The sequence below is a fragment of the Sphaeramia orbicularis genome, chromosome 20 (genome assembly GCF_902148855.1).
Source record: "Sphaeramia orbicularis chromosome 20, fSphaOr1.1, whole genome shotgun sequence".
Taxonomy (NCBI): domain Eukaryota; kingdom Metazoa; phylum Chordata; class Actinopteri; order Kurtiformes; family Apogonidae; genus Sphaeramia; species Sphaeramia orbicularis.
Genome location: NC_043976.1, coordinates 3,118,156 through 3,190,244, shown reverse-complemented (window position 1 = coordinate 3,190,244; position 72,089 = coordinate 3,118,156). Strand labels below are relative to the sequence as shown.

Sequence of the window (72,089 nt, the reverse complement as noted above, 5' to 3'; positions counted from 1 at the left end):
AGCTCATTATTTCAATCAATGCAGGACAAAGATCTGACGGATTAACCACACACTGACACTAACACTGTTAAAGGATGGACTCAAAGCAGCATGAGAACCCACGCCAGGTCACATGACCCCACTGCTCAGTGGGGTTGGACATGGAGCTCGACGCCAACGGGACCCAGACCGGGACCGGGACCAAACCGAGACTGGACCGGATTCCACCACTAGACTCAGCAGACACAATGAGACCACAAAGCTAGGAGTTAAACCACAGAGAGTCTACTAGGGGGCGCTAAAGCAGTAACAGTCAATAATGAAGAAGAAGAAGAAGAGGAGGAGGAGGAGGAGGAGGAATAGTAATTAACTCAGCAAGGACTTACACTGTCCAACTGTACAACAGACACACACCGGAGTCCACAGTGTGTGTTTAATGTGCAGTTCATTAAAACCCTGACAAGACAGAACAAAGAGCTGACTGCACCTGAACGCACCGTGGGGAAGGTAAAGTCCTGAATCAGCGACAGTCCTGGACCTGGACTCGTCGGGTCATCGGGGACCGACTCCAACGCCGAGCGCTGCTGACTTCACACCAATGCTCTAATTACACAGATTCAGCCTTTAACTCCTTGCCTCCTCGCACCATGGGTCCATACAGGTGGGAAGGGGGCGGGGCCATCCCACATCATGTGACCGTGGGGTCTGTACTTCCATCAGGATGTAATCTGCAGTTTAATGTGCACTGCAGATAAAGGTGTTGTTTTATGTTATGATGATCTTCAATTTGTCACCATTTGCATAATAATAATAATAATAATAATAATAATTATTATTATTATTATTATTATTATTATTATTATTATTATTATTATTATTATTATCATCATCATCATAACCATAATTATAATAATCATAATCATAATAATATAGGTAAAACTTGAAACCATTGACATCATATAACAATGTTAAATGCAGGTTCTGGATATCTCAAAACCATAAATTCTGCTCATTTTTCAAGTATTTTGCTAATTTTCTCCCAACTTTACAAGTATTTGTTCAATTTTATGTCAAAGTTCAAGGTTTTTGATTCATTTTTTCCTCATTTTATTGTATACAGGATTATTTTCATATATTGATAGAATTAATGGATCATTTTACATCAGTGGATGGTTTTGGCTGACGGAGGATGTTTATGTCTTTAAGGGTTAAAATCATCACCTGGCTGCCCTTTAGCTGTTAGCTTAGCTCCAACTCCAAGAAACTGAGCTGATAAACCAACTGGCAGCCGTCGCCCCTGACGACCGAGCACGCTCACTGGCCTTGCTCCAGCGGCGCAGTTATCAGGGCGCAGCGGCCATCTTGGAGGGTTTAATTTCATTCTCTGTTGCGTCCGTATGGACAGAGGGACAAACAGGGGTACAAACCAAACACACCCCGAGGTTAACACCAAACAGCCCAACCAACGCAAAGACAATGTGGAAATGATGAATTCACTTCTTTGTTCTGATTGACTGTGGTAAAAATCTAAGAGGTGAAAGACAGAAAAGGCTAAACTCAAGCTTATTGAAACTGTTTTCTGTCCAAAATAGATAACATTTGACCATCACATGTTTCAACACATTTTAAAAAATTGTTTTAAAGATGAAAAAAACATAACGACATGAATAGACATTGTTTCTGGACCATTATTATTATTATTATTATTATTATTATTATTATTATTATTATTATTATTATTATTATTATTATTATTGTTGTTGTTGTTATTGTTGTGGTTGTTGTTGTGGTTGTCATAGTTTAATGTAGAAAATGAACACAACCTTTGTATAGAAATATCCACATTTCTGAAGGAGTAATATGTGCATTTTACGTAACAAACCAAATGCAACAGAAATTATACACTACAACAATCCAAAACAACCACAATATAATACAAACTAACACTAAATAAAAACTAAAATCAAACCAAAACCACATAAAAGCCAAAACCAAAAACACATTAAAACTAAACTGAACCTGATTCTGTGTTTTACTTCATATTATTACTCTCACCAAACTACTCATTGTAGTTTAATCCATAATCCTGTTACAATTATTATTATTATTATTATTATTATTATTATTATTATTATTATTATTGCAAGTCTTATGATGAAGCAGAATTAAACATTTAACATGACAAACCAAATATCTGACAGTTTTTAGTTCTAAAGTTCTAAAAGCACTTTGTGACTGTCTGTGAAAAGTGTTCTATAAATAAAATTTACTTTACTTTATTTACTTTACTTTAAAGGTATGTGTGGTTGCCACAGTGATTCCCGCCCTTTTCGTGTGGTTGTTATGGTGATTACTGCCCTTTCTGCCTTTCTGTCATAAGTAGATTTACCACATTTGTTTGTTCTACATTCCATTCATTTTACGTTATCTTCCTTTTGTTTTAAATTTACTTTACATTATTTTCCTTTTGTTATAATTATTTTACTCTATATTTCTTTTGTTACATTACGTTCTTTTTGTGTTACATTTATTTTATATTATTTTCATTTTTCAATATGTTCTGTTTATTTAATGTTATTTTCATTTTCGATTGTTTTATGGATTTCTTTTTTTATTTTTGTTTTACGTTCCACTCCTTTTATTTTATATTTATTTTATGTTAAATTCATTTTACATCACATTTGCTTTACGTTATTTTCTTTAATTTTACCCTGAGTTCTTTTTGAAATTCTTTCTTCTGTTTTTACATAACATCCTTTTTATGATGAATTTGTTTTATGTTATAAATTACATTGCGTTCTTTTTCTTAAATTAGTTTTACCTTGGTTTCATTTCATTTTACGTTGTGTTTATTTTGTTTGTTTCATTTGATTTTACATTACATTAATACTTTTATGTTAAATTAGTTTTATATTACATTAATTTTATATTGTGTTCTTTTTGTTACATTTATTTTCTTTTCATTTTTCATAATGTTTATTTTACATTGTGTTTATTTCACATTTGTTTTATGTTGTTTTTACATTAGATTCCTACGTATGTTATGAACATTTTTGATTATGTTAGTTTTATATTTGTTTCATCCTTGGTATATTATGTTTCTTATTTAGTTCATTTTACAGATATTCCCAGTTTTCAGCCAGGACTAAACTTTAGCCTTTAACCTATAAATTAATGATTCATTATGATAATTAATTATAAAAATCTCTGTTATCAACTGATCTGAAACCTGAAAATCCGGTTTCGTTATTGGTTCAAAACAGATGACATGTGGTTCATTTCTGACTAAATACGAGGTTTTATCTTCATTTTGTTTTCACTGTCACGCATGCAGCTGGAGAAAGTCTACATGTTTTCTATTATTGGTACTAACAGCTGCAGTAGTAGTATGCAGTAGTAGTATGTGTTAGTACTTGTATTTGGAGTAGTAGTATTAACAGTTATGGACATTTGTTCTACCTATTGGTAATTATACCAACACCAGCTCTTTTAGTTTTTAACAGTTCTAGTTCAGTTTCCTGTGCATCCATGTGTCTCCCCCTATCCCCCCCTCCCCCAGTCTCTCTCTCTCTCTTCCTTTAACCCTCTCTTTAACCCTTTAACTGGTCATGTCATTGGTCCATCCTCTAGAGTCGGGGTCTACTCCAGGTTTCTACCTGTAAAAGGCAGTTTTTCCTTCCACTGTCACCAAGTGTTTACTCCTGGAGGATTCTGTTGGTGTCTGAGAACTGGCTTAAGAGTCTGGTTTAGACCAGCTCTAAATGGAAAGTGTCATCAGATAACTTTTGTTATGATGTGACACTATATAAATAAAACTGGACTGATAGATTGGTTGATTGACTGATTGATGTATTAATAGAACAGACTAGAATAGACTAGACAAGACTAGAATAGACCAGAATAGAATAGAATAGAATAGACCAGAATAGAATAGAATAGAATAGAATAGCCTTTATTGTCATTGTGCTACTCCAGTCAGTGCAACACTATGTAATAAAATATCAATACGTCAGAAAATATGAAGAGAAAATATAATATTAGAAAAGTAAAATAAGAAAATAGAATATAAAATTTAACAAAATAAAATAAGAATACAACTAAAAGTAGAATTAGTATTAGCAGTATATCTATGAATATTAGTAATATTAAGAGTGTTTATATATATGAAAGTCTATTAAAAAATTGTGCATTTGTATTTGAATAAATATTGAATAAATACTGCATTGTTATTGTGAGAACAGAGGAAATAAGAGGAAACCGGGTTGAACCTGGCCCTGGTTTAGGTCCAGTTTGTCTGATGTTATATTATTATCAAGTGTGGAAACATCTGAGGATGAATAAAAGCTGAGATTTTACATCCTCTCATCTACTGTTGAAATCATCTAAATTCTGTAAAAGTTCTCATGACATGAACAAATGTTCATATTAAGTGGAACCGTTCCACATCTGGACTATGAGGACACTTCCACACGATGAGATGTCCTCATGTCATGAAGACACTGAAAGTGTCCATTAAACATCTGTATTCAAGCATCTGCAGCAAAGCCCTGAAAAACCTCCTGCTGGTCATTTTCATTCATTCATTTATCAGCTTTTTATGAAACATCAGAGGCTTTTTTCACCCACAAATAAACAGGAAACAATTTAGACGTGTTACATTTATTCAATATTCAACTATTAAATAAGTGAAACTAGTATCTCCTGTGGGTTTTTAGTTTGTGTCCTGGACTTTTCAAGGCCCGATGAAATAACTGTCCAGACTTCACGCCCTTTTCAAACCTGAACAGACTTGAGTTCATTATTAGAAACTAATGCGCATCTGTTTAATGTCGGATTTCAACACAAGAAACCAGTGTGTTAGTCTAATACAGGTCCATTTCAGGGTCCAGGTCCAGGTCCAGGGTCCAGACCCGTCCGATCCGGACCGCATTCAGCAAAAACGGAGAAGAATAAAGACCCGGATTCAACAGACCAGGTCCGAGGTTAGACCAGGTTCGGGGTTACAACTAGGAGTTTACATTGTCTGGGTCTGGGTCCGGTCCGGGTCCAGTCCGGGAATAGTGGGGGTCTGGTCTGAGTCTGGTCCGGGGTCTGGTGTGAGTCTGGTCCGGGGTCTGGTCTGAGTCTGGTCCGGGTCTGGTCCGGGGTCTGGTCTGAGTCTGGTCCGGGTCTGGTCCGGGGTCTGGTCTGAGTCTGGTCCGGGGTCTGGTCTGAGTCTGGTCCGGGTCTGGTCCGGGGTCTGGTCTGAGTCTGGTCCGGGGTCTGGTCTGAGTCTGGTCCGGGTCTGGTCCGGGGTCTGGTCTGAGTCTGGTCCGGGGTCTAGTTCGAGATCTGGTCCGGGTCTGGGTGTGTTAGTTCGGTGGATCTAAACTTTTGTGGGGTCCAGACCAGGCGGACCGGACCGGGGTGGGGGGGGGGGGGGTAGGACTGCCGGAGGGCGGAGATTTTCCTCCTGGAAACTTGGCCGCAGACACAGACACAAACTCCCCCCACAGCCGCAGCCCGGGGCTCCGGCTCTGTCCCCGGTCCCGGGTCCCGGGTCCCGGGTCCCGTACCCATCCGGTCTTACCTTTGAAGCTGTCTGCGCGCGTCCCTGTCAGTCCCAGTGAAACCAGCAGAAAAGACGCGGACACCAGTAAAGTTCCGGTCCGCTCCATGACCGAACCGACACCCTCCTGGAGGAGGGAAAACTACTGAGCAACTCCCAACGCCACTTCTGCCAGTCCTCCGGGTCCGGGTCCGGGGGCTGAGAGGTGGGGGGCTTCCTGTCTGATCTGACGGAGACTGGGTGGCGGGTTCGGCTCCGGGCACGGGTCCGGGTTCAGGTTCGGGTCTCTCCGTCTCTGTTCGTCCGATCCTGTCCGACTCCGTGAGACCGCCCCTAGTCCGCGAGCAGGCGCTGACGTCACGGAGGGCGAGAGACGTTCACGAGGAGCAAGAAAGAGTGAGAGAGAGAGAGAGAGAGAGAGAGAGAGAGAGAGAGAGAGAGAGAGAGAGAGAGAGACCAGCTGAGTCCTGGATCTGGAGATCTGAACCTCATACCTGGGGTTCTGGTCTGGTTTAAGTGCTTTATGTTAGTCCTCGTTCATCAGTTTACAGCTCTGGTTCAGTTTATTTGATGGTTCTGGTTCTGTTTATGTTCTGGTTCAGTTTATTTGATGGTTCTGGTTCTGTTTATGTTCTGGTTCAGTTTATTTGATGGCACTGGTTCTGTTTATGTTCTGGTTCTGTTTATGTTCTGGTTCACTTTATTTGATGGTTCTGGTTCTGTTTATGTTCTGGTTCAGTTTATTTGATGGCTCTGGTTCTGTTTATGTTCTGGTTCAGTTTATTTGATGGTTCTGGTTCTGTTTATGTTCTGGTTCAGTTTATTTGATGGTTCTGGTTCTGTTTATGTTCTGGTTCAGTTTATTTGATGGCTCTGGTTCTGTTTATGTTCTGGTTCAGTTTATTTGATGGTTCTGGTTCTGTTTATGTTCTGGTTCAGTTTATTTGATGGTTCTGGTTCTGTTTATGTTCTGGTTCAGTTTATTTGATGGCTCTGGTTCTGTTTATGTTCTGGTTCAGTTTATTTGATGGTTCTGGTTCTGTTTATGTTCTGGTTCAGCTTATTTGATGGTTCTGGTTCTGTTTATGTTCTGGTTCAGTTTATTTGATGGCTCTGGTTCTGTTTATGTTCTGGTTCAGTTTATTTGATGGCTCTGGTTCTGTTTATGTTCTGGTTCACTTTATTTGATGGTTCTGGTTCTGTTTATGTTCTGGTTCAGCTTATTTGATGGTTCTGGTTCTGTTTATGTTCTGGTTCAGTTTATTTGATGGTTCTGGTTCTGTTTATGTTCTGGTTCAGTTTATTTGATGGCTCTGGTTCTGTTTATGTTCTGGTTCTGTTTATGTTCTGGTTCACTTTATTCTCCAGGGTTCTGCCGTTTGTGGTGCTTTTGGTGTCTGATTGGACCTTCAGACGACCCGGTTCTCCAGGGTTCTGCCGTTTGTGGTGCTTTTGGTGTCTGACTGGACCTTCAGACGACCCGGTTCTCCAGGGTTCTGCAGTTTCTGCTGCTTTTGGTGTCTGATTGGACCTTCAGACAGCCCATTTGGACTCAGCTGATAAAAGCTGCTCTGTGTGATTTAACAAAGCGTTCCATTCACTGTTCATTTGCATCTCTATGCTGCCCTCTGCAGGACAAACAGAGGAACAGTAACAGAACGTACACATCTGCACATCTTTTATCATGTTTTACTGGTTTTCCCTCACATAGTCACATAGAGCTGGAACATAAGAACATATGAAAAATAAGAACACATCTGAACATGAAACTGTCTAAACTACTTCAGTTCACAAACGTCGACTAAATGAATAAATGAAAATAAAGAAAATACTGAAGAAAAGACAAAGTTCTGAAAATGATTGAAAAGGATAAAGGAAAGAGGTGAGAAGCAAATGGAAATGACTGGTTCTGATACAGCTGGTGTAGAGGTTCTGTTGTAGGTCTGTGGTGGGTCTGTTGTAGGTCTGTGGTGGGTGTGTTTCAGGTCTGTGGTGGTTCTGTTGTAGGTCTGTGGTGGTTCTGTTTCAGGTCTGTGGTGGTTCTGTTGTAGATCTGTGGTGGTTCTGTTTCAGGTCTGTGGAGGTTCTGTTGTAGGTCTGTGGTGGTTCTGTTTCAGGTCTGTGGTGGGTCTGTTGTAGGTCTGTGGTGGGTCTGTTTCAGGTCTGTGGTGGTTCTGTTGTAGATCTGTGGTGGTTCTGTTTCAGGTCTGTGGAGGTTCTGTTGTAGGTCTGTGGTGGGTCTGTTGTAGGTCTGTGGTGGGTCTGTTTCAGGTCTGTGGTGGTTCTGTTTCAGGTCTGTGGTGGTTCTGTTTCAGGTCTGTGGTGGTTCTGTTGTAGGTCTGTGGTGGGTCTGTTGTAGGTCTGTGGTGGTTCTGTTTCAGGTCTGTGGTGGTTCTGTTGTAGATCTGTGGTGGTTCTGTTTCAGGTCTGTGGAGGTTCTGTTGTAGGTCTGTGGTGGTTCTGTTTCAGGTCTGTGGTGGGTCTGTTGTAGGTCTGTGGTGGGTCTGTTTCAGGTCTGTGGTGGGTCTGTTTCAGGTCTGTGGTGGTTCTGTTGTAGATCTGTGGTGGTTCTGTTTCAGGTCTGTGGTGGGTCTGTTGTAGGTCTGTGGTGGGTCTGTTTCAGGTCTGTGGTGGTTCTGTTGTAGATCTGTGGTGGTTCTGTTTCAGGTCTGTGGAGGTTCTGTTGTAGGTCTGTGGTGGGTCTGTTGTAGGTCTGTGGTGGGTCTGTTTCAGGTCTGTGGTGGTTCTGTTTCAGGTCTGTGGTGGTTCTGTTTCAGGTCTGTGGTGGTTCTGTTGTAGGTCTGTGGTGGGTCTGTTGTAGGTCTGTGGTGGTTCTGTTTCAGGTCTGTGGTGGTTCTGTTGTAGGTCTGTGGTGGTTCTGTTTCAGGTCTGTGGTGGTTCTGTTGTAGGTCTGTGGTGGTTCTGTTTCAGGTCTGTGGTGGGTCTGTTGTAGGTCTGTGGTGGGTCTGTTTCAGGTCTGTGGTGGGTCTGTTTCAGGTCTGTGGTGGTTCTGTTGTAGATCTGTGGTGGTTCTGTTTCAGGTCTGTGGAGGTTCTGTTGTAGGTCTGTGGTGGGTCTGTTGTAGGTCTGTGGTGGGTCTGTTTCAGGTCTGTGGTGGGTCTGTTGTAGGTCTGTGGTGGTTCTGTTTCAGGTCTGTGGTGGTTCTGTTGTAGATCTGTGGTGGTTCTGTTTCAGGTCTGTGGAGGTTCTGTTGTAGGTCTGTGGTGGGTCTGTTGTAGGTCTGTGGTGGGTCTGTTTCAGGTCTGTGGTGGTTCTGTTTCAGGTCTGTGGTGGTTCTGTTGAAGGTCTGTGGTGGTTCTGTTTCAGGTCTGTGGTGGTTCTGTTGTAGGTCTGTGGTGGTTCTATTTTGGATCTGGAGATTCTGTTGTCAGTCTGTGGAGGTTCTGATCCAGGTGGTTAGGGGGTTCTGTTGTCAGTCTGTGGAGGTTCTGTGGTAGGTCTGTGGTGGTTCTGTTGTAGGTCTGTGGTGGTCCTGTTCTAGGTCTGTAGTGGTTCTGTTGTAGGTCTGTGGTGGTTCTGTTTCAGGTCTGTGGTGGTTCTGTTGTAGATCTGTGGTGGTTCTGTTTCAGGTCTGTGGAGGTTCTGTTGTAGGTCTGTGGTGGGTCTGTTGTAGGTCTGTGGTGGGTCTGTTTCAGGTCTGTGGTGGTTCTGTTTCAGGTCTGTGGTGGTTCTGTTGTAGGTCTGTGGTGGTTCTATTTTGGATCTGGAGATTCTGTTGTCAGTCTGTGGAGGTTCTGATCCAGGTGGTTAGGGGGTTCTGTTGTCAGTCTGTGGAGGTTCTGTGGTAGGTCTGTGGTGGTTCTGTTGTAGGTCTGTGGTGGTCCTGTTCTAGGTCTGTAGTGGTTCTGTTATAGGTCTGTGGTGGTTCTGTTGTAGGTCTATGGTGGTTCTGTTGTAGGTCTGTAGTGGTTCTGTTGTAGGTCTGTGGTGGTTCTGTTGTAGGTCTGGGGTGGTTCTGTTTTGGATCTGGAGATTCTGTTGTCAGTCTGTGGAGGTTCTGATCCAGGTGGTTTGGGAGTTCTGTTATAGGTCTGTGGAGGTTCTGTTGTAAGTCTGTGGTGGTTCTGTTGTAGATCTGTGGTGGTCCTGTTGTAGGTCTCAGGTGGTTCTGTGTTAGGTCTGAGAAGGTTCCCCTTTAGGTCTGTGGTGGTTCTGATCCAGGTGGTTTGGTGGTTCTGTCTTTGGTGCTTCTGTTTTAGGTCTTCAATGGTTCTGTTTTAGGTCTGTGGTCGTCCTGTTTAGTTCTTCAATGGTTCTGTTTTAGGTCTTCAATGGTTCTGTTGTAGGTCTTTGGTGGTTCTGTTTCAGGTCTGTGGAGGTTCTGTTGTAGGTCTGTGGTGGGTCTGTTGTAGGTCTGTGGTGGGTCTGTTTCAGGTCTGTGGTGGTTCTGTTTCAGGTCTGTGGTGGTTCTGTTGTAGGTCTGTGGTGGTTCTATTTTGGATCTGGAGATTCTGTTGTCAGTCTGTGGAGGTTCTGATCCAGGTGGTTAGGGGGTTCTGTTGTCAGTCTGTGGAGGTTCTGTGGTAGGTCTGTGGTGGTTCTGTTGTAGGTCTGTGGTGGTCCTGTTCTAGGTCTGTAGTGGTTCTGTTATAGGTCTGTGGTGGTTCTGTTGTAGGTCTATGGTGGTTCTGTTGTAGGTCTGTAGTGGTTCTGTTGTAGGTCTGTGGTGGTTCTGTTGTAGGTCTGGGGTGGTTCTGTTTTGGATCTGGAGATTCTGTTGTCAGTCTGTGGAGGTTCTGATCCAGGTGGTTTGGGAGTTCTGTTATAGGTCTGTGGAGGTTCTGTTGTAAGTCTGTGGTGGTTCTGTTGTAGATCTGTGGTGGTCCTGTTGTAGGTCTCAGGTGGTTCTGTGTTAGGTCTGAGAAGGTTCCCCTTTAGGTCTGTGGTGGTTCTGATCCAGGTGGTTTGGTGGTTCTGTCTTTGGTGCTTCTGTTTTAGGTCTTCAATGGTTCTGTTTTAGGTCTGTGGTCGTCCTGTTTAGTTCTTCAATGGTTCTGTTTTAGGTCTTCAATGGTTCTGTTGTAGGTCTTTGGTGGTTCTGTTTTAGGTCTGTGGTCGTTCTGTTTAGTTCTTCAATGGTTCTGTTTTAGGTCTTCAATGGTTCAGTTGTAGGTCTTTGGTGGTTCTGTTTTAGGTCTGTGGTGGTTCTGTTGTAGGTCTTTGGTGGTTCTGTTTTAGTTCTTCAATGGTTCAGTTGTAGGTCTTTGGTGGTTCTGTTTTAGGTCTGTGGTGGTTCTGTTGCAGGTCTTTGGTGGTTCTGTTTTATATCTGGAGGTTCTGTTTTAGGTCTGGAGGTTCTGTTTACTGTCTTTGGAGGTTCTTTGGTGGTTCTGATCCAGGTGGTGTGGTTGTTCTATGTTCAGTCTGGGGGTTCTATTTTAGGTTCTTTGGAGGTTCTACCCCGCCCTCAGATAGTTGAACAGTGCACTGAGCCCCCCCTCCAGAACCTCCTTGATGGGCTTCAGTAGCGGGTTGTGCAGAATGTGAAGACCTTTGTCCAGAGGATGGCAGGCCAGCTTCTCTAAGCGCGACAGCTGGTGCATCTCCTGATGACAACATCACAGTCAGCATCACCACTGGAACGTCCACTGAATCCACTGCACACACCTGAACACCTCACCTGTGGAACATCTTTGATGTCGTTGAAGTTGAGATTGAGCAGCTCCAACCTGGAACGCATCAAACCAAAGGAAGTGTTAATCTCTGAATGACCAGGTCCATGTTGTGGTTCATGGTCCAGTGTTGTTCTGCAGTGATGTGTGGTGACCTGGTGAGGCAGCAGAGGGCTTTGGGCAGACAGTGGAGGCTGTTCCCTTCCACAATCAGGATCTTCAGCTCCACCAGAGCCTGGATGTTCTCTGCCAGGTTCTCCAGACGGTTATAGGCCAGATGGAGGAACACCTGCAGGCAAACATCTGACACAACTGAATGGAAACCACACTAAATCAAACACGTGAGGATTATCTCTACTAGCCAATGGCATGAGGCCGTTTCATGATGAGTCTGAAACACCTGGACATTATGATGTGTTCAGGAGCTCCTCAGAAACTCAGACATTATGATGCATTCAGGAGTATTTTATTTAGAAAACTACAACCTCATGTTTTTAAAGACATGTACATTAAAAAAACACATGAACAGCTGTAGGACTGTAATACTACTGGTCCTCAAGTGCATTTGTAATCAGTGTTTTACTGCAGTACTTTTTAATAAATACTCCAGTTAGAACAAATAAAGATTTTAACCACAGAGGCTAAAGGTCAGTTCAGACACTGTGAGTTTCTACATTCAGAACTGGTACTAAAGTACCACAGTAGGGGTACTACAGTCCTATTTGATAGTATGGTCTTGTACTCTGTATTATAGTCTTGTGTGCTGGTACTACAGGCCTGGTCCTGTGTACTGGTACTTTTGACCTGTGTGCTGATACTACAGTCCTGTGTACTGGTACTACAGTCCTGTCAGTGGTGGGCTGTCAGGGCCTGCGAGGCCTTCTCTGCTGGCCTAAAAAAACATCTGAATCACAGACTGATGTTAATTTTCTCTTGTCCATGAATACTTATTCAGTAATTCCAAATGGTCTGTGTGCTTCCTTTCATAGCTTTTCCCCTGATTGTGCTGCTTCCACACATGTGTTTTCATATTAAAGCTTTTAACCAATCACATTTCAGCCATCTTTGTTGCCAGGCAGGGTCAAAGTCAGCGTAATCTGCCTGGAGGCCTTCACAATCCGTTCTGCAGGCCCTCTAGCAAAGCGTAAGTGTCGATGATGCTGTTGCTTCAACAAATCAGATTTTGAGTTGGCGACACCAAAGCCCCCTAGCAGGCGTACGGTAACGTCAGCGTATTCACACCCTGTGATTGGATAGTCAGAGAGTGAACTAGCCAAAGCTAGCAAACGGCATCTGTAACGAGCTGCACCAACAGAAATATAGTTGTGTTGGTTTAACAGCTGTTTAGTCCAAACACAACGGCTGAAGGAGGAGAAGAAATGGATTTGGATGTAGATTTATTGTTAAAGCCATTTTCAAGATGGACTTTTCCAGAAAAGCTGGACATCATTAAGAAAGGTCGGACAATTCTGAAGCTAGCAAGCCAGTCACAACCAGGAAAAGGATTTGTCCGTCACTTTCAGTCCACTAACTACAACCGGTACCCCCGGTACCCACATGGATAATCTGTACAAAAGACTAGTTGAACTGTTTTTAAGGAAAGAAAGGAGGATGGATTTTGTGTACAAATCAGAATTTTTGGTGAGTAAAATGTTGCTATTTTCCTAAATACTATTGCGAGTTAATGCGGTTATTATTGATGCTTCTTTAAGCCTCAGTCACAAAGCTTCGTACAAACGATGGGTTCGTACGAATCTCCTGGTTCATATGAGTTCTGGAGTCCGTAGACATTCGTGGAGGCAGCAGTAGTTTCTTACGGCCATTTTACGAAGTCGCTGCCGTTCAAAACGCAAGAACATCTTGAGGCCGCCATGAGAAAATGATGAGATTTTGAGCAATCTCTGCAGATTTGTTTCAAGTTAATTTTTCTGTTAATAAAAGACTTTATTCTTTATATGTTCTGCACAGTGCGTTTGAGACCAGTCATTCACTCCATCTTGACAGTTTGTGTTTGTATATATAATGGTCCATAAATGGTCCATAAATCGTTCGCACAGTGTTCGTAGCCATTTGTAGTGGCATTTGTGACTGAGGCTTCATGTGTGTCGCAGTTGTAGCTGCAGTAGGAGACATGTGCACCCCAGGTTTGTTTATTCAGTAAAGGCATTTATTGTGGCTACATATAGGTATAAGATGGTTTTTATAACCATAAAATAGTTATTGAGGGGTGGATTGATTCAGACAGAGCACTACTGAAGGTCTAGGTGTGAAATGCATGATCCACCACTGAGTTCTGTGTTCTAGTACTTTTGTCCTATGTACTGGTACTACACTCCTGTGTACTAGTACTTTTGTCCTATGTACTGGTACTACAGTCCTGTGTACTAGTACTTTTGTCCTGTGTACTGGTACTACACTCCTGTGTACTAGTACTTTTGTCCTATGTACTGGTACTACAGTCCTGTGTACTAGTACTTTGGTCCAGTGTACTGTGTGTACTTGTACCAGAGCCTTCATGTTGTAGACACAGGCTGGGATGTGAGCGATCAGGTTGTGGCTGAGGTTGAGTTTCCTCAGTCGGGTCAGATTGGACAGAGACACAGGCAGAGACGTCAGCTGGTTATTGGCCAGACTCAGAACCTGGACCGCGAAGACAGGGAAATGCCGGAAGTAGTACAAGTACTTTAAATAGTACTACTGTTGGCAAACGCATTAGTACTCGGTGTACTACCTCGAGCTGCAGACACTCTCCCAGTTCTTCAGGAACCTCGGTCAGCTTGTTTCTGTAGGCAAACAGAACTCTGAGCCTCCTCAAGTGTCCGATCTCTGCAGGCAGACTGCTCAGCTGTCAACAAACAAATAAACAGAGAAACAAAAACAAACAGCAGGTCAGTCATATCCAGGACCACAAAGTAAAAACAGCCAGAAAAATCATCATCAGTCATCTGTTACATGATGAAAAAAGAAGAAACATTCACCCTTAACTGAAAAACAAACATCCTACAACTCCTCAAATAATAAAATCCCATGATGCATCTGTTTATTTTGTGGTCCAATTTGGTCTATTTTGACTCATCGTGTGTAACACTATTGGTGTCCTTCGGGGGGCATCATCCAGGGGGTGTTGTCTGTTGTCCACGCTTCATACTGTTCAGATGTAACGCTGTGCCTTTCGGGGGGGGGGGGGGGGGGGGGGTGTTGTCCGCCGTCTACTCCTCATATCGTTTCAATGTAATGTTGTGTCCTTCGATGGGCGTCATCCAGTGTCAGCTGCTCATCTTTCAGACAGAGGAAGCTCATTGTCGGCTTACATCAAAAACAAATTGTCAAGTTATTTAAACATAAATTCGGCCCTCCGTTCCTTTTTAAGAAAATGGTCAGTGACCTTATTGTACCGAGTAGGCATCTTTTCCAGGGACTTGTCCTCTCAATGTCCAGCAGAGCTGGGCTGCTTAGACGGCCTTGGCCCATTGTGTTGTGGGTGTAAGACTGGAGCCTTTTGAAACTAGAGAAGCTCCTTTCTACACCTGCACATGTAGCTCCAATTGTTGCCACTAGTGACAACAGTATTAATGACTGAACTATCAATGAAACGATATTAAACTTGAACAAGAAATGATTAAATTATGTAATTGAAACAAGAAATCATTGAAATTATGTTAAATTGACACAAGGAAGTACAATGAGTGTGTTTTATTTGCAGTGCAAGAAATGAACAAATAATTTCGTAGTGGTTTCTCTGATTTCCCAGCAGAATGTGCGACGGTATTAAACTGAACTGTGTCAGTGAAGGAGAAGATCTCAAAATAGCTGTCAATCAAACGAGATTCAGCCTTTCGACTGATCCTCCAATCAGCATGAGGAAGCTCAGCGTCCAGCCCGGCCGAGGTCTGCCCACAGCTCCATTCACCCCCAGAGACGCCGAGCATCCGGGGGCTTGACAACATGGTGTCATTTATCCAATTACCGTCCAGTTTTGAGGCAATGAAAAAAACTGCTCCACTCAGTCCCACTGAAGTGCATGGACGCTGAGCGTCTACGGACAAATGCACTGAGTAGAGATGGAATGAGAAAACAGAGACATGGGAATGGAGGAGAAGTGAACAACATCCAGTCTGTGATTTGGGATAAAGCTGATTCTGAACCAACTCATCTGTGAGATGAACGTGTTTGAACGCATTTGGAGTCAATTAAATGTTGACACAACCGAACAGATTTAACCATTTAATTTGAGTCATTTTAGAGGAAGTTGAGCTTCCCTTGCAGTCTATGAGAAATCGCCTCTGGCGTCACCCGTTGTCCACTCCTCATACTGTTCCAGTGTAACACTGTGTCCTTCAGGGGGGCGCCATCTTTTCCATATATGGTTGACCAGTTGGAAGGTGAAGCCAGAACGTGGACTGAAACTGGATCGTGGAGGATTAAGAGCAGATTAAAACATAATTTCTCCAGAGGACACAACAGCTGCTGGGTGAGAGGACACACTGTCCAGCTGCATCATGGGAAATGTAGTGTTTTAATATAAGATCTATTGACTTTAAACCGCAGAGGAACCTGTCTATCACCTGGTTATAATCTACGGTCTCTAAACCACAGAGGGACCTGTCTATCACCTGGTTATAATCTACGGTCTCTAAACCACAGAGGGACCTGTCTATCACCTGGTTATAATCTACGGACTCTAAACCACAGAGGGACCTGTCTATCACCTGGTTATAATCTACGGTCTCTAAACCGCAGAGGGACCTGTCTATCACCTGGTTATAATCTACGGTCTCTAAACCGCAGAGGGACCTGTCTATCACCTGGTTATAATCTACGGTCTCTAAACCGCAGAGGGACCTGTCTATCACCTGGCTATAATCTACAGTCTCTAAACCTCCGAGGGACCTGTCTATCATCTGGTTATAATCTGCAGTCTCTAAACCACAGAGGGACCTGTCTATCATCTGGTTATAATCTACAGTCTCTAAACCTCCGAGGGACCTGTCTATCATCTGGTTATAATCTGCAGTCTCTAAACCACAGAGGGACCTGTCTATCATCTGGTGGAGGAGAAAGAATGGAAGCTTTGTACTTAAGTAAAAGTACAAATATCCTGCTAAGTATATACTCAAGTAAAAGTAGAGGTACTACATCAATAATCTTACTTAAGTAAAAGTATTAAGTACTTACTTTTAAATGTACTTTAAAGTACTCATACAATGGGTTGCCTCAATCTCTGGGCTGTGGCATTTTGAATAAGAATGTAGATACTGACTTATGCCTCTGCCCACGTCACTGCTGTAATAATTATAACCAACTAAACAGTACATGTGTATTTTAAAGGTCGGTGTACTTCTTGTGCATCCTCTCAGCAATACTGCGCATACTCTAATTTATAATTCTGTGGATGACAAGGTATCTACTAGGTTTTACCCACTAATTTACCATTATGTTAAACCACTGAAGACATATATCTTTAAAACATTTATTTACTGGCAAAACTATTCAAAACATTGTGCTCTGTTAAGAGCAGGAAAAGCACAGCATTTTGGAGACGCACAAAACAAAACCCAACTACACTACAGACTCACACTGCACTCCACACTAATTATACACTCAAAATGCACAAATCTCTGAAATCTTGAAGTTCGCTAATCCTATTGCTGTCTCTTTTCCGTCGCCATGATTACGCATGGCACAGTATGAACTTCTCTGATTGGTCCATGTGATGCACGTTTCCACCAATAGAAAAGTGGTTATATGTTTTCTTTCATGCAGGCACTTCCTGCTTACAAGAAATTTGTGATGATTCTAGCTGCGGAAGGCCGTAGAAACTGTGTGGAAGTGGAGGTCACATGTTCTGAATGGAAGTGGAGGTGTGGAGCTTCACTCTTCAGCTTCAGCAGATTGATCCTCTTGAGAAATTCCCTTAGGAGTCTGTTTTTACCATCACTTCCTGCACCGAACACGCACCAAACGTAATGACACTGTTGCCAAAAAACGATGCTTTTACTGTGGCTCAGAAGTTTGGTTTTACATGTCCTTTCAACTTGATTGACTTCAGAATATTAGTTTAACATCTGCACTTTTCGCACAAATTGAAACGGAGATTCAGCTGCCAAACGTGCACTCTGCCATCATTGGGGCTAATCGAGCCACCTGATGCAATGGAAACAACTCCACAACGCCATCAGTAGGCTAACTGTTTTTTCATGCAAGATTTTGAGGAAATTGTGTTACTAAAATGTAATGCATAACGGCATAAATTGTAGAAATGTAGTAGAGTAGAAAGTACAGATAATTGCTACAAAATGTAACAGAGTAAAATCAAAAGCAAGCATTATTATTTTTGCTTAAGTAAAGTTCAGATACGTAAAACTGTACTTAAGTACAATAACAAAGTACAAATACTTTGTTACATTCCACCACTGATCATGTGGTTATAATCTACAGTCTCTGCATCGCAGAAGGTCCTGTCTATCACCTGGTTTCCCCAGAGGTTCAGAACCACCAGGTTGGACAACAAGCTCAGCTGTGGAGGAAGTTGCTTCAGACTGTTCAGAGACAGGTTGAGCTTCTCCAACTCTAGAAGCTCCCACAGTTCATCTGGAACCTCCTGCAGGAAAACAACAACAACAACACACCATGGCATGTTGTCCACGTAAACAAATCCCTCAAAGTCCATTAGTCCAACATTTGTATGACACAGTTTAAGCCCAGTTCACCAGAGGATGTCACTCTGGAAAAATCTGTTCAGTTAAGAGACAGCGTATGTTTTGGATCCAATTAGAATCAAGTGTCATTGTCAGTTTTATGAGTCGATGTCAGAGGGATACGACCCACTGAGCTCCATCACGCTAAAAAAGTTTGGGAACATATCGACACTAAACTACATCGTGCTGTGTCTGTGTTATTTCACTACCAGCCGTCAGCTCAAATGACAAACATCACATGTGTAACTGATGACATGAAACAGTACAAATACATTTTCATGTCACAGTGACATGTTTTCTTTTGTTTCTGGGTTTAACCCTTAGTGACCCTTCAGGACATTTCTGTACATATTTAGTTGTTTTTATTTGTTGATTTGTTGATTGTTATATCTGTGTTACAGTTTATGGCTGAATTTCTACAGAATGTTTATTTTACATGTTTTAAATCTAATGTCCGTTCTTCTCACAGATTTATTATTCATTCACTACACTGTAAAAATGACTGTAGAATTAACGCCAAAAAGTTGTAAAATTGCAACATAAAAAAATTTTAAGTGACAATACAATGCAAAGTTGTTTATTTGAAAAGATTTTTGTGTTAACGATTGAATCAAATACAGCTGTAGTTTTTACAGGAAGAGTATGTGAACAAAACCAGATTTGCATGTAGAAATGATGTATTTCTGTTGTTTTTAGAAAATAAAACTGTTCATTGAAAAAGAATGTGGTGCTGTTTAAATTGCAAGACCATAATGTTGAAATAACGGCCTATTTGTTTTTTTGGTTTTTTTTAATAAAAAAGCTTTAAAAAAGTAAACATTTAACAATTTAACATATTAAATTTGTAAATGAATGGGTTGGTAGAGCGGCTCGTCCAATAACCAAAGGGTTGGTGGTTCGAATCCTGCCTCAGACTGTCCACATGTCCATGGAAGACACTGAACCCTAAACTGCTCCCAGCTGGACCTGGTGGGTTTGGACATCATGAAGGTGTAGAAAATGCACTGAATAAGTGCAGTCCATGTACCATTTAAATTCAGTGTTAAATCTACATGTTTAAAATGTTAAATCTACATGTTACTACGTAAATATGTTGACAGTTAGATGTGTTTTTTACAGTATTGTTCTGGAAACCACAGCTGCCAGTTTTTTTCCGTAAAAAAACAGGATTTTTTTTTTAAGTTTACTTACAGCCTCTGATATAACAGCATCATATATCAATATTTTTTCTGCCTTTTTCTGCTTTAATCGCCTTAAACAACTTCAGCTCTGCTCAAAACTACCAAATAGTCAATAATTTCCACTTTAAACCCTTTAAATGCCTGTTTGAATACATTATTATAAAAACAGCACAAAATATTAGATATTTTCCATATAATACATTATGGATGGATGTGGCGTTGTTTTATATCGGTCTTGGACATGTTAAAGATGATCAGTAACTCTGATTTCATTGTATTAGTATTTTTTTTTATTTGAGATTAAAAACTATAGTTTCACTGTCAATTGACCTTTTTCACACTTGGCGGAAATACATAATTGTTACAGAAAAGGACTTCCTGCCAGGTGTCAACACAGTGAGACAAAATGGGTATGAGAGTGTACACAACCTGTCTGACTGATTTGCCAAATATTACATTTGCAGATGTTGCAAGGTTAACTGAAGAAAAGTCCATCATCAAAAAGAACAAAATCAATGAAGAGTACATTTTTTTCCCGCCAGGAATTTGTCCATAAATATCAAGGTAAATAGAGAGCAATCAGGCTGTTACTGAATTGCTAGAATGACAAGTCATTAGCATGTTTATTTAGACATAAGTTACATCTAATGTACAGTCAACCGTACTAAAGCATCATAGTCTGCTTTGAATGAAGCATTATGGCATCAGTTTGTTCTGTTTAGGGTTGTCCAAGTGGACGTCTTCTATGTAGCAACAGTAATGTTAGCCCAATGCTATCATCAGTTCAACTTTTTTTCAGGTAACGTTTGTGTTTCTGTACTTTTCTGAACAGAAATGAAGCTGTTCCATGATAATAGGCTAGAAACAGCTCCGGGTTTCAGGTGGTGAACAGTGATTTCCAGCATATAATCTTCAGACATGAAATGTCTGCTGTAAACATTAGTATGTTTGGTTTTTAGTTTTATTTTGAAATGCTTTATTTTGAAGCAAGTTAAAGTTCCGTTGGGCTGCTCTCATGTAACTCACTATAGCTTTGCCGCAGCAGCAGCACTGATGGATGTTCCAAACTTTAATTCCTTAAGTTGCAAGTTGTATATCTGTTTTAGGTTTGTGCAGAAAATGTTAAATTATTAATATATTGTGCACATTATCATTTTACGTTTGCTTATTGTGTGTGTTTACTGTACTTTGTCATATCTATATATTGTTTAGTGTTCATGGTGGATTTGGAGGACAAGCCTCGAATAAACCCGTTACAAGAAAGCCACTTGTGTGTGCCTGTGCTTGGAGGGAATTACATGTACCACCCTTTTTAATCACAAACTTTGGTCCCTCATCCTGCTCGATCGCCTGAATCCATTTCCGCCTAACCTCACTGTCTACAAGTAAATAATGAAAAGACAGATACAGCTACTTTTGGGCAGAACAGGAGCAACCTGGAACACAAAAACCCCTCATTCTTCGCTTGCGCCACGTTTGCCCTGATAGGTGAGGAAGTAGAATTCCACAACGATTGCGTATTTCCGGTCAAAAATACGAAAGTTGTGAAAAAGATCTATGAGGACAGTGAATTAGACGAAACAGCTTCTGCTGATAAACACCAGTTTTCATCATGTTCCACCTTTGTTCCATGTTTTTGTGACGTCTGCTTCTGTTCCACTGTTTCCAGAAGGTTTGACCACTCCCACCATCACCTTTTGTCCCACAGACCCTGAACGCAGCATGCTACCTTCAGGCCCCTTCGGGCCAAACTGAGGACGTTGAAGCCGAGCTGTTTGACGGTGAATCGTCGGATTCTGTCGGCCGACGTCAGACTGTCCTCCCTCGTCACACTGCTCCTCTTCTCCTCCTTCAGCTCCTCTTTACACAGAGCCCCGCCCATGGCTTCACTGGCTCCGCCTCCTCCTCAGGACCTCCAACACAAGGTTGTTCACCTGAGAGACGTTGATAAAGCAACAAATTGTTAATTTCCATTATTTCTATAAACATCTGATATGAAAAAATTCAGAATTAATTAACTTTATTGAGTTAAAAAATTCAAATCATCAGTTTTAAGATATAAAATAATGAAAACAAAAAAATATAAACACAAAAAACAGAAAATCCCCCCAAAAATTAACAATATCATCAATAAAACCAGCTAAACCAACAGTGGACAAAATGAGTCACGACTTGTACCTCAAAAACACCGTGACAGGTGAGCGGAGGCGGAGCTTTAGGGAACACCTGGCAAGTCACATGACGTGGTGGCGATTTACTGCAGTTTTAAGAGCGACTAACAGCGTCCGAGTCTCTGAGACCAAAGGAGACGCACAAGAGTCTAAATGAGGACGAGCCTCAGCTGCCGCTGTCCGTCACCTGGCACCATCTGCCAGTGGCCAATTAGGACACTTCGCCTCCGTAAACAAACACAGGGGGTGGGCGGGGCCTGTGACTGAAGACAAGGAAGAAGTCCACGAAAAACCAGGTCCAGAAAAAACATGGGAGTCACATAACAAGAAAAAATAACACAAAACAACACAACACACAAGACAGAAAAACAACTACAGGAGGAAACAGATACAACAGCACAAATCAATACAACAACACAACACACAAGATATAACACATAATGTAGACAACAGCACAACAACACAAAGCAACACAACACACAAGATACAACAACCAGAGGAGGAATCAGAATCACATAGAAGGACAGATCCTGAAAACCGACAACCAGACACACAACAACACACAACAATGCACAATAGGACACACCATATCCCTCCAGAATCCGGCTCACAGGGGCCATTCTAAGGACTGATTTAATTTAATAATAATTAAATTGAATAATAATTTAATACTAATTTTTATTAAGTTTATTTTGAACTCTTTTACATTTTTTTTTGTATTTCATCACCTCGACATAGGCTAAATAAAATACCAAATACCCAATATTTTTAACAAATGCCATGTTTGAAATGTAAACAAACCATATTTGTTGATGCAATAAAACACAAAAAATGTTTTTGGTTTTTTTTTGTTTATAAATATATTCTGCAGAAAAATTGGATTAGTTATTTTAAAATTTTTCATCCTGGCATACGACAATGATTTACACCAATATTGGTTAATGTGCATTATTATTTTTTGCGCTAGGTCAAATGTTCCAAAATGCTAGCACCATTCACTGGCTCTGCCTAAAATTCACACCTATAAATCAAGCTATTAAATACTGTATATTGATTTAATTTTCTAATCTTATTTTATTTTTGTAAATCAAGGTTAACCCTAATCAGAAATATCAAACACTCATTCATTTTACATGTTTTAACCCTTTAAATGTTCTATTTAAATGTTTATTACCTAAAATGCACACCTGTAAATCAAAAACTAACACCTAAAGCTTGTGCAAAATATCAAATTTTTAATTACAAGAGTAAAACAATTACCAATTAGTTAACAATAACAACAAGGAACAATAACTACCACAATCAAACAATATAAAGTTGACTGAAAGCAAGAGCTGCAGTAACATAACGCTCCCAGATCCACATACCGGCACGTGGACAAAACCTGCCTTGGTTTTGAACAAACTGTGCACCAGGGAGGGAGTGGAGGGGATGGGGATGCGCCCCCCAGGTGTTGGAGCGGTCTCTGGTGTCTAGGGGAGGGTCTGTCTCATGGACACTGGTGGGACAGTCGGTCTCCTCCCCAGCTCCACTGTGAAGAGCCGACGGCCAAAGGATTCCTTCTACTTCAGGTGGGATGCAGGGCTGGACTGGCCACATGGAGGACCAGTCGTTTTCCTGGTGGTCCGATCAATACTGGGGCCAAATGGATGGCCCTTTTTTTTTTTTTTTTTGTAGCTACAGTAACCCTGCTGGCCCAAGAAGATAGACATGTAATTGTCCCAGTGGTTTGTCTTTCATCTAAATGGTCAGTCCTTGACCTTGAGTAGCATCGGCCCACAGAACTGCAGACTCAGCACAGAGGTGACAGCTGGTCCACTGCCTTAAGACGGCCTTACACTGTGCGAGTTTAGAGACGATTTCTCACTCGTGCAACTATTTCTGGGATCGGGCCCGATGTGCCTCTAATCGTGTGTCGTGCTTCGTGCAGTGTACATGGGGTAAAGAGAAGCGATTAGCACCTCACGACCACCTCACGACCAGCAATCGTGTGTTCGCAAGGAAAACGGAGCTGTTTGAAATCCTGCTCGCTCCTCGTGAGTGTATCGTACTGTCAAAGCAGTGCCACGAACCGATGTGCCTCAAATTCTCACACTGTGCATGCGCGAACACAGACGCGTACAGTAGCGTACAAGCTAACAGTAGCTGGCTATTGTCCTAGTGCAGTTTAGCTGTTGCAGCTTACCTCTAGTTCCTGCTGTAGGATGACAGCCCATCCTGTCCACGTCTGGACAACCAATGCCTGCACCAAACACATCGTTGTCTTTTCTTCTTTTTTGATTCCCCGCAGATAATGGCACATATTACCAAAGCAGCTCGTTGGTTTTTGTTTAGCACTACCATTTCGTGGCTCACGCCAATACACAATCGTCTATGCACTTTTACGGATTCCTTGGTATTTTAACGTTGTATTTCCGGATACAACACTCAAACGTGTGGTGCGTCCTGTGGTGTATGGTCCTACAGTGTGGTGCATCCTCTGGTGTATGGTCCTACAGTGTGGTGTATCCTCTGGTGTATGGTCCTACAGTGTGGTGTATCCTCTGGTGTATGGTCCTACAGTGTGGTGTATCCTCTGGTGTATGGTCCTACAGTGTGGTGCATCCTCTGGTGTATGGTCCTACAGTGTGGTGTATCCTCTGGTGTATGGTCCTACAGTGTGGTGTATCCTCTGGTGTATGGTCCTACAGTGTGAGCAGTCAGGTCGCATACGAGCGTCGGTCCGTGCAGTGTGAGAACATGAATCGTGAGCCTGACTGTACGACTGATTCGCACAGTTGGAGATGGAGCTGCGTGCAACGATCGAAATAATCGCACAGTGTATGGCCGCCTTTACCTGTTTTCAGAATACCTGGCCCAGTGGTCCTATGAAAGAGGCTACAGCCCACAGTCCCACCCCCCCATCCAACCACCTTTATGAAAAAAGTAGTCGAGATAGAGTCAACAGAGAGATAGTGGTATCATCTTACCAACACAAAGAAATTAATAAAATGGAGAAGGTGACAAAAATGCAAAGGAGGTGCCACAAAATAAGGCCCTTTCCCACCGCAGGAACTTTTGCAGGAACTTTCTGTATTACCCTGAACTTTCAAAGTTCCTGGTGCGTTTCCACCAAAAATTACCCTGGTAACTGACCCTCCCCCAGCCCCGAATTTACCCCAAAGAAGTTCCTGGTCCAGAGGTAGTACTTTCCAGATTACCAGGAAGTTTAAGGGGCGGGGCTGTGTGCTGGAGAAGGCTGAGTGGTGGACAAGACTGACAGCATTTCCGCATTCTGTTCACCGCCAATATTTAACTCATTTAATTCCCACAAGCTTTGGATTTTGATCATTCGGAAAATGGACCAAAAGAGAAGCTACGACAAGTGGACGGACGATGAGGAAATTCAGACGGACTTTGAATCACCGACACGAAACGAGCGAGTAAAAACTGTTGGAGCCAAATATAAGACACACGCCTAAAGAAATATGAGAAAAGAAGAAGAAATTTATGCAGGATTAAAAGAAACTAAAGGACCACAACAGTCACAGTGGATCTGGCTGTCGAACAAACCAATGGTCTGAATAGGACAGAAATATTTCCTGTTTAGTTCATTCCATGTTGTAACAGTAGTCAGCAGCATCAGCTGTTTAGACAACAGTGAAGTCCTGTTAACCTAATGCTAATGCTAATGCTAACTGGTCAACAGTCTGACACTAAACCTAAATCACAGAACTGGATGGATTCGTGTTGTCGCTGTGAGCTGAACACTGGTTTATTCTGTGTGTTTGGGATTTCCACCTGAAATGGACCGGACGGACTCTCCTCTTTTTCTGAACCTGTGGCTCGTTTGTGTCCTGGTCCAACATCTACTGTTTACAACGGCCCAGGTCAGACATGTGACCCCTGACCCTAACGGCCCAGGTCAGACATGTGACCCCTGACCCTAACGGCCCAGGTCAGACATGTGACCCCTGACCCTAACGGCTCAGGTCAGACAGGTCACATGTCACATCACACCGGTAGGAATCTGTCATCATGTGTTCTTTATTCATTTTAGCATTTTTATTACTTTTCATGTAGGAAAGTGAAAAGGGGACCAGGACCATGGAGTTCCAGACCGGCTGTCCTGGACCTGCTGGACCAGACCCTGGTCCAAAAGCCTGAACCTTTCACATGTGTTTATTTCCCTTTTAATCTCAAGGCAACTTTGTTTTGTTTCAATTTTAAATTAAAAAAAACAAAACAAACAAAAAAATCTACCCTAAGACTGTCTGTTCATTTACAAGGCATCAAAATATGAGTATTAGTACTTTTATCAGTAATCTGCAGTTGAATTAAATGCAGGCATTTGAGTAAATCTGTCTGACTTTAGGGTTGAACCTGGACTAAATCTGTAAAACAATAGAAATGAAACAGAACCATCCATCACACTGAAAGTTAGATGTGATTTAGTTTAAGGAATGAGAAGTGGAAAATACATGTTCTACCATTTTTAAATACAAATTAAGGATCTGTAATGATGGTTAACTTCATATAAAATGTATTCCAGATGAATTACGTGATTCAGCAACCAGTAAAATGTTAAACCCAACCCGTCCACTTACAGTACTGTGTCATTTTATTGAACTAGAGGTTAGTTTGTGAATGGACGTGAACTGGACTACAGGTTCTGTTACTGCTCCTCATACATCATCAACCTGATTTGAACAAATTACCCTGAACTTTTGGGTGCGGTGGAAACACAGTTACCAGGAACTTTTTTACCCCAAAAAGTTCCTGGTAAATAAGTTCCTGGGCCTTTTGGTGGGAAAGAGCCTATTGAGAGAGAAGAAAAGAAAAGCTTTTGCAGCTGAGGCTGCAACAGGTAAAAAAAAACAAAAAAACAACAACTTTCCAAACAACTTTAAATCAGTAAGGATACAAGAATATTTTATTGGTGCATGCATAGAGATACTGGGTAAAGTAAGACATGCAGTGAAATGGCGTCTGTTTGATCATCTCTGAATCTAATGAGTCTGTGCTGACGTCCTGAGCTGTGACATACAAGAACAGACCAAACAGAAGTTACTTTAGTTACTCTTCAGTTTAACAGAGCTTGTTTGCTAATTAACTGCAGAATCACATTCAATAGAAATCGTTAACTGTACAAATACACACGGTGCAATTTGTTGGCGGGGGGGATGGGGGGGCAATCAACCCCCCCTCTGGTTTTTTCATACCTTCTTCTGCTCAGTGAATTTCATTCTGGGGGGGCAACCAACCAACTGAAATAACAGACAGGTTGTGACAGTTTTCTTCCACCTCTGTCCTACATTACTGACACTGGAGCATGTCCACACAGTGAACCTGAAAGCTGTAGCTAATGTGTGGACTGTATGAGGAGTAATGCAGACATTTTATTGTAACCGTAGTTAATCAGTGCTTGACTGATGTGAACTGTATAATGCAATAATGTTTGGTTTGATGGTTGACCCCCCCCCAACAAATCACACTCTGAGTATCAACATTGTTCATTAGTGACAGCAGTCATTTAAAACTGAACAATGATTTACTTACGTAATCACAGCGTCCACTTCTGTCACCACCAGTTTCTGTTGTGGGGGCTGAAAAGTTCATAGCCTGACTAAGAAGGAGTTCTTCCACAGCAATGAAACTGTGCATACATTAAATTCAACCTCTCCTGATACTAACGGCATGGTTTCCTTCCAGATAAACCCACAGTAGATAAATAATTTAGGACTTTGAAAAGTAGAACCAGAGACATTTAGTGAACCATCCATGGCACCGTGGTCTGATCAAATGTGTGCAGAAAAAGGGGTTAGCCCCCAAGGACATTCATGCTGACATGGTGTCTATAGGGGCTGATGCTCCAGCTTTATCAACTGTGCAAAACTGGGATGAGGAATTCAAGAGGGGGAGGGAGAATGAAGGAGGGGTGAAAAGCAAGCATTTTCATGAAATGTCTGTAGTACTACTGTTCAAAGTTATTTATCCAATGTGGGTTTATCTGGAAGGAAACCATGCAGTTAGTATCAGGAGAGGTTGAATTTAATGTATGCACAGTTTCACTGCTGTGGAAGAACTCCTTCTTAGTCAGGCTATGAACTTTTCAGCCCCCCCTCGTACATTAACGGGGTGAGTCGGTACAGCACCTGTGTGTGGGTTGTGGTGGGCTGGGCTGGTCTGGATCAAAAAGTCCAGGGCCGAATGTTTGTCCCAGTCCAGCCCTGGTGGGATGGATGGAGGTCCAAGGAACCTACCCGTTATAGGCACTGGTGCCAAATAAAATAAAATAAAATAAAATACCTTATCCTTCTCTCCACTGGGTCCTGGTGCTTGGTACACATGAAGAGCATGTTCCTCCTGGGCTTCAGTGGGAAACCCCTGCACACTGTGTGTGCTGGGGTGTCTCGCTGTCCACCTGTCTCACACACCTGTCGGAGGGCTGCCAGCTTGTCCTTGGCCAGGATAGCCAAGCTGCAAAGGAAGTAATGTTAGTCGACTCAGTTCCATCTGTTCCAACTTGACAATTTATATTGAAATTAGGAACCAATTATCACTGACTTTGCAGCCTCCAGTACGACAGCATACTAGGGCCACGTAAGAAAAAAAAAACACTTGTCACAATGAGAATAAAGTTGTTATTCAACAAGAATAAAGTCATTATTTAACATGAATAAAGTTATTTAACAAGAATAAAGTGGTAGTTTTAAAAAACTCATTATTTAATGAGAATAAAGTCGTTATATTTCGAGAATAAAGTCATAATATAATGAGCAGTTGTACCTACTCATCGAAGTAGAAGTGTGAACTTTTAGTTTCAGTTCTCCTTTCATTTAGGGTTCAGACACAAAGGCCAAATACTGAGTCTGTCCTCCATCAACACATTAGTTTCAGGACTTTGAAGTGAGTCTGCACACATTTGGGTTTGTTGTAAGAACTGAACTGATTTGTAGCAAATTGCCTCTTTTGTGGAACAGAAAGTGCTGCAGTGTTCATCTGTAAGACTATCAGTGGAAACACCAGAGAACTAAACACAGAGGGTTTGTGTTTCTGAACAAACTGTGAGGATTCTACTGCGAGTTTATGAGTCCAACAGAAGGAAAAGGATCTGCTTCACTTGTTGCCTTCGCTGTAAAATCGGAAACTCTGTCAAATTTTCAAAATATTACAACTTTAAATCTCATAAAAGTACGACTTTATTCTCGTTAAATAATGACTTTATTCTCATTAATCAATGACTTTATTCTCATTAAATAACGACTTTATTCTCGTTAAATAATGACTTTATTCTCATTAATCAATGACTTTATTCTCATTAAATAACGACTTTATTCTCATTAAATAATGACTTTATTCTCATTAAATAATGACTTTATTCTCGTAGTGACAAGTGTATTAATTTTCTTGTGTGACCCTAATACGCCGTCGTACCCCAGTGAATAACTATTAGAGACCATTCAGCCCAACTGTTAGTCATGTGCACGTCACCCGAGGAAGCTGACTCTGGACCTTTAAAGGACGGATCGCAAGCAAAAAGTAAGCATGAGGAAGAGTAAATGTAATAATAATACTTTGTTGGAGAAAAGATCATTGTCCTGACCTGGTTGACATGAGTGGATGGAAACGTGTTTGAAGCTCTCTGCATCTTGTGCAAGAAATCATTTCTCTCCTGCCATCTGTGTTCACGTCTGTGCCAGAAGGCAGACCCTCACACTCCACACATACACACACACACCTACACACACACACACACACACACACACACACACACACACACACACACACACACACACACACACACACACATATACACACACACACACAGTTCTGTGTACAGTATGTATGCAATATTGAATCTCTGCTGATGTAAATAAATATATTTTCCTAAATTCTAGGAGTCACAACTTTTTTGCCAGTATGGCCATGAAACAGGCTGTGAATGGCCAGTAAATTATGTTCTAAGTAGTCCTAAAAAGGTCTTAAATTTCATTTGTACAAAACCTGTAGGAACCTTAAAATTGAGCTATAATATTTTTAATCGCTGTTTTTAAATGATTGATTCCCTCAACAGTTCACCTGGACTGGTTTAGCTCTTCTGAAAACCTTTAGTCTGTCATCCCTCAGACTTGGTCAGTTCTAATACCTGGTGGGAAACTGGACTTAGAAACCTGCAGGAACATCCGACCTGCCACTAGAGGTCACCCTTGACCTTTTTGACAACTTAGTTCCACCTCTTATGCTGTGTGCCTGTGAAGTGTGGGGATTTGGAAAAACTGGAGAAAAAAACAAAAAACAAACCTGAAATATACATAAATGGGTTCTTCTGTGAAAATGGTCCTAAAAACATGGGACTAAAAATTCAACCCAGGTGTAGATGAATGTTCTGAAACAGGTTTGGAAGCACTTTGGGTCTATTTTAAAAAGAAAAACTTACTGAGATAAAAGACAATCTTACATTATATTTAATACATAAATCCACATGTAACACGGTCAAAAGGACACAAACATTACACACTACTATTTTATTGAATATCTCTTTATTCTCTCACAGGTGCATTTGGGGAATTAAACTAATTATTCAAGGCAGAGTGTTTGACAAAAATGACCGCTGTTGAAAAATCACCATTGATTTATATGTGTTTAAATGTTCAGGTTCTGCATGTAACACCAGTGGACACGATGGGTTCCACACCAAACCTGGAATGAGACTGAGACTGATGCCAAACCCACATGTGTGGATTAGAAAAACCACTAGGATCCACACATTGAACACAGTGTCTGTATTTAGAGTCTACAGAAGAGCTGTGAAAGAGTGTGGAACTCTGGATTGCCAGTTCAGATCAGACAGGATGTCACTGAAGAGAAACTCCGGTCAGAGAGTTGGTTCAGGAGTCATTTATTCCAAAGGGTAAATATGTTTACATGTGTGTGGTTCTATAAGAATACAAAAAGAAGATTAAACAATATATTAATAAAGAAAAATCAAAGTGCATGTGCTCCTAGCAACATCTCACACATTGAGAAATACAGAAAAGGCACAGTAGAGACGCACAGAAGCAATACGAAATTATTTGGCAGTCTCTGGCGTCCTCTAGTGGGCAAACAGCGCAACATGCGCGGTACGGACGCAACACGTGTATGAATTGTAAGACGTGGTGCTCCTGTACCAAATGACAAGCAGCTGGACGAACACGAGTCAAACGAGTCAAAGTGTCAAGGAAACGGGACACCTCGATGGATAGTCTGGAATTGCAGAGCGAATATAAGTCGCTGCTTATCCCAAGTAAACACACAGAAAATAAAGCAGCTCAGCTAATGACCATGCACTAATGCCCTTTGAACAGGCAGGTCAAAGCACTGAACACATTCTGTGTAATCTGAATACGCTCAACCAGGCCCGGACTGGCTAATCGGGGGGACCGGGACAATTCCCGGTGGGCCGGTATAATATTTGGGCCGCGAGGGCCGGAGTTCACTTTAAATATGTATTTAATATTTTATTTATTTATTTTTGGGGGGCCGGTGTTCAGTCATAGCACTGGGTTGATCAAGTAATCTGCAGCCACTGTTCCTGGGCCACACCCCCTCTACTAGCAAACTGTGTGTTTTCTTCCCCTTTTTTTGCGGACACACCGTGACCTGACGTAACATGTCCGTGCAAACGGTTAGTAGCTCTGTCCTGTATCTGTGGAGCACAGACCATCTGTGCTCTGTAGGCTGTGGGTGCTCAGCTGTGTTTACTGTTTAAATAGAAAGAACAAGGGTGGCACAGAGAAGGCAAGAATTAAAAAGAGGAAAGCTCTGGAAGCAAACGCAGCCAAATGTGACAAAATCTGAAACTTTTTCACAAAAACCACCTCCGGTTGGAAACAACTAATGAGGACGATGAACCGGGTAAAGCACCTTTAAAGTCAGTTAATTATGGAGTCAGTGAATTGTGTGGCATTGTGGCGTGGAACATAAGGTTCCGTCATTTAAATAATAGTCTGATACGAGGCCACAGAAGTGGTAAACTTTGTCTTGTAGCTCCTCAGAGTCAGAAAGCAGATCCAGCAGCAGACAGCAGCCATGAGCCCACAAGTCCAGAGTGGGCAGGTAGGACTGCTCAGAGAGGGAAGAGGATTAGAAGAAATAGGCTCCAATGAAGAGTATGGTGTAGGCCTGTTCAGTATGAAAGGTATCTGAGATGGTTCTGCACTACATGAATGAAACTGACACCAAGGCTTTGGAAACAGAAGGTTTGTGCTGAGAATTCAGAGCATTTAAACTGTGCTTTAGTGTCAGAAGCAGAGCCAGGAGCCAGTAGTGATGAGGGGATTGTTCCTGTCAGGATGGAAGGAGAAGGTGAGCTGTTGGAACAGACTGTGTGAACAAGCAGTAGTTCCAGTAAAACCACTGTCTAGACCCAAACCATAGTCCTGACCTGTTTTATTTTTATCATTAACAGTGAGACAGTAAATACACAAAGCCTACAACTGAAAGGCAACAGCATAAAGTCATATTAAATAAACCTGCATATTTAGCCAGTGTAAAGATCTGAACTGGTTCAGTAAGTCCAAATGTCTGTAGATGTTATTTTTTATTGTGATCCAGGTGCAGGAGAGTCTAGAGAAACTGGAGGAAGTGTGAAAGGGAGAGCAGAGTCTACTGATGACAGAGGAGCAGCTCAGCAGCACAACCTGAACCACTAATGACACACATGAACAGGAGTCTGCTGTTAGCTTTGATTGCTTTGCTCACCCTCAGTCACAGGATACACATATTTTTTTCTTATCATCCTCATCAAACCCCTAATATCACTAAACCAAAAGTTTTCAATAGCAAAGATGGAACAAACCGCAAGTAAGTTGTGATGGAAATCTTTTGTTGCAGAGGATACAAAAATAATAGTTATTAGAAAGTGCAGCAAGCTTTATTTGTTTTTAATTTTTAATATTTTTATACTTTCATTTCATTTCAAACATTTTAAAGGTTTGAAAAATGTTAACACTTATAAGAACAAAAATATAGATTCTGTTATTGTTGTGTTGTGAGGAATAATAATGTAGGAGATGTGGATGTGCACTCACTGTTGGAATAAATCCACATTGTGAAGCAACCTTTACTTGCACTGAATTGGAAATATTTTAGAAAATACACTGAATTAGAAGGCTTTGCAGAACAGTGTGTAGACCTAACATGTAAGGTTAGAACTGCATGATTTTAATAATAATCAGTCATGATCTAAAGTGGGCCGGTCTGAGGTATGAAACTCCAGGGTTGAAAATGAGTCTCAGTCCGGCCCTGCCTAATAGACTGAGATTATGACGGCCTTTACTCTGAAAATTTTAACTAATAGACTGAGATTATGACGGCCTTTACTCTGAAAATTTTAACTAATAGACTGAGATTATGACGGCCTTTACTCTGAAAATTTTAACTAATAGACTGAGATTGTCACGGCCTTTACTCTGAAAATATCATGTAATAGACTGAGATTATAACGGCCGCAAGAGACTGGCAGCTGCTGGTGGACCTCGAGCGGCAGCTGAAGTTCCCCAGACATATAGCTGCCACCACCCTATGCCCAGACATCGTCCTACTATCAGAGGCCACTAAGCAAGCCGTGCTGCTGGAGCTGACAGTCCTGTGGGAAGATCGGATAGAAGAAGCCTTTGAGAGGAAGTTCTCGAAGTACACAGGACTGATCAGCGACTGTCAACAGGCTGGTTGGAAGGCAAGGTGCTTCCCAGTGGAGGTGGGATGCAGGGGTTTTGTGGCTCAATCCTTGGCCAGAGCCTTCAGTAACCTGGGCATCGAGGGAGAGAGTAGGAGGAGAGCCATCCGCAACGCCACCGAAGTGGCAGAGAGAGCCTCAAGATGGCTGTGGCTCAAGAGAGGAAAACCATGGAGCCATGGCAGCTAGTTTCCATCTGGACACAAGCCGGGGTCTGATCAGCCCTGGCTGGGTCACCTGGATGAGGGTGTATGATGTTGAAAGACCCAAAATACCCAGTGATTCCAGGAACATCACTGAAGATGTGTCCAGAGGCATCAGTAGATGTATTCTCACAGATTATGAATGAATGAATGAATGAATGAATGAATGAATGTTTATTTCAGTTAAATACAAGATACAAAACACACACATATAAAAAGACAACAAAACAAAACACCTACATATTAAAAAAGAAACAAACAAGCATAAAATTAACACATTTTGTAACTGAAAAAGGAAGAAGCTGAAGCCGGAGGCTTATTTCTGCTTCTCCTATTTACATCCTTAGTCCATGTCCACACCTTAAGTTGCAGCAGATAAATACTTAAACTTAAATTATACTACATTCAGTGTAATAAGTTATTTTGTAATCATATTACTCTCATAGCCCTTCATAATTTGACCAATTAAATTCTTTTTGAAACTCAACAGTGAGCTACACAATTTCACTTCATCCTTCAGTTCGTTCCATAGTTTGACACCAATAACTGAAACACTGTGATATTTAACGTTTGTTCTTACTTTACACTTTTCAAACACAAACATCCCTCTTAAATTATAATATCCTTCTCTTAACTTAAAGATTTTCTGAATACAAAAAGGAAGGTTTTTACTTTTAACGTGAAACATAAATTCCATTGTTTTTAAATATACAATGTCAAGAAATTTTAGCAAACCAGATTCTACAAAAAGTGGATTACTTGATTGGAGATAACCAGCTTTGTTTATGACTCTAATAGCTTTTTTTTGGAGTTTAATTATTGGGTCTAAATTAGTCTTATACACATTGCCCCATATTTCCACACAGTCTGACATATATGGCATTACAAGTGAACAATACAACATATGCAAACATTTTTTGCTTAACAAGTCTCGAGTTTTATAAAGAATCGCAACAGCTTTGGACATTTTGCATTTGATATATTCTATTTGTGGTTTCCAACAGAGTTTATGGTCAATAATCACTCCCAAAAATTTTGTTTCATACACCCTTTCAATTTCAATTTCATTAATTTTCAGTTTTATATCATCACTTCCCCTAGCACCACCAAAAACCACAAATTTTGTTTTATCTTCATTAAGTGATAACTTATTTACGTCAAACCATTTTTTTAACTTGCTCAATTCCTTTTCCACAGTTTCTAATATTTGTTTCATATTTACTCCCGAATAAAGCAAATTAGTATCATCTGCAAATATTGTAAATTTTAACTTACTAGATGCCATAAAGATATCATTTAGATAAAGTATAAATAACTTGGGTCCCAGAACTGAACCTTGTGGGACCCCACATGTTACTTTTCTAAGTTGTGAATTTGTATTTCCAATTGATACATACTGAGACCTATTTTGTAAATAACTTTTTAACCAGTTTTGTGCCACACCTCTTATACCATACATTTCACATTTCCGGAGTAATATTGAGTGATCAATTGTGTCAAATGCTTTCCTTAAATCAATAAAAACACCAACAGTATGTTGTTTCTGATCCACCGCTGTTGCTATATTTTCTGCAAATTCCATTACTGCTAAAGATGTTGATCGGTTTTTCCTAAATCCGTACTGATGATCATTTAATATCCTATATTTGTCTATGTAGTCATCTAACCTCTTTACAAACAGTTTCTCAAGAATTTTAGAAAATTGTGGTAACAGTGACACCGGTCTATAATTTGACACCATGTGCTTATCACCATTTTTATAAATCGGAATCACTTTAGCTATTTTCATATTTTCTGGAAAAGTACCTGTTTGAAATGATTTGTTACATACATAAGTGAATGGTTGAAGGATACTGTTTATCACTTGTTTTATGAGTGACATATCAATGGAATTTCTATCAGTAGATTTTTTATTTTTAGATTTCCTGACCACTTCCAACACTTCACTTTCACAAACTCCACCAAGAAACATTGAATTATTGTTTTCAATAGCAAAATTAAAGGTTTTATCATCCTTTTCCCACTTGGTAATATCTTTTACCAAATTAGGACCGACATTAACAAAAAAATCATTAAATATATTCACGATGTCCTCTGTATTTTCCACCACAGTGTCACCAGTTTTAACAACATATGTAGCAAAATTCTTTTTATTACTTTTTTTAATCATATCATTTAACACTTTCCAAGTACCTTTAATATCATTTTTGTGTATTTCTAACAACTTATCATAATAGGCTTTTTTATGTGTTCTTATAATTGCTGTCAATCTATTTTTGTATCTTTTATATTTATTCTCTTTTTCTTTCGTTCTGTGCTTCAGGAATTCCCTATAAAGACTGTTTTTCTTCTTACAAGCCCTTTCCAATCCTTTAGTTAACCATGGTTTCTTATTCTTTTTAAGATCTTGTCTATATTCTTTCACAGGACAATGTCTATTGTACAATGTCAGAAATATGTCTAGGAAAGCATTATATGATTCATTAACATCATCTACATAAACTTCATGCCAGTCATAATTTATTAATTCCTCCTTTAAGGCCATAATTGCTTCTGGTGACTTTGTTCTTACCAAACAAGGTTTTTGCTTATAGTTGGTTAAAGATAATTTGTTGTTCATTTCCAGTTCTATAAAAACTGGCAAATGATCACTTATGTCAGTCAGAAATAGACCACTCGTTATTTCACCATCAATAATGTTTGTAAAAATATTATCAATCAATGTTGCGCTTTCCAATGTGATTCTACTTGGTTTTGTAATTACAGGGTGAAAACTCAAACTAAACATAGTGTTTACAAATTCTGCCGTTTTTGCATGTTCATTCCATTTCAATAGATCAATGTTAAAGTCACCACAAACCAAAATCACCTTATCACATTTTTTTTCATATAAATTAATAATCTCCTTATTGAATTTCTCAATACATGACCCTGGTGTCCTGTAAATACAACTAAGAAATATGTTTTTGTGTTTTTCCATCTTAATTTCAACCGTTACACATTCCATCAGATTCCATCAGATCATTATGACGGCCTTTACTCTGAAAATATCATGTAATAGACAGAGATTATGTCGGCCTTTAATCTGAAAATATCATTTATTGAACAAGAAATTTCACATAAAAGTAATGATTCAAATACAAAATACAGATCTCCAACATCAGTCACATGTGAGTCAACGGCAGATACGACTGTCCCTGAGGTCGAACATCCACTAGAGGGAAAACACATTCAGGAGGATTCAGCCTGAAAACAGCGGCAGTACCGTTCAGCTCTGCTTCTCTGATCAGAAAAGCCTTTGATTTGACTTCAAACTGAAAAAAGACTCATCAAACCTTTAACCTTCCTGTATCTGGGTGAGCATATTATGCACCCTTTGCATTTCATTTTATTTAAAGGTCAAATTTTTCATAATTTGTTTTCGGTCAGAATTGAAAAGTTGTTCATTTTTACACAATTTTTTAAAATTCTGACTCATCAGCACAGCAAAACCATCCATTTATAAACAGTGTTGAATTCCTACACTGACAACCTTCTACCAATGAGTATAAAATGCACACTGACACATTTAGCATTTAACATCTGATGAAGCACAAAAAAATAAGAATGCATATTAACCAACGTTGTTAATCACTGACAAATGATCGGATGAAAAAAACAAACAAAAAGTAATCCAGTTTTCAAGTAATAGATTAAAAAAAGTATTTTGTGTTTATTGCATCAAAAATATGGTTTATTTACATTATAAACATGGCATTTAAAGGGTTAAAGATATGACAGTCATTGAGTATTTGGTGTTTTTGTTGATGGAATATAAAAAAAAAGCATCATGATATGACTCATATAAACATACACGCTGCTTTGAATTGGCGTATTTTCTGTACGCATTATAAGCTTTCCCTGTGTACGGTCTGGGTACCTGTTGGTAATTGGATTGTCTTTTCAGAAACAAAAGAAAAACTAGTGGTGAAGTGATTTTTGTTTTAAAATAGAAACATTGAAATTAAATTTCAAGGCGTTTTTCTTTCTCAGTGTCAAAACAGATGAACCAAATTTTAAAAAACAGACTGATTTTCTCTTTTTATTAACAAAACACAAAGTTACTACCTGACAGAACTGGAAAAACAAACCAAAAACAACATTGTTTTTTTTTTTTTTTGAGACCGGATGTTGTCATTTTCAAGGAAAGTGCGTTAATGCCTCGGTCACAAAGATTCTTACGAATGATGGGTTTGTACGAAATCTGGAGTTCGTAGACATTCATGGAGGGAGCATAATTGTGTGTCATTGGTTCTTTTCATATTAAATTGTTAGAATCCACAATTGGAAAATGAAAAAATGAGTCGTTATTTTATTATTCATGTACAATTCAAAAATAAATAAAAAAAACTGTTGTTTTTCATTCTTTCAATTGTCAATTCAATTAAAAATTGTAAATAAACAAATGGACCGAATGTGGGGTTTCATGTTGACATTTTTGATATCTGATTTGGTTTGACCCTGAAGTTCCTGACTTGTTGGTGTGTTGTTCTGGACCAGGGCTGTCAAACTCATTTCAGTTCAGTTCCACTTTCACCTCAATATGATCTCCAGTGGGCTGGACCAGTAAAATAATACTAGTGAAAAAAGTAAAATTACATTATGATAATGTTTACATATATAACATTTCATTAAATATGTGAATAACATGAACAACTTGAAATGTCTTAAGAAAAACAAGTGCAATTTAACAATATTTTGCCTCAGTTTATCATTTACACATGTGCATTACAACTTACATTACAATTACAAATACACCAAACATATAGACTCAGGTATAATATTGGTAAAATTGCATTTACTTCTCTTAAGACATTTCAGGTTGTTCATATTTGGTCAGGTTATTCACACTTTTTGTAAAAGGATAGTTTGTTAATGTAGACCAGGGGTCGGCAACCTTTAACACTCAAAGAGCCATTTCGACCCGGTTTCCACGGAAAAGACAACACTGGGAGCCGCAAACACTTTTTGACATCTGAAATGAAGATGTTAGCCTATATATACCGTAAATTCCGGACTATAAGTCGCTATTTGTTTCCCACACTTTAAACACTGCGGCTTATACTCTGACGCGGCTTATACAATGATTTTACCGGTACCACGGCTTGGTGCCGCAGCGCACCTCGGTGGTGCCGTTGCACCGCCGTACCATGGCTCGGTGCCAGCTGCCGTGGCACCGCGGTGGTGCCTTGGCTCGAGGTGCCGATGGTGCCACGGCACCGGTGGCACCCAGTTGTGGCACCACGGTGCCATGGCACCTGACACCGAGCAGTGGCACTGCGGTGCAACGGCACCCAGCACCGAGCCGTAGTACTGCAGTGCCACGGCACCTAGCGTTGGCCCCGAGGTGCCGCGGCACCTTGGTCGTGCCATGGCACCTGGCATCATTAAATGTTCTATTTTCTTCAGATATTTTTCTTTTCTTAGATTTCTCCATACTTGGCCTACCTGGGGTTGAAAGTCTCGATAAATGTACGGCGTTTTGGCGGGCTGTCAGAGAGTGTGACGCATATTTTGAGCGACGAAAAATAATACTATATATATAATTTTATTTTAATATTTCGAGATCACAATAATCTTACAATTTACAACTACAATTAAACAAACGAACAAACACAAATAAAATACTTTGTTCAGATATTGTGCAGTTTTGGTGTCACAGGGCATTCAGTGCATGCCGGCTGCCGGCTGACACGTCAAGTGCTGTCAAACGTCTCTGAAGAAGGCGAATGCTGATCACCAAAATTGCACAAGGTCTGAAGAAAGAAGTTAAAAACTTTGACTTAATAAGAAGACATGATACACGTTTTTGAGACAAATAACATACACTTCAATCGGACACTTATAATTTATTTTCCCAAGCCACGCAGAGCCGCAACATAAGGATGAAAGAGCCGCATGCGGCTCCGGAGCCGCGGGTTGCCAACCCCTGATGTAGACATTTTCATTTAATTTTACTTTTTTTTAACTAAAACAAAGATAAAATCAGCAGTTGTCATTATTTATAAGTTAATGTGACACTATTTTACTGATCTGACCCAATTGAGATCTGTACGTAGAATCTGAATCAAAATGATTTTTACACCATTGATTGCTAACATCTTCAGTGTAATTTTTGCATTTCACTAATTCATCCTATGGGCCGGACTGGACCCTTTGGTGGGCTGGATTTGGCCCCCGGGCCGCATGTTTGACACCTGTGTTCTGAACAGTCGTGGGTTTGCTAGTATTCTGTCTAATGCATTCTGCGACAATGGAGAATTTGGTGTTATTCAGAGACGGCAAACATGTTACTGTGAAGAAGGACGACATGTCAACTGAAAACATGGACAGGATCTTCCAGGTTTTGTTGTTTTGTCTAATGCAGTGGGTCCATGGGAGACAATCTAAGGAGAAGACACTGCAACTAACACACCAACAAGTCTGGAACTAACAGGTCAAACCAAGTCAGATATCAAAAATGTAACATGAAACCCCACATTTGGTCCATTTGATTATTTACAATTTTTCATTTGTGCGTACAATGGAAAGAATGAAAAACTGTTTGTTTTTTTTTTTATTTTATTTCAAGATTTTTTTGCTTAATTCAAGCAAAAAAAATATGCCAAAGGAACAAGTGACAATTATCTTGGTCAGATTTCTTGAACTCAGATTTTCCAGATCTATTGTCTATAAATCAGTTCTTATATCTCACTGAAAAGTTCCTCTTGAGGTGATTCTGTCTGATTTTAAGTGGGATGAGATATTTGGACTAGAAATGAGAAAAATACACTTGGTCAGATTTAGATTTTTTCCAGTTCAGTTCTTGCATGTGTAACTGGATGGCAGTTGAAGTGCTGGATGTTGTGTTTGATCATCGTCACCCTTCGGTTCATCCCAGTATTTGTTTTGTGGGCCGGTTTCTGGGCTGTTTCCTACCATCTGTCCTGGCTATTCTTTACATGGGCTCAGTTTCAGGGTGTTTGACAGATATTTATCAATCTGACAAATGGCGTTTATCAGACACGCGCTGGCTTTTGGGCCTTTATTTCGTACCGTGTCAATCATGTCTCTAGCCATGGCATTTTTATTACCTAGTGATTTAGTATGTTCTAATTCACTGTCATTTATAACTTCGTCATGTAAAAGTCTGTCCAGCAGCTTGTTTACATTAGGTTTAGACACACGCTCAACAAACTCTGACCGAACCTTCAGCAAAGTCTTCTCTGTGTTTTCTTCACTTACAGGATGACCTGAGGGACAGGAAGGAGAAAGACATGAGTTACGTTCAAACGTACAAGAAAAAAACCACTGGAGAACCTCTGGGGCGACAAAGTCAGCTGGAGGTAAATAAAATGTCTGTTAATTTGACATTCATTTTTATCTTTTACTCACATTTTTCCCGTTTGATTTTGCGCCGCCTTTTGTCATCTAGTCTGTGCAAAAGAACACAAAGATAACGGTTATCAGAGCCGTTTAAGAGCAAATACTCAGCCGACTTCTTATTTTACTGTATTTTTCTGAATATTTTTAATTCAACTGTGAAAGGTCGCAGTTTTAAATGCAATCTTGTTTCATACACAATGGTTCATAGTCGTCACAGAAGTAATCACAAAGAATAATAATAGAACTAGAGCCCGACTGATATGAGATTTTTGGGGCCGATGCCGATACCGATACTGGGGGCTAAAAAAAGCCGATATCCAATATATCGGCTGATAACCAATATATTGGCCGATATATGAAATAAGAACACTGATCTACACAGGATATAATAATCTTATATTAGATAATTGTGGACAGGTGGATAAACAGTTGCATAAATCTTTGTTTAGCTCACAAATATAATTTACACAACTTTCAAATGCAAACTATGCAATCACAAAAATAATTAGAGCAAAAAATATTATTGACCACAAAATTATGTTTTCCCTCACAAATTTGGATATGTCAGCTTCATGGCACTACAACTTCCCATGTGGACTAAGGACTAAACTGAGCATGTGCAGAGCGAATTATGGGAGTCCTAAGTTGTTTCTGATTGGACATGGGTGTGTGTGGGGGGGTGAATACTTCATAAGACCGGGGGGGGGGGGGGGGGGGGGGGGGGGGGGTGTAGCATAGCTCCGTGATTATGTGATTGCGTGTGTTAGCGTAGTTGTCCGAGTGGAACTGAAAGTGAAACTAACTGTTCCTCTAACTCTTTGGGCAGCACACACACACACACACACACACACACAGGAGCAGCGAGCGACAGAATCTCCGTTCATCAGAAAAGTTAATACATCGACTACATATTGGCCGATGTTGATTAATCGGTGATACGCTATAATCGGCCTGATTAATTGGCTGGCAGATTAATGGGTCGGGCTCTAAATAGAACTGAAATCTGCACAAATACTGAACATCAAACACAGGTTTTCTTCAAAGAACTATTACACCTTTGACCTCCCCAGTACAGAACTGGTCAAAATTGTAAGACCAGTTGAAAAATTGCATGAATTTACATTTTGCACAGTTGAATTTTAAGAAGGTTCTAAGTAAAAGAAGAAAGGGGAGTGAGACCCAAAAAAATTGGAGCAAGAAATTTATTGAAAACAATTAAAACTGAAACAGTCTGTTCATCAGCCCAACAAAGGTTTCAGAGCACAGCCTTTAACAGACCAAATCTGAGCATAAATGTGGATTCAGTGTCCTTTAGTGTCAGGTATTCCCACTGTCATGACCTCCTGATGGAAGAGGATCCAAAGCTTCGTCTGTTTGAATGTGGTCGGATCGTTGAGGCCTGTGGGAACGCACCGTCACTGCTGAGGTTGAACGCACTGACACAGGCAGGTTGGACCCACTGAAGATCCTGAGGGTTATGGAACTAAACAGTCCAGTGGTAGAACCAAATACGTGTCCCTGGTGCTGAGCTGGAGGATCCAATTGGCTGTCCATCCAAACAGGGGATGGTCCTGGACCTAAATGAAGGTGGTTCCTGCTTCCAACTGCAGCCCAAGAACCATCAGACCACATCTGCCACAGAAGGGCTTTAAGAACCACAAACATCTGCAAAGGCCTGGTGTCCTTCAACCAAACCACTGAACTGTCTGTTTGGACATGGACAGAGACACCAGACATGGGACAGTGGACGGTGGAAGACAGTTGGACTCTGTGATGAGGACAAATGGAAACTTGACGGTCCTGATGCTTCCACCGTTACTGACATGACAAGGAGATCCCACTGGAGAGGTTTTCTAGGCATGGCCCAGTGGAGGGAGCGTGGCCGTCATGATCTGGGTGCTTTGTCCTTCAGTGGACCGGTGGAGGGGGCGTGGCCATCATGATCTGGGTGCTTTGTCCTTCAGTGGACCGGTGGAGGGGGTGTGGCCGTCATGATCTGGGTGCTTTGTCCTTCAGTGAACCGGTGGAGGGGGCGTGGCCGTCATGATCTGGGTGCTTTGTTCTTCAGTGGACCGGTGGAGGGGGCGTGGCCGTCATGATCTGGGTGCTTTGTTCTTCAGTGGACCGGTGGAGGGGGCGTGGCCATCAGGATCTGGGTGCTTTGTCCTTCAGTGGACCGGTGGAGGGGGCGTGGCCATCATGATCTGGGTGCTTTGTCCTTCAGTGGACCGGTGGAGGGGGCGTGGCCATCAGGTGCTTTGTCCTTCAGTGGACCGGTGGAGGGGGCGTGGCCATCATGATCTGGGTGCTTTGTCCTTCAGTGGACCGGTGGAGGGGGCGTGGCCATCATGATCTGGGTGCTTTGTCCTTCAGTGGACCGGTGGAGGGGGCGTGGCCATCATGATCTGGGTGCTTTGTCCTTCAGTGGACCGGTGGAGGGGGCGTGGCCATCATGATCTGGGTGCTTTGTCCTTCAGTGGACCGGTGGAGGGGGCGTGGCCATCATGATCTGGGTGCTTTGTCCTTCAGTGGACCGGTGGAGGGGGCGTGGCCGTCATGATCTGGGTGCTTTGTTCTTCAGTGGACCGGTGGAGGGGGCGTGGCCATCAGGATCTGGGTGCTTTGTCCTTCAGTGGACCAGTGGAGGGGGCGTGGCCATCAGGTGCTTTGTTCTTCAGTGGACCAGTGGAGGGGGCGTGGCCATCAGGTGCTTTGTTCTTCAGTGGACCAGTGGAGGGGGCGTGGCCATCAGGTGCTTTGTTCTTCAGTGGACCGGTGGAGCTTCAGGTTGTGCAGGGGCATCCAGCGGCTAAGGCTGTCTGTGTGCAGATGGTTCAGGGGTCAGGGGTCATGACTGAGGGTCCTGGTCTGTGTGGGACACACTGGGTTTAAAGAAAGGACAACACTGCGGTCCACAATGTCCACTGTCTGACAGAGGACAGAGGGACAACCCCACTGTGGTGAACCGTCCTGCAGGTTCCCCTCATCTAAAGGACACTGAGGACATGTGGGGATGGATGGTAAGGAAAGTGACCAAAAATGGACATCAGTTCCAGACAGTGGATGTCCTCTGTGAAGACATCTGCACCACTAACCTGGAAACGGTCCCATCAAACATGACGAAACGAATGAAGTGATCAACAAGAACGGTGGAGCTGCTCATTACTGAGTCCTTTTGTGAAACTTTTATTTCTTTTTTTTCTTTTTTAAACTTCTGATCAGCTGATTAACAGACTGTTTCAGTTTATTTATTGTTTTCAATCAATTTCTAGCTCTTTTTTTTTTGGTCTCACTCCCATTCCTTCATTTTTCATTTAGAAACTCTACTTAGAACCTTCTGAAGATCCGACAGTGAGAAATGTAAATTCATGCAATTTCTTACATAAATTCTTAAAATTTTAATCAGGACTGTATTAATGTTATGGATATGACATAACATTTACAGTTTTTCATAATAAATATGATAAAAATGCAAATCTGTTTTTTTTTTTTTTTTTTACTACATCACACTGTTTTAAATATTTATTAGTATTTATTTATTATAGTGATCATTAATGGCCAGATATTGAAGGTTAAGTTCTTCTTGAAAAAAGGTACAAAAAAATTGGTTTAAAAAAAAGGGGAGGGGGGGGAATTTTCTGACACTTATTAAAAAACTCAATGTAGGCGGCCTGTTATAATGGTAGTCCTTATATCCTTATAAGGTTAAACATGAGATTAATTTCCAGTTTGTGTTTGTCATAATTTTTAACAGTTGCTGATTAGACGACAAATGTAACGTTAAAGTCTTTCACAGTCAATTCACGAGCCGTCTACAAACCTCAAACTCTTCAGTTTACAGTTCGGACTCTGCTGAAAATCACGGAACAGCTTCCATGTTGAATCCATCAAGCTGTTGTTGTTCAAGTCCAAGACTTTGAGGTTTGGGTTGGACTTCAGAGCTTCTACCAGAGTCAAGCAACCATCATCTGTCACCCCACAGGCGCTCAGTCTGAAGAAAAGGGTAAGATGATTTACTTTACAACTTCTGTTCATTATTTAACCATCTGATCTGGACAGTGTATAAATTATTTATCATATAGATAATGTTGCATTGAATAAGAAATTTTTTTTTTTAAAAATGTAGAAAAAAAAAACAAAACCCTGCTTTTTTGAAAACAGATAGAAATGTATAGATATTCAGATTGGAAACCGGCCCTCATATCAATATTTTAGCTGGAAGATCGGTAAAAGCAACCGATCCATAAGATCGAGCCTTCCCCTTTAAATTTTTGTGACTCAGGCTACGTGCTCGCCGAATGTAATTCTAAAGGCGAAGACACACCAACCCAATTTTGGCCTGTCGGACGTCGTCGGACAGTCTTCTATAATAGTCCATTCACTGCTCAGATCGGATCTGAATGAATGACAGTCAGTGTTGACTATGGACTTCATTCATTCCATCAAGTCAACACTGTTAGCATTGTTAGCATAGTGTGATTTTTCCTTAGTTTTCACCTGCGACATCTTTCTTCTTCAACATGTAGAAGCCCTAGAGCTGACAACACCAGTGTCTTCTTATTACTAACCATCTGTTCAACGACTACAACACCAACTCTGACAACAATGACTGATGACAGCGAGCTCTGGGTTTTGGTCTACAGAGATGTTCCGTCATTTCCAGGTTTATGTCTCTTGCAAGCACAGAACATTTGCTCATATTGGTAGTTGATTTGGTGTGTTCTTGATCAGTCGGACTACCATTTCTGGTGATGGTCGGCAGTCGGGTTGGTGTGTCTTCACCTTAAAAGTAATGGGACAGACCTGTGGTGGACATGGTGCTGGGGGGCCGCTAGCAATTGTGGGCCCTATGAAAGGTAAACGATGTGGGCCCTTTATAAAATCAAAATTCAGTATCTTATTGATTTGTCGGGGGTGGGGGAGTCCATAACTAACGTAAGCGAAAGTGAACCTTAACATGCTTTCAACTTCCAGCTCCTGTCTTCTGTTCCTCTATTCTACAGCGGATCCTATATCAAATTTTCACAACTTCTAACCTGTATCCACTGGACCCCCTCCACTGCTCTGTGGTCCACCCACAAATGCTGGGCCCCATGAATTTGTCACATTTACCCCCCCTTTACGCCACCCCAGGTTATATAGCTGTGTAGAAAAAGCTGTGACAAAGTGAAATCCTCTCACCTTATCATTGACTACCTGCTGCCCCCCCGAAAACAAATTTCCGACCAGATTGAGGTCCGTGAGCGGGGGGAGTGTGTGCCCAGTGATTTATACTGTTGTGATGTACAACAGTAGTCACTAACACACCTGCATGCATGACCCCCCTCCCTGTCAGCAGCTGAGCCATGCATTACTGAACCTGGTCCAAAAGGATTTTCTCGACATAATTATGCATTTGACTGAGGCAGACACACCCATTTATAAAATAAACCCAGAGTGGGTCAAACCGACAGATAGACCAGAACATGTCCTTAACTGAAGGTGTTCATCAAATCCAACAGTAACAGAGAACTGACCTCAGAACCTTTAGTTCACAGGCTCCACTTTGCAGAAACAAACACAGCTGCTTCACTCCTGAGTCGTGCAGCTCTTCATTTTCACTGAGGTCTAGTTCTCTGAGGTGGGAGGGGTTGGACTTCAGAGCCGAGGCCAGAGAAGAACAGCTGATCTCTGACAAACTGCAGCCGCTCAATCTGAATCAAATGAAATCATGTCGATGAAATTCCATGAATAATGCAGTCCGATGGGTTTATGCAGCTCATTATGTCACAGTCAGTGGGAGTGACCTACTCTGACTGACAGATGCATGAAGAGATGGGAAGAAACAAACACTGTGATGATGCCGTTTACAGTCGTGACCTCTGTTAGATCAGATCATCTGTACTATGCGTGTAGTTTTTTTCTTATTTTCATTAATACAAACTAAATGTTTGAGTAAAATCCTCTACAGCTGGGGTTCCCACAGCGGGGTACCCGTACCCCCAGGGGTACTTGGACAAAGCCCAGGGGGTACTGGAAATTATTTTAGAAAAATACATGAAGTCATGTACATGTGAAATATAAAACCCAATAAATACATTCATATAATAGTTTTATTGTCAATCATCTTGTTGAAGCTTTGGTAACATTTGAAGAACATTTATATTTTATATTATTCAACATGAGTTTATCTGAATAGATAAGCAATTATTTTTGTTGATGAAAGGTTAATTTATTAATTAATGACCAATTTATTTATTTTTCTTACCAATGAAATAGGGCCCTTTTCAGTTTATATTTTGCACAGAATTTACTTTCAAAAATTAGTTTATCTCTCTCTCTCTCTCTCATATATATATATATATATATATATATATATATATGTGTGTGTGTGTGTGTGTGTGTGTGTGTGTGTGTGTGTGTATATATATATATATATATATGTGTGTGTGTGTGTGTGTGTGTGTGTGTGTATATATATATATATATATATATATATATATATATATATATATATATATATATATATATATATATATATATATATATATATATATATATCCAGAATATACTTTTTTAGCCAAGCACCCCCAACTCTCACTTCAGCATTTTTTATTGAAAAAATTTGGTAAAATTAGTTCCTTTGCCAGAGGTGTCTGTTTATATTTACTAAACTTTGTAAACAACATATATTTAACTGTTTATATATATATATATATATATATATATATATATATATATATATATATATATATATATATATATATATATATATATATATATACACACATATATATATATACATACACACACACACACACACACACACAGGGTGGGGAAGCTAAATTTACAATATTTTGAGGCAGGGATTGAAAGACAGTGTATGACCAATTAGTTTATTGAAAGTCATTAGAATTTATTTGCCACAAGAAAATGTCCATAATAGAAGATGTTTTTATTCTATGTGTCCTCCTTCTTTCTCAATAACTGCCTTCACACGCTTCCTGAAACTTGGAAACTTGTGCAAGTGTTCCTCAAATATTGGGGTGACAACTTCTCCCATTCTTCTTTAATAGTATCTTCCAGACTTTCTGGTAATAGTTTTGCTCATAGTCATTCTCTTCTTTCCATTATAAACAGTCTTTATGGACACTCCAACTATTTTTGAAATCTCCTTTGGTGTGACGAGTGCATTCAGCAAATCACACACTCTTTGACGTTTGCTTTCCTGATTACTCATATGGGCAAAAGTTTGTGAAAAGGTATGGATAATAGTGTTAGGTATGATTATGACATCAGTATATGTTTGGGTTCAAAACAACTGACGTAGTGTCTGCTGAGAAAAAACAACTAAATGTTCAGTGTACATTTTGTTTCCCCACCCTGTACATACATACATACAAACATATATATATATATATATATATATATATATATATACACATTACAGTTAAATATATGATGTTGTTTACGAAGTTTAGTAAATATAAACAGACACCTTTGGCAAAGGAACTAATTTTACCAAATTTTTTCAATAAAAAACGCTGAAGTGAGAGTTGGGGGTGCTTGGCTAAAAAAGTATATTTTAGGGGGTACTCCACTGGAAAAAGTTTGAGAACCACTGGTCTAGATAAAGCACACAAGTAAACTAATTAATGGTATCCCCATTTAATATCCTCCATTTGAATGTGTGTTTATTGTCATAAATATTAACACAGGATGTGGAATAGATCTTTGTACCTGTGTTGTAGTATATCTGCAGACTAAGCACAGTGTCTCATTACCCTAATGCAGATATCTTTGAAACTGACTTTTTTTTCAAGTTCTGTTTTAGAAATGAGTGAATGAAATCTTCTCTCTGAACATGTAGAACACAGATAAATACATAAATTCATACATTTTCCATAACGTGTTCTGAATGGAGGAGGCTGAAGGAAAAGCTTATTCATTTTTTCCCCAAATTCAACTTATTACAATAAAACACCCAAACTATATTAATCCAACATCCATGTGTTTCTCATCATATGACAGTTGCCCAGTTCGGGGGTCACTGCCCCTTCTACCCCCATCACTACTGGTACCACTTCTACCTTCATCCCCATGTCCTCTCTCTCTCCTCTATCTGCCCTTGGTGTTCCTCCAGCTTCTTGTGTTCTCCATCTGTCTGTACCACTGTCTTCTGATGTTCATCCACTTCCACTATGTCAGGATGATTGACCATCACCATCTGCTCAGTCTGGATCTGGATCTGGAAGACCCACAGGATCTGGGCCTGTCTGTTTTCTATCAGCTTTGGGGGTGTCTCCCATCTGGACCCTGGGACCTCCAGTCCAGACTTGGTACAGATGTTCCTGTACTCTGTGTCCTCTACCTGGTTGTGCCGTTCCATGTATGCCTTACCTGGACCTGGGGTCTAGTCTGGTGTGGTAGACCTACACCTGGGGTCTAGTCTGGTGTGGTAGACTTACACCTGGGGTCTAGTCTGGTGTGGTAGACTTACACCTGGGGTCTAGTCTGGTGTGGTAGACCTACACATGGGGTCTTGTCTGGTGTGGTAGACTTACACCTGGGGTCTAGTCTGGTGTGGTAGACCTACACCTGGGGTTTAGTCTGGTGTGGTAGACTTACACCTGGGGTCTAGTCTGGTGTGGTAGACCTACACCTTGGGTCTTGTCTCTTGTGGTAGACCTACACCTGGGGTCTTGTCTGGTGTGGTAGACCTACACCTGGGGTCTTGTCTGGTGTGGTAGACCTACACCTTGGGTCTTGTCTCTTGTGGTAGACCTACACCTGGGGTCTTGTCTGGTGTGGTAGACCTACACCTGGGGTCTTGTCTGGTGTGGTAGACCTACACCTGGGGTCTTGTCTGGTGTGGTAGACTTACACCTGGGGTCTTGTCTGGTGTGGTAGACCTACACCTGGGGTTTAGTCTGGTGTGGTAGACTTACACCTGGGGTCTAGTCTGGTGTGGTAGACCTACACATGGGGTCTTGTCTGGTGTGGTAGACCTACACCTTGGGTCTTGTCTCTTGTGGTAGACCTACACCTGGGGTCTTGTCTGGTGTGGTAGACCTACACCTGGGGTCTTGTCTGGTGTGGTAGACCTACACCTGGGGTCTTGTCTGGTGTGGTAGACTTACACCTGGGGTCTTGTCTGGTGTGGTAGACCTACACCTGGGGTTTAGTCTGGTGTGGTAGACTTACACCTGGGGTCTAGTCTGGTGTGGTAGACCTACACATGGGGTCTAGTCTGGTGTGGTAGACTTACACCTGGGGTCTAGTCTGGTGTGGTAGACTTACACCTGGGGTCTAGTCTGGTGTGGTAGACCTACACATGGGGTCTAGTCTGGTGTGGTAGACTTACACCTGGGGTCTAGTCTGGTGTGGTAGACCTACACATGGGGTCTTGTCTGGTGTGGTAGACTTACACCTGGGGTCTAGTCTGGTGTGGTAGACCTACACCTGGGGTCTAGTCTGGTGTGGTAGACCTACACCTGGGGTTTAGTCTGGTGTGGTAGACCTACACATGGGGTCTTGTCTCTTGTGGTAGACCTACACCTGGGGTCTTGTCTGGTGTGGTAGACCTACACCTGGGGTCTTGTCTGGTGTGGTAGACCTACACCTGGGGTTTAGTCTGGTGTGGTAGAACTACACCTGGGGTCTAGTCTGGTGTGGTAGACCTACACCTTGGGTCTTGTCTCTTGTGGTAGACCTACACCTGGGGTCTTGTCTGGTGTGGTAGACCTACACCTGGGGTTTAGTCTGGTGTGGTAGACCTACACCTGGGGTCTTGTCTGGTGTGGTAGAACTACACCTGGGGTTTAGTCTGGTGTGGTAGAACTACACCTGGGGTCTAGTCTGGTGTGGTAGACCCTGGCCTCCATTGCTCTGGTGTTCAGGGCCTGTTCTTGTCCATGAGTAGTGCCTCTGTGCTGTCTTTCAGTCTAGCCTTTATCATCCACTTGTATGTTTTCTCAATATCAGCCACTTCCTCAGTTTGTCAGTGGTCCATGCCATGCAGGGGCTTGTCCTTCCATGATAGCCCCACTGGCTCCTCATCCTTACTGGGCTTTTGTTGCCTGAGGCATTCACTCAGCAGTTGGTCCTTGGGGCCATCTTCTTGACATATTCCTGGAGGTTTGCCGTTTCCTCTTGGACAGTAGTTCTGACTCTTACTAGTCCTCGGCCCCCCGCCTTTCTCTTTGTGTACAGCCTGAGGATGTTGGACTTAGCGTGAATCCCTCCATCCATGGTAAGGAGCTTCCTTGTCTTGATATCAGTTCTTGTATCTCTTCCAGTGGATCTCCAGGATATTATATCAGTGGGGTATCTGATCACTGGTAGGGCATGGGTGTTAATGGCTTGGACCTTATTTTTGCTGTTCAGCTGACTTTTCAGGACCTGCTTTACCCTCTGTAGGTATTTGGCTGTGACCTCTGACCTCCGAGCTGCCTCCTCATGATTACCATTTGCCTGTGGGATCCCCAGGTATTTGTAACTGTCCTGCACGTCTGTAATGTTCCCTTCAGGTAGTTCAACCCCTTCAGTTGTGATCACCTTTCCTCTTCTAGTTATCATCCGCCCATGTTTATCTCGTCTGAATGACATCCCGATGTCTCTGCTGTAGATCCCAGTGAGGTGGATCAGGGAGTCAATGTCACGCTCATTCTTGGCATACAGCTTGATGTCAACATGTAGAGGAGGCAACTGATGGTTGTTCCACATCGGAAACGGTACCCAAAGCCACTCTTTGAGATGATCTGGCTGAGGGGGTTTAGGCCTATGCAGAACAGCGGGGGGGGAGACAGAGCATCTCCTTTGTTCATACTGCATTTGATGCTCACCTGCACAGCTGGTGTTGAGTTGGCCTCCATAGGCAACTGGAAAAGACTCTTAAGGAGTAGCGCAGGAGAACATCATGCTGATGGAGTGCTACTACGATAGCAACCCCAGTGAGAGGGGGCATATGCAGAGAATGTGGGAGAAATGGTTGCTTCAACCCCCCCTCCCTTCACTGACTGAGAACCAGGTACTACCTCAGTGACTGAATATCAGAAGAAAGAAGTTGCTATCACTGTAAGAAATTGATGAGATCATCCAAGGCACAAAGATGCTACAGCAAGGGGGAGCCGGGACAAAAGGTAAGCTTGGGCATGGTTTCATCATCAACCACAAAGCTTAACACAAAGGGAGCTGACTTGAGAGAGAAAATCATGAAGTCCTAGGGGAACTCAACTACCTCCTGCTTGTCAAGGTTAAGTAACAAAGTACCAGACCAGTCTCATAGGTAGGTAGGTAGGTAGGTAGGTAGGTAGGTAGGTAGATAGATAGATAGATAGATAGATAGATAGATAGATAGATAGATAGATAGATAGATAGATAGATAGATAGATAGATAGATAGATAGATAGATAGATAGATAGATAGATAGATAGATAGATAGATAGATAGGGTTGTATATTGCATGCATTAAGTTCAGTTGCTCATAAAACTCTGTAATACAAACAGAAAACTGACCTCAGAATCTGTAGTTCACAGTCTGGATTCTGCAGAAAATGACGCAGCTCCTTCACTCCTGAGTCGTGCAGCTCTTCATTTTTACTGAGATCTAGTTCTCTGAGATGGGAGGGGTTGGACTTCAGAGCCGAGGCCAGAGAAGAACAGCTGATCTCTGACAAACTGCAGTCACTCAATCTGAAATCAGAATAAATGATATACTGTACATTAAACTCCTATAATCCCATTAGATGTATTCAACTTCTAAATGCAAAGCTCAACATTATTATGTCTTACAGAGCTTTACCCAAAGTTACTCAAGTGATTTTGCAGAGTCCAAAACAGATATACATCACAAAAGAAACATGATGCTGAGACAATTTTAGCAGTCACAGTATTGAAATTTAGAGATGGTAATCAATTATCATACAAATAATTGTGACAGTACCAGTAAACTGACCTCAAAACCTGCAGTTTACAGTCCACACAGCACAGAAATTCACACAGCCACTTCACTCCAGAATCCTGCAGCTTCACATTTTCACTGAGATCTAACTGTCTGAGATGGGAGGGATTGGACCTCAGAGCCAAAGCCAGAGAAGAACAGCTGTTCTCAGACAAACTGCAGCCGCTCAAACTGAACAAAGAATAAATGATGTAGATTAAAACCCCTTCATGAGTCCATTCTGATTTCAATGTGCAGCTCAACATTATTATGTCCTAATCAATGAAGTTTACCTAAAATCATTGGCCTTGTGATTGTTTATTGATTAATATATTTTGTTGCTAACATTAATAATCGGTAGTAAGACTTGAAAAACACACTCATAAGTTTAGATTAGTATGCAAAGTTCATGTAGTGCATGTAGACAAAACCAAAGAAATAAAACTAAAGGAGATTCTGTTGATTAGATTTCAGTCTCACATACTCATTAATTGTGCACTAACTCCACAACCACTTAGCAATTACTTTTTTTTTTTTTTTAAATAAAAGGTTGAATCATTTGTAGTGGCAGATGATCACATTTATTGTGTACAATTCCTGAGACATAGCACGCACACAAAAACCCATTAAAAAAATCATAATATCATTTTCCATCCTGTGAACTGACCTCAGAGTCTCTAGTGTGCAGTTTGGACTCTCCAGTCCAAAACAGAGTCGCTTCACTCCTGAATCCATTAGGTCATAGTTTTTACTCAGGTCAAGATTCATCAGATGCGAGGGATTGGACCTCAAAGCTGAGGCCACAACGTCACAGTGAAGCTCCAAGAGCCAACAGTTAGAAAGTCTGTAGACAAAGATTTAATAATATGAACAATTACAAAAATATTGATTTAATTTGTCTGAAGATGGCTTATTGTAACACCACATTACTGAAACACATTTTATAGTGTGTGTGTGTGTATATGTTCACATCAGTTCTTACTCAGCCTTTCTGCAGTTCCTCACAGCTGGAATCAGTCGCCGTCTTCCATCCAATGACGTGTTGTACTTCTCAAGGTCCAACTCATCCAGAACCTCCTCTGACATCTGCAGCATGTAGGCCAGAGCTGAACACTGGATCTCAGAGAGTTCCTTCTCTGATCTGTTCTCTGACTTCAGGAACTCTTGGATCTCCTGATGGACTGTTTGATCGTTCATCTCCGTCAGACAGTGGAAGATGTTGATGCTTCGGTCAGGAGAGACATCCTTAGTGTTCATCTCCTTCAGGTTGTTGATGACTCTCTGTGTTTTCTTTTTGCTGATCTCTGTTGGACCCAGCAGATCTCCTAAAACTCTCTGGTTGGACTCCAGACAAAGACCATGAAGGAAACGAACCAAAAGGTCCAGGTGACCATTTTCACTTTTGAGGGATTTTTTGATGGCTTCTCTCAGGAAGACATCGAGGGTTGAATTATGGTCCCATTGTCCCAGAAACCTCCTCAGTACCTCTGTGTTGTTGGTGTTGTAACAGTGGTAGATGTAGACTGCAGCCAGAAACTCCTGAACACTCAGATGAACAAAGCTGTAGACTGTTTTCTTGAAGATCACACTCCTTTTTTTGAAGATCTCTGTACAAACTCCTGAGTACACCAAGGCCTCTGTGACGTCGAGACCAGACTGATCCAGGTGTTCTTGGTAGAACATGATGTTTCCTTTCATCATTTGTTCAAATGCCAATCTTCCCAACTTCAGAAGAACTTCCCGGTCAGCCTCTGTCAGCTCCTCTGGACTTGTCTCATGTCCTTTTTCATACTTCTTCTTCTTCCTCTTTGTCTGGACCATGATGAAGTGTGAGTACAGGTTGGTCAGGGTCTTGGGCAGATCTCCTCTCTGGTCTGAAGTCAACATGTGCTCCAGAACCATAGAACTGATCCAGCAGAAGAGTGGAATTTGACACATGATGTGGAGGCTCCTGGATTTCTTGATGTGTGAGATGATTGTCTTGGACAGATCTTCATCACTGGATCTCCTCCTGAAATACTCCTCCTTCTGGTCATCACTGAAGCCTTGGACTTCTGTTACCCTGTCGACACATGAAGGGGGGATCTGATTGGCTGCTGCAGGTCTGGAAGTTATCCAGATGAGAGCTGATGGAAGCAGGTTCCCCTTGATGAGGTTGGTCAACAGGACGTTGACTGGTTTCTTCTGTGTGACGTCTGAAACCACCTCACAGTCGTTGAAATCCAGTGAAAGTCTGCTTTCATCCAGGCTGTCGAAGATGAACAGAAGTTTGCAGACGTTGATCTGCTCTGCTGTGACCTTCTGTAATGTTGGATGGAAAACATGGAGCAGCGTCAGCAGACTGTACTGCTCATCTCTGACCAGGTTCAGCTCTCTGAAGGACAGCAGAACCACCAGACTGACGTCCTGGTTTTCTAAACCCTCGGCCCAGTCCAGAGTGAACTTCAGCACCGAGAAGGTTTTTCCAACTCCAGCCACGCCGTTGGTCAGAACCACTCTGATGGGTTTCTGCTGGTCGGGTAGGGCTTTGAAGATGTCCTGACACCTGATGGGTTTGTCATGGATGATCTTCTTCTTGGAAGCTGTCTCCAGCGTCCTCACCTCATGTTGGGTATGAACATCTTCACTCTGTCCCTCTAAGATGTAGAGCTCAGTGTAGATCCGGTTTAGATGGGTTTTACCTCCTGCTTCATCTGTTCCTTCAGTCACACATTCACATCTGCTCCTCAGACTGAGCTTATGTTCATCTGAAAACACAAAATACAAACACTGTAAGTAAAATTGGGTCAAGAAATGCTTGGACAGGTGCAGAATTTTCATCCTGTTTGGTCCCTGCTCTTTGGACCCCATACTGAGAATAACGGCCTCCAAACACAAAACTCTTGACATCTTGTACTAATGAGGGCATAACACACACCCAGACATGCACCAGTTGTAATTACAAGACAGTTTTACATAACCCTGACAGTCTGCAGTTGACAGATCTTGATGGCTCACATATCTTCATCTAACTGCATATTCAAATTATGAGAAAACCAGAGAGTTACAGTCCTCATTTGGAAAGTCAGCCCTGTGGAGGCACTAGTGAACAACCACAATCAGCCTCATGTGTTTTAATGTGACGTAGAGTAATACCACTCCAGACTTCTGTGTAGATATGCTTGCTTTCATTCTGAGTTGTTTAATCACTTTCCAACCATTTCCCTACAGGACAGATCCCATCACTCCATGATTTTTTCTGGAGTCCTGTTATAAAGCCACACAAGGTTTATAACAGGACTGCAATACCCTGCAACTACTTGAACTGTCTGGAAATGGACAACGTGGGCTACTGAGGCTCTCAGTGACTGTTTTGAAAGACTGGAATGTATTTCTGGAAACAGATGATAAAAAACATCACAAAATAATTGAATGAATTACTGATCCATTCAACTTTTTCAGTGATACTGTTACACCTACAAAGACTAAGATTTTTCCTCATTTACAAACCCTGGATCGCCAATGACATCAGCAATACTCAACCAAAATACACCTCCTGTTGGTGACTGAGTAAGTCTCAGATATCTGCAACTTGAGCAGGAGACTGAATCAAGCCCAGACAGTCTACAAAAACAAAGTGGAAAGGAAGCTGCAGCTCAACACCATCAGAAATGTGTGGAAGGGACTTCATAACATTACTGGCTACAAGAAGAAGAATGCCCAGGCAACAGTGGGTGATGTGGACTGAGACCATGAACTCCACCACCTCTTCAACAGGTTTGACTCACAGCTGGTTCCACCACACCCACTCAGTCTCCTTCCACATCAGCAGCAGCTCTATCCTCATATTGTTGTTAATCCACCTTTAGATTATACCTACATCCTCCATAAGGGTGCATCATCACTACATCACCTACATCCACTCCCACACTAGGACCACATACTGTCCACTTAAGGCGAAGACACACCGACCTGATTTTCGGTGGTCAGACGTCATTGGACAGTCTGACAAGGTCAGTGACATGAGTGTGTTTGGTGTGTTCTGTACAATCAGCCGTCGTTAATGTCGTCTCCAGTCTTTTTGGCCGATTCAACATGTGTAATCGTCCACTACCACCACTCGTCATTCAGTCAGACCAATCTGATTGGTGGAGGGATAGGCCTGGACTAGTGAATGAGTGAAGCAGAAGTTTCCATGTGAATCCAGCTCTGCCAAGGTACTGCACACTATTATTGTCTTCTAGAATAGTCCATTCACTGCTCAGATCAGATCTGAATGAGTGACAATCAGTGTTGATTATGAACTTCATTCATTCCATGAAGTGAACACTGTTAGCATTGGTGCGTAGTGCGATTTCTCCTCGGTTTTTGCCTACGACATCTTTCTTCTTCCACTAGAAGAAGCCCTAGAGCTGACAACACCAGTATCTTCTTATTACTAACCATCTGTTCAACGACTACAACACTAACCCTTCTGGACGACTCAACACTCTGACAACAATGACTGATGACAGCGAGCTCTGGGTTTTGGTCTACAGAGATGTTCCGTCACTTCCAGTTTTACATCTTGCACAAGCGCAGAACGTACGTTCGAATCGGTAGTTGATTTGGTATATTCTTCACACTTTTTGGACTGTGTCAGGGAGACAAGAGCCAGCTGATGAATCAGGCTACCGTTTCTGGTGATGATCGGCAGTCGGGTTGGTGTGTCTTTGCGCTTACATTACAGAAGATCCATAACCCTGACTGCATGATACTCTACAACACCACAATCAATGGAGGTTTGACTGAAGATTAAACTAGACAATTTACTTGACCTGACTTACTGAGTACTTTTCTAACTAAATTTCCCTTATGTTGTGTTTCCACTACATGGTACCGGCTTGATTCGACTTGACTCGGCCTTTTTGTGTTTCTATTATGTAAAAGAACCTGGAATCTGGTACCTGGTACCTGGTACTATTTTTTTAGTATTTGCTCGGCCATGGTTCCAAAATGAGTAAAGAGACACTAAAATGTGACGTGCAAACACTGCAGACCACTGATTGGTCAGAGAATTGTCATTGCGTCACCAATGCGTGACCTGCCATTTTTAAAAAAGCACATTCGGAAGTTGTCAGTAAATATACTGGTAGGCTAATCCATGATGACAGCCCACAAAACTACACCATGGTTGGTCGAAGAGGTTCAGACACTTCTGTACTTGGTGGACAACAGTGGCGGCTGCTCGTCTTTCAGACAGGGGAATCTCATTGTCGGCTTACATAAAAAAAACCAACAAAAAAACAAGTCAAGTTATTTAAACATACATTCGGCCCTCTGTTCTTTTTTAAGAAAATGCTCAGTGACCTTATCGTACCAAGTAGGCGTCTTTTCCAGGGACTGGACCAGTGTCCTCTCAATGTCCAGCAGAGCTGGGCTGCTCAGACGACCTTAGCCCAGTGTGTTGTGGGTGTAAGACTTCAGCCTTTTTAAACAAGAGATGTTCCTTTCACTGCGACCTAGCCGACAGTTTGATTGATTTAACTATCTATAAAACAATATTAAACTCGAACAAGAAATGATTAAATTATGGAACTGAAACAAGAAAACGCTGAAATTATGTTAAATTGAAACTAGGAAGTACAATGAGTGTGTTTTATTTACAGTGCAAGAAATGAACGAGTAATTTCGTAGTGGTTTCACAGCAGAAGGCGCGGTGGTACTAAACTGAACTGTGTCAGTGAAGGAGTAGATCTGAAAACAGCTGTCAATCAAACGGGATTCAGCCTTTCCACTGATCCTCCAATCAGCACATGGGATTCTGGCGTCCAGCTCAGCTGAGCTCCGCCCACAGCTCCATTCACCCCCAGAGACGCCCGGCGTCCGGGGGCGGGACAACATTGTGGCATTTATCCAATTACCGTCCAGTTTTGAGGCAATGAAAAAAACTGTTCCACTCAGTCCCATTGAAGCCCAGAGACGCCCGGCGTCTACGGACAAATGCACTGAGCAGAGATGGAGGAGAAAACAGCGCAACAGGAATGGAGGAGAAGTGAACAACATCGCGTCCGTTGATTTGTGATAAAGCTGATTCTGAACGAACTCATCTTTGAGATGAACGTGTTCTAACACATTTGTCGTCAATAAAATGTCAACACAACCGAACATATTAACCATTTAATTTTCGTAATTTTAAGGGAAGCCAGGCTTCCCTTGCAGTCTGTGAGAAATCGCCACTGGTGGACAATGAAAAGATTGAGCGTGAGCTTGATGGAACAGAATGCAACGAGTGAGTTTATCAGCAACTCTCTGAACAGACGTATGGAGTTACGCGCAGCATCACTATGACGACAAGGTACTCTAAAGTCAGTAGTATCCTGTAATGGAAACGTTCTCCAGGAATAGTACCTTGTTCCTGAGTCCAGTCAAGTCAAGTCAGTACCTGTAGTGGAAACGCGGCTTTAGAGGATGAATAATGTTCATCTCATCAACTCAAAATGTTATAATTGTAAGCAGGGCCGGACTGAGACTCATTTTCAGCCCTGGAGTTCATACCTCAGACCGGCCCACTTTAGATCACGACCAATTATTATTAAAATCATGCAATTCTAACCTTACATGTTAGGTCTACACACTGTTCTGCAAAGCCTTCTAATTCAGTGTATTTTCTAAAATATTTCCAATTCAGCGCAAGTAAAGGTTTCTTCACAATGTGGATTTATTTCAACAGTGAGTGCACATCCACATCTCCAACATTATTATTCCTCACAACACAACAATAACAGAATCTATATTTTTGTTCTTATAAGTGTTAACATTTTTCAAACCTTTAAAATGTTTGAAATGAAATGGAAGTATAAAAATATTAAAAATAAAAAAAAAACCAAAAACAAATAAAGCTTGCTGCACTTTCTAATAACTATTATTTTGGTATCCTCTGCAACAAAAGATTTCCATCACAACTTACTTGCAGTTTGTTCCATCTTTGCTATTGAAAACTTTTGGTTTAGTGATATTAGGGGTTTGATGAGGATGATAAGAAAAAAATATGTGTATCCTGTGACTGAGGGTGAGCAAAGCAGTCAAAGCTAACAGCAGACTCCTGTTCATGTGTGTCATTAGTGGTTCAGGTTGTGCTGCTGAGCTGCTCCTCTGTCATCAGTAGACTCTGCTCTCCCTTTCACACTTCCTCCAGTTTCTCTAGACTCTCCTGCACCTGGATCACAATAAAAAATAACATCTACAGACATTTGGACTTACTGAACCAGTTCAGATCTTTACACTGGCTAAATATGCAGGTTTATTTAATATGACTTTATGCTGTTGCCTTTCAGTTGTGGGCTTTGTGTATTTACTGTCTCACTGTTAATGATAAAAATAAAACAGGTCAGGACTATGGTTTGGGTCTAGACAGTGGTTTTAGTGGAACTACTGCTTGTTCACAGTCTGTTCCAACAGCTCACCTTTTCCTTCCATCCTGACAGGAACAATCCCCTCATCACTACTGGCTCCTGGCTCTGCTTCTGACACTAAAGCACAGTTTAAATGCTCTGAATTCTCAGCACAAACCTTCTGTTTCCAAAGCCTTGGTGTCAGTTTCATTCATGTAGTGCAGAACCATCTCAGATACCTTTCATACTGAACAGGCCTACACCATACTCTTCATTGGAGCCTAGTTCTTCTAATCCTCTTCCCTCTCTGAGCAGTCCTACCTGCCCACTCTGGACTTGTGGGCTCATGGCTGCTGTCTGCTGCTGGATCTGCTTTCTGACTCTGAGGAGCTACAAGACAAAGTTTCCCACTTCTGTGGCCTCGCATCAGACTATTATTTAAATGACGGAACCTTATGTTCCACGTCACAATGCCACACAATTCACTGACTCCGTAATTAACTCACTTTAAAGGTGCTTTACCCGGTTCATCGTCCTCATTAGTTGTTTCCAACCGGAGGTGGTTTTTGTGAAAAAGTTGCAGATTTTGTCACATTTGGCTGCGTTTGCTTCCAGAGCTTTCCTCTTTTTCATTCTTCCTTCTCCACACCACCCTTGCTCTTTCTATTCTCCATGTTTCAAACAGCAAACACAGCTGACCATCCACAGCCTACAGAGCACAGATGGTCTGTGCTCCACAGCTACAGTACAGAGCTACTAACCGTATGCAAGGACATGTTACGCCAGGTCACGGTGTGTCCGCAAAAAAAAGAGGAAGAAAACAGTTTGCTAGTAGAGGGGGTGGGGCCCAGGAACAGCGGCTGCAGATTATGTGATCAACTCAGTGCTATGACTGAACACCGGCCCCCAAAAATAAATAATAAATAAAATATTAAATACATATTTAAAGTGAACTCCGGCCCTCGCGGCCCAAATATTATACCGGCCCACCGGGAATTGTCCCGGTCCTCCCGATTAGCCAGTCCGGGCCTGATTGTAAGACAAAGTGACAAACTTTTTTTCTGTGAACAAAATGTTCTTCCTTTCTTTCTATACCACAACTAAATTTTAATTCTATTTTCTAAGAACAGCTGCAAGGTCTAATTGCAGCTAAAAGGTAAATGCAGGTCTAATTTGTGGTGAAATGATAAGTCACTGCTTGACATTTGTTCTACTTTCAGAACTGAAGACCTGTTAAGATCTATGTCCAGTCTTACTTTGTACAGCGCTGTCCATCTGTGGTCCAGTTCTGGTTCTGGGTGTTTCTTCACACTGGGGACAGGACGAGTCTCCTGCTGAACCAAACTGGTCCCGATATGAAGTGATGCACTGTCTGCAGAACCCGTGTCCCCAGCTGGACGCCGGGTCCACTTCAGGACCAGGTGTCCTCTTCCTGTCTCTGTGGACATTAACACATTCTTTAACAACACAACATCAGCAGTGACTGGCTAAGGGTTCATCAGACACAAGAAACCAAAATGGCTTCAAACACAACACAACACCTGGATGAAGCGTCCGCCTGAGTTTTAATTCAACAAATGACTGATTCAGTCCATTTTACCTGCAGTCGTCACTGAAACAGGACGACCTGACACCACTACTTACATTGCTACAATGCTTCTGTATTATCATTTTAATGTTTAATATTTATATTATATTTATATATGTCCTTACACTAGATTCTTTTAACCAATGCTTCTGTTTATCATCTTAATGTTTAATATTTATATTATATTTATATATATGTCTTACACTTAGGATTCTTTTAACCAATGCTTCTGTTTTATCATCTTAATGTTTAATATTTATATTATATCTATATTTGTGTCTTACATTTAGATTCTTTCTTTATATCTTTTAATGTTTCTTATCTATATTTTCCAGTGTTTCATCAGAGGGATCCCTCCGTGCGGGGGGGGGGGGGGGGGGGGGGGGCGGCGGCTATGAACTCTGGTAGCTGTGGCGCCTTCTTTCACTGGGGTCTTCTCGTTTCGGGTGGGTGGGGGTCCCTGCTGCCGCAATGTGGTGGCAGTTGGCCCTCTCTCACTGGTTGGGATGCGGTGCTGTGTCGCTGGCGCCTGGTTCCCGGGATCGACAGCTGCCTCCTGGTGCGGATGGCTCCCTGAGACAGCGCCCCCTCTTTTACTCTTTTACTTTCACTTCCTGGTCCTCTCATGCTCAGTTAGTCTTTTTAAGTATGTCTGTGCTTGTGGGGGTGTGTGTGTGTGTGAGCGGTTGGGCGGGTGGGTGGTACTGATTTTAAACTTATATGTAAAGCACTTTGTGCTACACCGTAAATGTATGAAAAGTGCTATATAAATAAAGATTGATTGATTGATTGATTGATTGATTGACCACTACAGACGAACAACTTCTCAACAATAAACCATGGAAAGTGAACTTAAGGCACGAACCGTCGTCCAGTGCTCTGTGTGTCTGAAGGTTCAGGTTCAGGTTCAGGACTACAGCATGGAGGGTCACCTTTAGACCAGTTGCTCCTCATGAACAGACAGCTGGACTCTGGAGACGCTGATCTGAACCTACAGAGAAAACACATGGATGTGGTTTTGTTTTTGATGTTTTATGCCAGATAATGTCCCTGCAGATCATTTTAGAGTCTAAACAGTGTCTTACTTTGTGTTCGAAGGGTTCCGGTTCAGGTCTAGAATCTGGAGGTCTGTCTTTAGACCGGTTTCTCTTCATAGACTTAAAGGCGGTCTCTGGGGACTCTGATCTGAGTCTGTCAGACTGATCTCTGGAATCAACAAACACAATGAATCATGTCAGAAGTCCAACAGGTGGATGCACAGCAACGCGCGCCGGATTCATTTAGAGGTGGGGGAGGCAGTAGGGGTAGGGATCGACCAATATGTTTTTTTCAGGACCAATACAGATTATTAGTAGTCAAGGAGGCAGATAACCAATATTTGGAGCCAATATTCATTTGCAGTAAAAGTGAAAATACTGGTGTCAAAATATTGAATAATGCAAACTCCAACACTTAACTTCATTTAAACTTTAAATGCCTTTAAGTATATGTTTATTAAACAGCTTTTCAGATTTGCAACATGTTAAAGATTTTTTTAATCTTAGACAATAGAGATCTTTGTTTCAAAATTCTAACAAAAAGTGCAGGGAGCTCCCAGGTTCAGCAGCATGTCTTATAAGTTAAATGACAAATTAAACAAATAAATAGCTCCAAAAAGTTTTCTACAGTAAATAAAGTTTTCCAAATTTCAATGTAACTGAATGGTATTTTATCTTTCACTTGTGTTTGTTTTAAGTTCAAACAAAAACAAAAAGTACAGGGAGTTCCCAGGTTCAGCAGCATCTCTTATAAAGTTAAACTCCAATGGTATTATGAGGGAAAGCAGCCGACCCCCCCCCATAGTATTATAAGTATGAGGGAAACCGGCTGACCCCCCCAGCACACCCCCACCAGGATTATTTCACTGTCAGACCTTGGCATTTGCTTTTAATCACAATCTGAACCTGTCCTGCACCAGTGACATGTAGGGAAAAGGTAAAGGAGTGTTAAGTTTCACTTTCACTTCCGTGAACTGAGAGAGGTGCAGCTGCATCAGAGCCAGAATAACCCAGTTTGAAACTGATCTCTTTTCGGCTGTCAGATTTAAACAAAAAAAAAAAAAAAAAAAAAAAAGGCAGATGCCAATATGTGTCAAAATGCAGAATATCAGCGCCGATAATCGGTCCGGCCAATTATTGGTTGATCCCTACTGTGGAGGTTGGTAAATTGAATGCGGTTCAGGCACACATAATCTAGTCCCACTGTGGCCTACTGTCGGTGCGTATTTTTAATCACAATCATCAGATCAAAGTAGAAAAGTAGCCTTTGTTACAAGAGTCTGTCTTCTGAAATCGAAACTAAGAATTTATGTAAGGAAGTGCAGCACTCATGAATCTGAAGTGGCTCTTGGTCCACACAGAGGCCTGGGTGGGTGTTTGTGTGTTCATCAGTGAAGTGTGTTATTAGTGAAATAAAAAGCTTCTCTCTGTATGTCGAATCAAAACTTTTAAGCCTGTGGGCATGAGAGAAAAGCCTCCACATCAGTTACAGGAGGTTCAGGAGCCCCCCCCCCCCCCCCCCCCCCCCCCGTCCATCACTGACATGGATTTGGATTCAGTCTGAAGGAGTGGTTTTTAAAGTGAACTCATTCCCTGTGACAGAACCTCCTCTTTTCTGTCTACTGTCCTTCACCACATCATGTCCAACAGTAAAAGTGGGTTTCAGTGGACTCACTGTAGCTCTGAGGGTCCTGGTTCATCACTGCCTTCTGGAGGATCCTCTGTGGACAAACCCCTGTTTCCATCTGCTCCGTCCAGATCTTCATCCATATTGTGAACTTCAGTCGGTTTGAAAGGAGAACCAGCAAAACTACTGTGAGTTTACATCACAGAAACACTGTGTTCACAACAGGAAGTAACACAGTGAACTCAGAGTCCAGTAAACCTGGTCCACACTCCACCTGAAGGTCATCCATCAAGTTTTCTGTTACAGTCAACACTAAGAAAAGCCACTCAGACACTCTGGATAGAAAATAATGTGAATGTCAGACTCACCCTGAAGCAGACGTCGTCTGTTTTCAAATTAAAATGGAGTCTCCTCTCACTGGCCCTCACCTCAGGCCCCTCCCCTCTGCATTTCCTGGAACTCAAATGCTACTACATGTTTCCTGTTGATATGAACACCTCACCCGTCTCTGTCACCTTAGAAAGAAAATGGATTAGCATCACTGTAGAATGTGAAAAGTTTCTTACAAACATATATGTAGTGTTGTAATCCATATAATAAATATGTTTTAAGACCAGATGTCTTCACAGTATTTTGACCTTCTGATCACTGGTCATAACATGTTAACTTAATAAAATGTGACAGTTTAATTTGATAGCACATTGACATTGACACTACCTAATGTTAGACTAGCACACAGGTGTCAAACATGCAGCCCAGGGGCCAAAACCGGTCTGCCAAAGGTTCCAATCTGGCCCGCGGGATGAATTTGCAGAGGATACTAATAGTCAAGGGCCTCAAACTCGAAAATAATAGCATAATAACCTAGAAATAATGACTCCAAATTTTCTTCTTGGTTTAATGTGAAAAAAATAATATGACATCATGCCTGTAAATAATGGCAACACCAATTTTTTCTCTTTGATTTATTGCAAAAAACATTAAATTCTGATATCCTTTAACAATAAAATGTCAATAACCTGAACAAATATGAACAACCTGACATGTCTAAAGAAAAATAAGTGCAATTTTAACAATATTCTGCCTGTTTTGTGTCTTGGTAGATCTGATCTGTAATGCACACGTAGAAATCATAAGTTGAGGCCTAATATTGATCAATTTTCTTATTATTTCTTCTTATTTTTCTTCAGAAATTTCAGTTTTTTCAGGTTATTCACATCTTTTTTGTTTGGATAGTTGCTTAAATGTCCATGTTTTCATAATTTAATGTTACTTTTTGCATATAAAAAATTTGGAGTTGTCATTATTTCAAGGCTATTCTGCTATTATTTGACTGGTACGGCCCACTGGTGATCAAACTGGGCTGAATGTGGCCCCTGAAAGAAAATGAGTTTGAGACCCCTGGACTAGCACAATACAATATGTGTATGTGATGTATGCATATATCTAATAATAATAATAATAATACATTTTATTTATAGGCGCCTTTCAGGACACTCAAGGTCACCGCACAAAGTTGTTAAAAATAAATAAAACACAATTAAAATTACATATATACATATATAAAACACACAGGTACATAAAATGGCAGTAGATAAAAGTGAAATTATGGAATTGAGTCGGCCTGTCTGAATAAATAAGTCTTGAGCTGGGATTTGAAGGTGGTAGTAGAATCAGAGTTTTTTATGTGTTCTGGGAGGGCATTCCAGAGGGGGGGGGGGGGCTGAGCGGCTGAAAGCTCTGGACCCCATGTTAGTCAAGCGGGCAGGTGGGAGGGTGAGTTGGACAGATGAAGATGACCTGAGACTGCGGGTGGGAATGTTTATGTTGAGGAGGTTCCTGAGGTACTGAGGGGTGAGGTGGTTTATGGCCTTGAAGGTAAGAAGTAGAATTTTATATATGATGTGAGATTTAACAGGAAGCCAGTGGAGCTGCTGCAGGACAGGTGTTCTGTGACTCATGGAAGGGGTTCTGGTGATGATACGTGCGGCAGAGTTTTGAACCAGTTGCAGTTTATGAAGAGATTTGTCCGGTAAACCAAATAAAAGGGAGTTACAGTAATCTAGGCGGGATGTGACCAGGCTATGGACCAGAACTGCAGTATTGTTAGGGGAGAGGGATGGACGGAGATGGGAGATATTGCGTAGGTGGAAATAGGCTAAACGGGTAATGTTATTAATATGAGATTGGAATGAGAGTGTGTTATCAAGGATGACATCTGTATATAATCATACATGTTTATACATAATGAATTATTTACAAATTACTGTCCTGCAGATGATAATAAGATGTTATTAAAAGCTAAAATAGAATGAAAGAAAATACATAAGTGATAACTTATGCTCATAGTTTATTTCAGTCATAAATGCATTTCAAAACAGCAGAAGAGAGAAATAATACAATTTGACTGAAAAAGGCTCAGGCATAGGCAAAGGTTATTAATGCCCACCTACTTTATGGCTTACACTTGCTAATATATATATATATATATATATATATATATATATATATATATATATATATATATATATATATATATTTATATAACTTTTTTCCAATTATAGCCATAATTCTCAAATATAGATGCATATAATGCTTTTTTGAACATAAATAAAGTACACTGCTAAAGTTTTAAATGAGCACTATTCCACAGTTGAACCCCTTTAAAAGAAATCCATCTTCTTTTAACTTCTTATTTAGCTTTTTGTAACATAAATTTGCATCCATCTCTCAACTCATATTCACTTTCAGACATTATAAAAAAACTTTTATATGAGGTGTTTATAGCACAGGTGTCAAACTCATTTTAGTCCAGGTCCCACATTCATCCCAGTATGGCCTTAGCTGGGCCAGATCAGGAAAGTAATTAACAAATACCCTTTAAATATTGACAATCCCAGATTTTTGTCCTTATTTTAGTGCAAAAAAAAAAGTCAAATTAAATTATGAAAATGTTAAAATGTCTACATTTAAAAACATTACTTTCACAAAAAATAATGAATAACCTGAAAAATACATACAATTTTAACAATATTATGCCTCAACTTATTATTTATACATGTGCATTACAGATGACAGTGAATCTACAAAGACACAATACATTTAGTAATGGGCAGAATATTATTAAAATTTTGCAGTTTGGAATTTGGAGCTGTCATTATTTACAAGTTATTCTGCTATTATTTTTACCTGTCTGACCCACTTATGACCAAATTGGGCTAAAATTAGTTTGTCACCATTGACTGTTAATGTTTTCAATGTAAAATTTGGACTTTGAAAATTGAATTCATCCCACAGGCTGGACTGGAGTCTCTGGTGGGCTGGGTTTTGCCCACAGGCCATATGTTTGACACCCCTGGCTCTTAGATAAATATTATATATATAATTGTCCATTTATTGTCCATTGTCCATCGCTGTCCATTTAATGTAATTTCTTTTAGTTTAAAGTGACTTCTGCATGTTTAGAATCAGACGGACTGAGGTTTAAACCTCCTTTTTAGTCAGTTTTGGTCATGTGACTATGTAGGGGTGTCAATTCAGAAACATTAAGTCTTTTTAAATTATTATTATCATCAAGTTTAATGTACAAAACATTCATGGCATAAATTCTTTTTACAGATAACTACAGGAAGGGGTACAAAGGACATAGAAGAGACAAAAAAAAAAAAAAACAATTTGAAAAACGTAAAATCTCAGTTTTGTATTTAATTAAATATTTTAATTTGTGTATATGGAATTTGGCAAGAATTAGAATGCTGTTTGGCATAAAAATTCTGTTAGAGAAACTTGGATGTCACTTGTGCCATTAAAAATTAATTCAGTATAATTTTAGAAATGACATAAACCAATCAGGATTCAAAAGGAGAATTGATAAGGAATTGGCAGAATGAACAATGGCATGGCTATTGATCAAATCCTATCTTTTCCACCCCTAGTGCAGATACCTGTTATGTCCATAAGGTGCCATCTTTAATGCACATTTGTATGTTTGATGTTAATATGGAGCAGCAGGTCCACGGTGAGATTTCAGAACTTCTGATCTAATCACAGAGAGAACGGCCCAATCCCAATTCACCCCTGGGTAGTGGGAAGTGTTGACAGTATGGGTCCGAGAAAGGCCACGTCCTCTGAGGAAACTGAGGAAATCAAGAAAGCGCTTGACTTTCTAGCAGAAGAAGTTTTTCTGCTGTTAGGTTACAGCAGAAAAGGATTTTGAATCTGGTGGAAGAGGTTAAGGCGTTCCGCATCCGAAATGAAGAAGAAGATAAGCGGATCGCGTACCTGGAAAACCAGGTCGCGGATGTCGAGCAGTACACCAGGATGAATGATGTTATCATTACTGGGCTTCGGGTTAAACCCCGATCGAAGCGGCTGCTCAGAGCTGTGGTCGCAAGGTCTCCGGTGCCTGTCGTGGCGGCAATCCCCGAACCTGGTGGTGGACCCCGGAAGTAAGGGATGCCGTCAAGCTGAAGAAGGAGTCTCATCGGGCCTTGTTTGCCCGTGGGACTCCCGAGACAGCTGATGGGTACCGGAAGGCCAAGCATGCTGAAGCTCGGGCGGTTGTGGAGGCAAAAACTCGGGTCTGGGTGGAGTTTGGGGAGGCCATGGAGGAGGACTTTCAGTTGGCCTCGAGGAAATTCTGGCAAACCATCCGGCGCCTCAGGAGGGAAAAGCAGTGCGCCACCAACACTGTTTACAGTGGAAGTGGGGAGCTGCTGACCTCGACTGGGGATGTTGTTGGTCGGTGGAAGGAGTACTTCGAGGATCTCCTCAATCCCACTGCCACGTCTTCCATAGAAGAAGCAGAGGCTGAGGTCTCAGAAGTGGACTCGTCCATCACCCAAGCTGAAGTCACCGAGGTGGTTGGCAAGCTCCTCGGTGGCAGGGCACCGGGGGTGGATGAGATTTGCCCTGAGTACCTTAAGTCTCTGGATGTGCAGGGACTGTCTTGGTTGACACGTCTATTCTGTCCCCTGCGTGTGTGGCTACACGAAGTGACAGACAGCTAAACACTGGTCTTCAAAGTTGTAAGGTGAATGATGACAGACGTAGAAGTAAATTTAAGGCTCTTTACTGTTTGTCTTGTCACAGCATTTTACAGTGTTAGAAGACATCTTTCTTGTGAAACTAAAAGAAAGATACAAAACATGTTCTTACATATATATATAAACTGAAAGATGAATTATTAGCAACTAGTTAAAAATGTTAACAAATATGAACTAAACTGATACAATATACACAAAATATGAACTGTACAAACATTACCAACAAGATGCACTCACAAAGCTTCTCCAAGGCTCAACATTGATGGATGCAATGGATTGACTTAGGATCCTCTGGAGCACATGGCCACAGGTATATAAGTGACAAGATGGCTGCTCTGATCCTGCCTCTTAACCATGTGACCACAACAGCCAATAGAAAATGAGGACTTTAAAACTAAAATAATTCCCTAAACCCACCACCAGGAGGCACTGTGCAACATTACAACATCTCTGTAACATCGCGTGGCAGTCGGGGACAGTACCCCTGGATTGGCAGACCAAGATGGTGGTTCCCCTTTTTAAGAAAGGGGACCGGAGGATGTGCTTCTACTACAGGGGGATCACACTCCTCAGCCTCCCGGGGAACGTCTATTCCAGGGTGCTGGAGAGGAGGATCCGACCGATAGTCGAACCTCGGATCCAGGAGGAACAATGCGGTTTTCGTCCCGGTCGTGGAACGCTGGACCAGCTCTATACTCTCCATCGGGTGCTCAAGGGTTCATGGGAGTTCGCCCAACCAGTCCACATGTGTTTTGTGGATCTGGAGAAGGCGTTCGACCGTGTCCCTCGTGGTATCCTGTGGGGGGTGCTTCGGGAGTATGGGGTCCGGGGCCCTTTGTTAAGGGCAGTCTGGTCCTTGTATGACCAAAGCAGGAGCCTGGTTCGCATTGCCGGCAGTAAGTGAGACCTGTTCCAGGTGCATGTTGGACTCCGGCAGGACTGCCCTTTGTCACCGGTTCCGTTCATAATTTTTATGGACAGAATTTCTAGGCGCAGCCAAGGGCTGGAGGGGGTCCGGTTTGGGGACCACAGGATTTCATCTCTGCTTTTTGCAGATGACGTTGTCCTGTTGGCCTCATCGAACCTGGACCTTCAGCGTGCCCTGGGGCGGTTTGCAGCCGAGTGTGAAGCGAGCGGGATGAGGATCAGCACCTCCAAATCTGAGGCCATGGTTCTTGACGGGAAAAAGGTGGTCTGCCCTCTCCAGGTAGGTGGGGAGTCTTTGCCCCAAGTGGAGGAGTTTAAGTATCTCGGGGTCTTGTTCACGAGTGAGGGAAGGATGGAGCGTGAGATTGACAGACGGATGGGTGCAGCGTCTGCAGTGATGCAGTCGCTGTACCGGTCGGTTGTGGTGAAGAAGGAGCTGAGCCGAGAGGCGAAGCTCTCGATTTACCGGTCAGTCTACGTTCCTACCCTCACCTATGGTCATGAGCTTTGGGTCAGGACCGAAAGGACAAGATCCCGGATACAAGCGGTCGAAATGAGTTTCCTCCGTCGGGTGGCTGGGCGCACCCTTAGGGATAGGGGGAGGAGCTCAGTCACCAGGGAGGAGCTCGGAGTAGAGCCGCTGCTCTTCCGCGTCGAGAGGAGCCAGCTGAGGTGGCTCGGGCATCTGTTTCAGATGCCTCCTGGACGCCTCCCTGGGGAGGTGTTCTGGGCATGTCCCACCGGGAGGAGACCTCGGGGAAGACCCAGGACACGTTGGAGAGACTATGTCTCTCAGCTGGCCTGGGAACACCTTGGGGTCCCCCCGGAAGAGCTGGAGGAGGAGTCTGGTGAGAGGGAAGTCTGGGCATACCTGCTTAGACTGTTAGCCCCGCGACCCGGCCCCGGATAAGCGGTGGATAATGGATGGATGGATGGATGGATGGATGGATGGATGGATGGATGGATCCATAATCATGACAGTTTAGAGCTACACACATTTCAATATACAGAACACAATCTACAGGACATAGACCTGGACAATAACTTCTTCAACTACGTCGACAATAGCTGCTGCTGCTACTACACTGAGGAACAGTAGAACCACATCAATAAGGATGGCAAATTTTCAATCATGCATATAAACAGCAGAAGTTTGCATGCAAACTCTGAGAACATTAAGGACTACTTGTGCCAGTTCACACAGTCATTCAGTGTAATTGCAGTAACTGAAACATGGATAAACAAGGAAAAAGGGGCAGACTTTGAGTTGGATGGATATGAATGCATACACTTGGATCGCAAAGCAAGGGTGGTGGAGGAGTGGCATTCTTTGTGGACAAGAGTTTGAATGTTAGGGTGGTTGTGAAAATGTCAGTGGTTATTAATAATATGCTAGAATGTATTTCATTAGAAATTAACAATGGGGAAAATAAAAATATAATCATTAGCTGTGTCTACAGGACACCGGGTTCTAATATTGAATTCTTCAAGGACTGGATAGAAGAAATGTTCTCCACAATAACTCATAAGACAACCTATATCTGTGGAGACTTTAGTATTGACCTGCTGAATCCAAACAGACACAAAATAACAGATGAATTCATTAATACAATATACAGTATGAACTTGTACCCAAGAATCACTAGACCCAGTAGAATAACTTCCCATGGTGCAACTTTGATTGACAACATCCTCACAAATGACATCTTCAGCAGCACAATAAGTGGACTATTAATCAGCGACATCAGCGACCATCTGCCAGTATTTATAATTCATGACAATAGCAACAAATCCAAACAATCAGACAGAAAACCAAAATATAAAAGGGTGAGAACAATAGATTCAATAAATGCATTTAAAAATGACTTAATGGCACAGAGGTGGGATGCAGTATACAATAATGATAACATAAATGGTGCATATGATGAATTCATGAGAATATTCAAAGTATTATATAATAAAAACTGTTCTACAAAATTGTGTAACAAAAAAACAAAACAAGATCCCCCTTGGATCACTAAAAGATTAAAAAATGCTTGCAAAAAGAAAAACACACTCTATAGAGAATTTATAAA

At 41.5% G+C, this 72,089-nt stretch overlaps 3 protein-coding genes across 5 annotated transcripts in view; all 3 read right to left on the bottom strand.

Moving 5' to 3' along the window:
- The window catches only part of LOC115410980 (receptor-type tyrosine-protein phosphatase mu-like), a 188,462-nt gene extending 182,610 nt beyond the window's left edge, over positions 1-5,852 (bottom strand). Inside the window, 1 exon segment of the mRNA XM_030122845.1 lies at positions 5,549-5,852. Coding sequence (XP_029978705.1) covers positions 5,549-5,636 — 88 coding nt within the window. The 5' untranslated portion in view covers positions 5,637-5,852.
- Positions 5,853-10,545: 4,693 nt separating this feature from the next.
- lrrc30a (leucine rich repeat containing 30a) lies at positions 10,546-21,315 on the bottom strand. The gene is made up of 8 exons (XM_030123669.1): positions 21,218-21,315; positions 20,769-20,952; positions 17,630-17,761; positions 13,892-14,005; positions 13,666-13,800; positions 11,316-11,449; positions 11,169-11,217; positions 10,546-11,094 (listed from the first exon to the last, which is right to left on the bottom strand). The coding sequence occupies exons 2-8, from the start codon at positions 20,919-20,921 to the stop codon at positions 10,945-10,947; spliced, it is 867 nt and encodes a 288-aa protein (XP_029979529.1). The 5' UTR covers positions 20,922-20,952; positions 21,218-21,315; the 3' UTR covers positions 10,546-10,944.
- Positions 21,316-39,847: 18,532 nt separating this feature from the next.
- Positions 39,848-64,439, bottom strand: LOC115411483 (NACHT, LRR and PYD domains-containing protein 12-like). Of its 3 annotated transcripts, XM_030123640.1 has the most exons (13): positions 64,411-64,439; positions 64,091-64,193; positions 62,464-62,584; positions 62,244-62,369; positions 61,047-61,228; positions 53,421-55,185; positions 53,106-53,282; positions 52,454-52,630; positions 52,015-52,191; positions 46,035-46,211; positions 44,339-44,509; positions 40,528-40,568; positions 39,848-40,385 (listed from the first exon to the last, which is right to left on the bottom strand). In XM_030123640.1, exons 4-13 carry the CDS (start codon positions 62,330-62,332, stop codon positions 40,084-40,086), a joined length of 3,258 nt encoding a protein of 1,085 aa, XP_029979500.1. In that variant the 5' UTR covers positions 62,333-62,369; positions 62,464-62,584; positions 64,091-64,193; positions 64,411-64,439; the 3' UTR covers positions 39,848-40,083. The 3 variants fall into 3 exon arrangements, with proteins under 3 accessions (XP_029979500.1, XP_029979501.1, XP_029979502.1); XM_030123641.1 differs by lacking the exon at positions 64,411-64,439 and having other exon boundaries at positions 64,091-64,305; XM_030123642.1 differs by lacking the exon at positions 39,848-40,385 and having other exon boundaries at positions 40,550-40,563.
- Positions 64,440-72,089: the final 7,650 nt, after the last annotated feature.

What these genes read in the sequence shown, in the direction of transcription:
- lrrc30a (XM_030123669.1), bottom strand. Translation starts at nt 20,921, where the DNA reads ATGGGCGGGGCTCTGTGTAAAGAGGAGCTGAAGGAGGAGAAGAGGAGC. An exon ending in TGAACCTCTGGGGAAACCAG is followed by an intron (nt 14,006 to 17,629) that starts GTGATAGACAGG and finishes GTTTGTTGACAG; the next exon opens with CTGAGCAGTCTGCCTGCAGA. An exon ending in TCTACAACATGAAGGCTCTG is followed by an intron (nt 11,450 to 13,665) that starts GTACAAGTACAC and finishes GTTTGCCTGCAG; the next exon opens with GTGTTCCTCCATCTGGCCTA.
- LOC115411483 (XM_030123640.1), bottom strand. Translation starts at nt 62,332, where the DNA reads ATGAGGAGCAACTGGTCTAAAGGTGACCCTCCATGCTGTAGTCCTGAA. An exon ending in ACACAGAGCACTGGACGACG is followed by an intron (nt 61,229 to 62,243) that starts GTTCGTGCCTTA and finishes TAATGTCCACAG; the next exon opens with AGACAGGAAGAGGACACCTG. An exon ending in TGTAAACTGAAGAGTTTGAG is followed by an intron (nt 40,569 to 44,338) that starts GTTTGTAGACGG and finishes TCTTTTGCACAG; the next exon opens with ACTAGATGACAAAAGGCGGC.